The sequence below is a fragment of the Triticum aestivum genome, chromosome 1A, assembly GCF_018294505.1.
Source record: "Triticum aestivum cultivar Chinese Spring chromosome 1A, IWGSC CS RefSeq v2.1, whole genome shotgun sequence".
Classification (NCBI taxonomy): domain Eukaryota; kingdom Viridiplantae; phylum Streptophyta; class Magnoliopsida; order Poales; family Poaceae; genus Triticum; species Triticum aestivum.
Window position 1 is genome coordinate 107621021 of NC_057794.1, and position 72089 is coordinate 107693109.

A 72089-nucleotide genomic window follows, 5' to 3' on the forward strand; every position below is an offset into this window, starting at 1 on the left:
GCCCCTCGAGCATCGTCTCACGTTGATTTCACTTCCCAAAATTCACATATATTCCAAAAAAATCTTCATCGGTTTTTATCCCGTTTGGACACCGTTTGATATGGATTTTCTGCGAAACAAAAAACATGCAACAAACAGGAACTGGCACTGGGCACTGGATCAATATGTTAGTCCCAAAAATAGTATAAAAAGTTGCCAAAAGTATATGAATGTTGTAGAATATTGGCATGGAACAATAAAAATTTATAGATACGACGGAGACGTATCAGCATCCCCAAGCTTAATTCTTGCTCGTCCTCAAGTAGGTAAATGATAAAAGGATATTTTTTTATGTGGAATGCTACTTAGCATAATCTTGATCACATAATCTAAGCATGGCATGAATATTAAGACACGAGTGATTCAAAGCAATAGTCTATCATTTGACATAAAAACAATAATACTTCAAGCCTACTAATAAAGCAATCATATATTTTCAAAATATCATGGCCAAAGAAAGTTATCCCTACAAAATCATATAGTCTGGCTATGCTCCATCTTCACCACACAAAATATACACATCATGCACAACCCCAAGGACAAGGCAAGCAATTGTTTCATACTTTTGACGTTCTCAAACCTTTTCAACTTTCACGCAATACATGAGCGTGAGCCATGGACATAGCACTATAGGTGGAATAGAATGGTGGTTGTGGAGAAGACAAAAAGGAGAACATAGTCTCACATCAACTAGGCGTATCAACGGGCTATGGGGATGCCCATCAATAGATATCAATGTGAGTGAGTAGGGATTGCCATGAAACGGATGCACTAAGAGTTATAAGTGTATGAAAGCTCAGACTGAAAACTAAGTGGGTGTGCATCCAACTTGCTTGCTCATGAAGACCTCGGGCGTTTTAGGAAGCCCATCATTAGAATATACAAGCCAAGTTCTATAATGAAAATTCCCACTAGTATATGAAAGTGATAACTCAAGAGACTCTCTATATGAAGAACATGGTGCTATTCTGAAGCACAAGTGTGGTAAAAGGATAGTAACATTGCCCCTTCTCTCTTTTTCTCTCATTTTTTTGTTTTTTGTTTTTTTTTGTTTTTTTGGTGGGCTTCTTTGGCCTCTTTTTTTTATTGGGCTTCTTTGGCCTCTTTTATTTTTTTGTAAAGTCCGGAGACTCATCCCAACTTGTGAGGGAATCATAGCTTCCATCATCCTTTCCTCACATGGGATAATGCTCTAATAATGATGATCATCACACTTTTATTTACTTACAACTCAATATTACAACTCGATACTAGAACAAAATATGACTCTATATGAATGCCTCCAGCGGTGTACCGGGATGTGCAATGATCTAGCATAGCAATGACATCAAAAAATGGACAAGCCATGAAAATATCATGCTAGCTATCTTACGATCATGCAAAGCAATATGACAATGAATGCTCAAGTCATATATATGATGATGATGGAAGTTGCATGGCAATATATCTCGGAATGGCTATGGAAATGCCATGATAGGTAGGTATGGTGGCTCCTTTGAGGAAGGTATATGGTGGGTTTAAGGTAACTGTCGGTGTCAAAACCGGCGGATCTCGGGTAGGGGCTCCCGAACTGTGCGTCTAGGTCGGATGGTAACAGGAGGCAGGGGACACGATGTTTTACCCAGGTTCGGGCCCTCTTGAAGGAGGTAAAACCCTACGTCCTGCTTGATTGATATTGATGATATGGGTAGTACAAGAGTAGATCTACCACGAGATCAGAGAGGCTAAACCCTAGAAGCTAGCCTATGGAATGATTGTATGTTATTCTACGAACTAAAACCCTTCGGTTTATATAGACATCGGAGAGGGTTAGGGTTACACAAGGTCGGTTACAAAGGAGGAGATATTCATATCCTTATTGCCTAGCTTGCCTTCCACGCCAAGTAGAGTCCCATCCGGACATGAGACGAAGTCTTCAATCTTGTATCTTCATAGTCCAACAGTACGGCCAAAGGATATAGTCCGGCTGTCCGGAGACCCCCTAATCCAGGACTCCCTCAGTAGCCCCTGAACCAGGATTCAATGACAATGAGTCCGGCGCGCAATATTGTCTTCAGCATTGCAAGGTGGGTTCCTCTCCAAATTCCGTGTACCTGTCGAAATAGTGTCCGGCCTTTTGTGAATGTTGCACTCCTTGGCTTCCATGCCCAATAATGGCCACTTTCCACATGTCGAGCGAATGTGAAGAGCCAGGGTGTTTTTAGATTTACCCCCCTAGCTGTGTGAATGAGCTGCCTATTAAAAAGACGAGGATTCAGATCCAAATCACACCATCCTCCCTCAGCGAGCCTTCATAGGAGCACATTTGATAGAGATCCATTCCATCCTGGCCGGTCGATGCAGATCCTCCTCTCGCTCCCCTAGCCCCAAGCCTGGAGATTGGGAGAGATGTTCCGTCCCGCAGAGCAAATTAGTGATGCTTCAGACCAAGGGATTTCTTCCCCCGGCATACATGGTCCCAGTTCGAGCCGGGCTTGCCACCTATAATGGCGGAGAGCAAGCGGAGAGCCTTCCCAATCCCTCCAAGGGAGAGCGGGTATGCCTTGTCCCTTATTTGGTAAGAGGGCTCGGATTTCCAATTCATCCGTTTCTCCTGGGGCTCCTGGAGTTCTACGGCCTCTAGTTGCATAAGCCTGCCTCCATGCTGCATATCGCGGGATTCGTAGCCCTTTGCGAGTTGTTTTTGGGCTGTGAGGCTCATTTCGCTCTATGGAGGAAGCTGTTCTGCCTTGTGCCCCGTTCTCAGAAGGGGTCAATATATCAAGTGGGCGGAGCCGAAGTGTGGTGTATTGCCGGGACCGGATACCTGTCCGGAACCCCAAAGAAGACGTCCGAAGACAGGCCTTCAGAATGGTTTTATATAGAAGATGTCCCCCTCCCAGATCCTATTAGAATCGGCCTTCCTGAGTTCGACAATGCCCCTTTGAAGAAGCGCCGAAGCTGGCGTCCATGGAGCTCCCAGGAAGAAGATGACAGGGACGTTCTTTACCTGATGAGCCGGATAAGTTTTTTAGCTCGATCCGGATTGACCATGATCGAGGTCATGGCCATATGTATTATATGGGGGGTGCAGCCGCTTCAATATAGAGGCCACCCCATGTGGGATTTCAACGGGGAGGATGACGCCACCCGCCACGGCCGCAAAGGGCCGGGATCGGCTTCTTATCTAATAAAGATCTTATCCACTTTGTACAAGGGAGAAGAGGAGGAATTCCTTCGTGTCAACCCGCAGGGCGGATTCTCTATGTACAATCCTCCGAGCTGGGTAAGCGGAGACTTTTTCTCGCCCATCCGTTTCGTATTCCCGTAGTTAAATATTCAGTCTAGCGATTTCATCGCAGGAGCTACGCCAGGCTGTAAAGGAGATAAACAGCCCTCCTCCACAACCCGAGGATCCTGGACGGTCCCTTAACCCGGCCTCCCAGGAGGATCCGGACATATCTGTGGAGCTGATCGATGGGGTATTTTACAAATCGAGTAATGACAACGCTTTGGTGGGCATTACGGCCGATTACCCTAGGCTACTTCCAGCCTCACAGGTGACTGAGATCGAAGTCCCAGCACTTCGAAAGGGGATCTGTCCTTGCACTTTTTTGATTGTCGTATAACAGCCATGTTTTGCAGGGGAGGTCCTCGAGGCAGAAGGCCGAGCCTGCGGCAACTAGCCAACAAGGGGCCGCGAGGCCAGGCAGGCTGAAAAGACCCGCAGTCCGGATTGAGACACCGGCGTAGCAGTACGGCGCGCCATCTTTATTGCAAGACATTATTCTCAGAGGCATACTAATGCCCATGCCTTCTTTTCAGGAAAAAGAGCACTCGTCGGACTATACCCGGAGAGGCTACCAATCGCGCCTCCACCAACCAGGCTCCAAGGCCGGATTCGGAGGCGGGAACGAATACGAGGCGTGCGCCGGGCGCTCCTCCGACAAAGGATGCGAATAAACTGTCCGCCACCAATTCTGAGGTGGAAAGTGCCATGAACCACAGGCATCGCCGGACTGTTCTTCGTGACGCTTGTTTCTCCCAAGAGGCATTGGATGCCTTCAACTCGGGAGACGCATACCTCTGTGCCGCTCAAAATGGTCTAGCCAGAGCCACGGAGTAGTATGTAAAAGACATACAGGTGAGAAAATTTGGTGATTATATATATATCAGTAGCCCCTGAGACTTGAAAAAGTTAGGATAATTGATTTAAGGATCATTTGTTATGCAGGTTCTTACAGAAAAGAATACTCAATTGTCCCAGGAGCTGGAAGAGTGCAAAGCCCAACTTCAGGTCACACTGGCCGCAACAGGGGAGCCCAAAGAGACCCCCTCTGGTAACATATCCTTCGAATGATAAGTATCATATTAGAAGGCGGCGATGCAGATCTGATGATAAAATTGCAGATGACGCTGGATTAAATCCGGATAAGCAACAGCTCATACGCCAGCTGAAGGCCGGTGAGAGCGTGCTTACGAGGGTGAGGCAGGAGAAGAATGATCTCCTAGATGCCAACACCAAGCTGGGTGTGGAAATAAAAGATGTTCGTGCCCAACTGTCGGACTCTGTTAAGGAGAATCAGCGGCTTCGACGCGGCATATTTAGTAAGTGCTTGAACGAACTTTGAAAAAGAGTTTGGCGAGGAAACTGGCTGACAGAGTTATGTCTGTAGGTATGCTAACAGGTCGTCATGCCGAGGAGATGCCTGGTTCAACGGGTGATCTTCTTCCCGAGCTCTCACAGTTGCACGAACGAGTTCGGTAGGTGATGCAAGGCGTCGCCCAGGCCTTGTGGCCATCCGTCTCCATACCCGAAGGCCTTGGAGAGCTTGCAGAAAAGTTGAAGGGAGCACAGCGGCGCTTCCGATTATGGAAGATATTGGCCTGCCATCACGGCGCCAGGGAAGCCTGGGCAATGGTGAAGACACAGTACATGAAGGCTGACCCGAACCACATGGCCGAAGTCGGACCTGTGGGGCTTGATGGGAAGGAGATCCATGTGAGCTTAGTGTACGGCCAAGTAGAATTAGCCGCAAAGTATTCCCAACAGGACTGTAGACTAGACAGCCTATTGGATGGTATTGAAGAGGAATTCAACCAGTCAAATTGACTATGTAATTTTAAAGTGACATGTATAATGCCTTCTAGCCGGATTGTAGATCTTTTGTCGTGGCGGACCTTTTCGCTTCAACCTCGGGACCCGATAGTCTGGAGTGTATCCGAATACCCTCTCGGTTATGTAAGAACCGGGGCATGCGTGGAGACCAGGCATAGGGGTCATTAGTGCTTTATCAGACAAGTGCCCAACTAGTTATGTTATATTACATGGGTAGTAAGAGACATCTTCCAGGGAGAATAGTTCCGTTAAGGGTTCCTTTCCCTGGGTAAGCATGCCCTAAAGTGCATGTCCGGACTGCGATAAGAAGCGCAGAAAAATCATATGGGGGCAGATATGGATAATAAAAGTCATCTTTTGTTCACCGACCGAATATTCCCTTAAGAACGCTAGCTTTCGGCTTCACCCAGTCTGAGGTACATGTCCGGCTGACCCGGCGTTAACAAATGCAGAGGTGCTCCCCTTATGCCCTAGCCGAATTAACGGGAATGTAGGGCATAAATACAAGAGCCAGGCAACCCAGCTTGGCCAAAACTTAAGTCATATCGATGCATATAATGGTGAAAAAAGGTACATGCGGAAGTATAACACATGTGTTGGGCGTGAGGCCCAGATAAATAACTTAAGCTTCTGTGAAAGAAGCAACCAGGTATGAAGAGTGCAGCTAGCGCATCTGTAATGTACGAGTGAGGCACAAGGTGACCCTTGAAGGCCTAGAGAAATAAAAGAAAGAAAGGGAAACAAGACAGATGATGCATATGCAGAAAATGGTCAAAGGGAGGGGACTAACATAGAGTCCGGTGCTAAGCATAGAATCTTCGAAGCCTGGCTGCGTTCCATGGGTTTGGCTCAAGTCGACTAGTCGATGCATCCCGCAGTCGGTAGCTCCACCGGTCAGAACTTGGTCGATAATGAAGGGACCTTCCCATTTGGGCTCGAGCTTGTTCTTTTTCTTATCTGGCAGCCGTAGAACTAGTTCGCCAACGTTATAAGTTTTGGCCCGTACTTCTCTGCTTTGGTATCTGCGAGCTTATTGCTGGTAAAATGCGGAACGGGCTTTGGCTACGTCGCGCTCTTCCTCCAAGGTGTCCAGACTGTCCTACCGATCGAGCTCAGCTTCTCTTTCTTCATACATGCGCACTCGAGGTGAGTCATGAATTATGTCACAGGGCAGGACTGCCTCTGCGCCGTACACAATAAAAAACGGTGTATATCCGGTACTATGATTCGGCGTGGTCCATAGCCCCCAGAGTACGGAGTCGAGCTCCTCTACCCATTGCGTGTCAGACTTCGTTAAGGAGCACACTAATCTGGGTTTAATGCCGCTCATTATAAGACCATTTGCTCGTTCGACTTGTCCATTGGTTTGTGGGTGATAGACTGAAGCATAATCGAGCTTGATGACCATTTTGCTGCACCAAAGTTTTACCTCGTCGGCCATGAAGTTCGTACCGTTATCAGTGATGATGCTGTGGGGGACGCTGTAATGGTGTACAACCCCAGATATGAAATCTATCACCGGTTCGGATTCGGCTATTTTAACCGGTTTAGCCTCTATCCATTTGGTGAATTTATCCACCATGACCAATAAGTATTTTTTCTTGTGGGTTCCCCCTTTAAGGGGTCCAACCATGTGAAGCCCCTAGACCGCGAGGGGCCATGTAATGCGGATTGTTTGGAGGGCGGTGGGTGGCATGTGGCTTTGATTTGCAAAGAGCTGGCAACCGGCGCAACGTTGGACCAAGTCCTGTGCATCTGCTCGGGCCGTTGGCCAATAGAATCCTGTACGGAAGGCCTTGCTTACAAGAGCCCGGGCTGTGGCGTGATGACCGCCGAGTCCGGCATGAATTTCTGCCAAAAGGTTCCGCCCTTCCTCTTCAGAGATGCACCTTTGAAGGACTACGGTAGCGCTTTTTTTGTGCAATTCTCCCTCATGGACCCTGTAGGCCTTGGATCGCCGCACTATGCAGCGTGCCTCATTTTGGTCCTTCGGAAGTTCTTGTCTAGTTAGGTAGGCCAGGAATGGTTCTGTCCACGGGGCAATAATGGCCATTATTTCGTGGGTTGAATGTGTTATTTTGGTAGCGGGGCCTCCGATTGTGTCAGAGAGTTCGGTATCGGGTATTTTGGCCGGGTCCGGACTGTTGTTACCGGTGTCCCCTTCCCATGCTACGGATGGCTTGAAGAGCCTTTCCAGAAATATGTTGGGAGGGACCGCGTCGCGTTTTACACCGATGCGGGCGAGGATATCCGCCGCCTGATTGTTTTCCTGAGCCACATGGTGAAATTCGAGCCCCTCAACCGAGCTGACATTTTTAGGACGGCATTCCGATAAGCTGCCATTTTCGGATCCTTGGCATCAAAGTCTCCATTTATTTGGGATATCGCGAGGTTCGAATCCCCGTGCACCTCTAGGCGTTGAATTCCCATGGATACTGCCATCTGGAGACCATGTAGAAGGGCCTCATATTCGGCTGTGTTGTTGGAGTCCGTATACATTATCTGTAGTACATACTGAACTGAATCTCCTGTTGGGGACGTCAAAACGACGCCAGCCCCCAGACCAGCCAACATTTTGGAGCCGTCGAAGTGCATGATCCAATTTGAATATGTGTCGTACTCCTTAAGGAGTTCGGCTTCCGTCCACTCGGTGACGAAGTCAGCCAAAACTTGCGATTTAATAGCTCGCCGTGGCTTGTAAGTTATGTCGAACGGGAGGAGCTCAATGGCCCATTTGGCAATCCGGCCCGTCGCATCGCGGTTGTTTACAATATCGTTAAGTGGTACTTCCGAGGCTACCGTTATCAAACACTCTTGAAAGTCGTGTCGCAGCTTCCGGGATGCCATAAATATCGCGTACGCTATCTTTTGATAATGCGGGTATCATGATTTGCATGGAGTAAGGACAGTGGACACATAGTATACCGGCTTTTGAAGGGGGAATTTGTGTCCGTCCGCTTCTCGTTCGACGACGAGCACTACGCTTACTACTTGATGAGTTGCCGCAATGTATAATAGCATTGGTTCGCAAATGTTTAGCGCGGCCAGGACTGGGTTTGTTGCCAATATGGCTTTTATTTCATTGAGTCCGGCCGTGGCGGCATCCGTCCACTCGAAGTGTTCGGTGCGCCAGAGGAGGCGATAAAGGGGTAATGTCTTTTCTCCCAAGCGGGAGGTAAAGCGGCTTAGAGCCGCCACGCATCCAGTCAATTTTTGTATTTGTTTGAGGTCTGTTGGGGTAGCCAACTGTGACAATGCTTGGATTTTGGCCGGATTAGCTTTAATACCTCTACTGGAGACAATGAATCCCAGGAGCTTTCTGGCTGGTACGCCAAAAACGCATTTTTCCAGATTGAGCTTGATGTCATATGTTCGGAGGTTATCGAATGTGAGCCTCAAGTCGTCTACTAGAGTTTCGGCATGCTTGGTTTTAACGACCACGTCATCTATGTATGCCTCCACTGTTTTGCCGATCTGGTTTCCCAGACATGTCTGAATCATGCACTAATATGCTGCGCCGGTGTTTTTGAGCTCGAAGGGCATTGTGTTGAAGCAGAATGGGCCGTATGGTGTGATGAATGATGTTGCGGCTTGGTCTGGCTCTACCATTTTAATTTGATGGTAGCCGGAGTATGCGTCGAGGAAACACAATGAATCGTGTCCTGCGGTGGCGTCGATGATTTGATCGATGCGGGGGAAGGGGAAAGGATCCTTTGGGCAGGCCTTGTTAAGGTCCTTAAAATCGACGCACAAGCGCCAGGATTTGTCCTTCTTTGGTACCATCACTAGGTTTGCTAGCCAGTCCGGATGTTTTATGTCTCTGATGAATCCGGCCTCCAATAGCTTGGCTAGTTCCTCTCCCATGGCTTGTCTCTTAGGTTCGGAGAAACGCCGAAGAGTCTGCTTAACTGGCTTGAATCCTTTTAGGATATTTAGGTTGTGCTCGGCCAGCCTGCGTGGGATTCCTGGCATGTCTGAAGGGTGCCAGGCAAAAATGTCCCAGTTCTCGCGTAGGAACTCTCGCAGTGCGGCGTCGACATCAGGGTTTAATTGTGCCCCGACGGAAGCTGTTTTTGTAGGGTCTGTTGGATGGACTTGGAATTTGACTATCTCGTCCGCCGGTTTAAAGGAGGTGGACTTGGATCTTTTATCGAGTATCACATCGTCCCTGTTCACCGTGGAGCGCAGCGCAGTTAGTTCCTCGGCCGCTAGGGCTTCGGATAGTGCCTCGAGGGCCAGTGCGGCTGTCTTATTTTCGGCGCAGAGTGCTATGTCCAGATCACTAGCAAGAGTGATGATTCCGTTGGGCCCGGGCATTTTGAGCTTCATGTACCCGTAATGGGGTATGGCTTGGAAGATTGTAAACGCCTCCCGCCCTAGTAGAGCGTGGTATCCGCTGCTGAACGGGGCCACTTGGAATGTAATTTCTTCGGACATGTAATTATCCGGCATGCCGAATACCACATCTAGTGTGATTTTCCCAACACAGCGTGCTTCCTGACTGGGGATGATTCCTCTAAAGGTTGTGCTACTTTGCTCAATGCGGCTCCAGTCTGTTTCCATCTTTTGAAGAGTTTCCTCATAGATGAGGTTTAATCCGCTGTCGCCGTCCATGAGAACCTTGGTGGGTCGAAAGCCGTCCACGATTGGCCTGAGGACCAATGCGGCTAGTGCTCGGGCTGTTCGGAATTTGGGTTCTTCACTAGCATTGAAGGTAATAGCCGTGTCACTCCAAGGTTTTATTTCTGCTACATGGCAGATTTCGGCCATGCTGCGGAGTGTTCGCTTGCGTCTATTATTTGACGCGAAGGTCTCAAAGACCGTTAACACCGTATTGTTTCCGCGGGATGGTGCTCTGTGGTATTTGGGAGGAGTAGATCCTCACCACTTTTGGCCACCTGTCGGAGTATCCAACATGCTCTAAGGTTGTGCGTTGGTATTGCATCCGTTGTACTATGAATTTTGTAGGGTCCGTTGAGCCATCCCTCCAGTACAGTTCCTTGCCCCACAGAGGGCTTTTGCTTTTTGGTAGTTAACCCAGGTGTATTGTGATAATGTCCCCTTTTATTTCGGACTGGGTTTGTATTCAGGGCCGGATTATCCCAAAATTTTATTTCGGTTTTCCAGGCGCTTTCCATCGCATAGTACTTTCGTACTATGGACACCAAGGCGGCAAAGCGTGTAATTTCGCGGCGACTTATGGCGTTGAGGATTCCCTTGTCCGTGCAATTATTGCAGAAGAATGAAATTGCGTCTTCCTCACGGCAGTCCTTTATCCTGTTGATGACCAGGAGGAATCTGGCCCAGTAATGGTGTACTGTTTCTTCGGCTCTTGCCTAATTTGGGATAGATCGCTTATGTTTGGGTGGGTGGGTTTAATGGAGCCCGAATCCTCACCCAATCTGAGACTCAGGGGCCAAGGAGTTTCCGAACTTGGAAGTTTGGATTCTTGGATGTTTTCCGATAAATCTAGCCCGCTGCCTGACTCTAGGTTCAGGACTTGAGTGACGTCCTCCCCTTCGCGGGTATCCGGCTTGGAGGGATCGGGAATCCGGACATAGCTAGTCCTTAAGATAGATGAAGGGTTGCCGCATTGTTCCTCCACCACTGCAACGTGATGGGTGACCTGGGGAGAGTTGATCTCTCTTAGATCGGGTTGAGGCCCAATCTGATCGTAGTCTGTAGCGACTCCCAGGGTGGCGATACGATCCAGGAGCTCATTCAGGGAAGAGAGCTCCATTGGATCTAACTGCTCAGTGAGTTCCGAGTTGACGTGAAGATTACTTTCGATGACCCGAGAAATCATCGTCGGCGCAGCGGCCAAACATGCGGTCATAAGAAAACCACCTAGCCGGAGAGTTTGGCCGACAGCCAAAGCTCCTTTAGCAACAGTGCCGTCTTTAAAGACGGGATGAGACATCCTTCCTGGTGGCGACGGCACATCGGAACTCTCAATGAAAGCACCAATGTCGGTGTCAAAACCGGCGGATCTCGGGTAGGGGGTCCCGAACTGTGCGTCTAGGCCGGATGGTAACAGGAGGCAGGGGACACGATGTTTTACCCAGGTTCGGGCCCTCTTGATGGAGGTAAAACCCTACGTCCTTCTTGATTGATATTGATGATATGGGTAGTACAAGAGTAGATCTACCACGAGATCAGAGAGGCTAAACCCTAGAAGCTAGCCGATGGTATGATTGTATGTTATTCTACGGACTAAAACCCTTAGGTTTATATAGACACCGGAGAGGGTTAGGGTTACACAAGGTCGGTTACAAAGGAGGAGATATTCATATCCGTATTGCCTAGCTTGCCTTCCACGCCAAGTAGAGTCCCATCCGGACACGAGACGAAGTCTTCAATCTTGTATCTTCATAGTCCAATAGTCCGGCCAAAGGATATAGTCCGGCTGTCCGGAGACCCCCTAATCCAGGACTCCCTCAGTTATGTTTGGACACTGGAATGGTTTCGGATGAGTTCTGGCATATACCAGAGTACCGGGGGGTTGCCGGAACCCCCCGGGGGCTTAATGGGCCTACATGGGCTTTAGTGGAAGAGAGAGGAAGCGGCCAAAAGGTGGGGGCGCGCCCCCCAAGCCCAATCCGAATTGGGAGCTAGGGGGCGGGCCCCTTTTCCTTCTTCTTGTCTTCCCCTTCCTTCCTCCTCCTATTAGGACTAGGAAAGGGGGGAAACCTACTCCCAGTAGGAGTAGGAATCCCCCTTGGGGCGCACCATGAGGGTCGGCCGGCCCCCTCCTCCCCTCCTTTATATATGGGGGAGGGGGCACCCCATAGACACACAAGTTGACAATTGTTTTAGCTGTGTGCGGTGCCCCCCTCCACAGATACACACCTCGGTCATATCGTCGGAGTGCTTATGCGAAGCCCTCCGCTGGTAACTTCATCATCACCATCAACACGCCGTCGTGCTGACAAAACTCTCCCTCGGCCTCAACTGGATCAAGAGTACGAGGGACATCACTGAGCTGAACGTGTGCAGATCGCGGAGGTGTCGTGCGTTCGGTACTTGATCGGTTGGATCGCGAAGACGTTCGACTACATCAACCGTGTTTCTTAATGCTTCTGCTTTCGGTCTACGAGGGTACGTAGACATACTCTCCCCTCTCGTTGTTATGCATCCCTAGATAAATCTTGCGTGATCGTAGGAATTTTTTTGAAATACTACGTTCCCCAACAGTGGCACTAGAGCCAGGTCTATGCGTAGATGTTATATGCATGAGTAGAACACAAAGGAGTAGTTGGCATGGGTATATACATATTGCTTGTCGTCACTTGTTGTTTCTTGATTCAGCAGTATTGTTGGATGAAGCGGCCCGGACCATCATTACATGACCGCGTTCATGAGACTGGTTCTACCGATGTGCTTTGCACACAGATGGCTGGCGGGTGTCAGTTTCTCCAACTTTAGTTGAATCAGATTCAATGAACAGGGTTCTTTCTGAAGATCAAAAAGCAATCACTATACCGCGTTGTGGTTTTTTGATGCGTAGGTAAGAACGGTTCTTGCTAAGCCCGTAGCCGCCACGTAAAACTTGCAACAACAAAGTAGAGGACGTCTAACTTATTTTTTGCAGGGCATGTTGTGATGTGATATGGTCAAGACGTGATTATATAAATTGTTGTATGAGATGATCATGTTTTGTAACACAGTTATCGGCAACTGGCAGGAGCCATATGGTTGTTGCTTTATTGTATGAAATGTAATCGCCATGTAATTGCTTTACTTTATCACTAAGCGGTAGCGATAGTTGTAGAAGCAATAGTTGGAGAGACGACAACGATGCTAAAATGGAGATCAAGGTGTCAAGCCGATGACGATGGTGATCATGACGGTGCTTTGGAGATGGAGATCAAAGGCACAAGATGATGATGGTCATATCATATCACTTATATTGATTTCATGTGATGTTTATCCTTTATGCATCTTATTTTGCTTAGTAAGGCGGTAGCATTATAAGATGATCCCTCACTAAATTTGAAGGTATAAGTGTTCTCCCTGAGTATGCACCGTTGTGACAGTTGGTCATGCCGAGACACCACGTGATGATCGGGTGTGATAAGCTCTATGTTCACATACAATGGGCGTGATACGTCTCCAACGTATCTATAATTTTTGATTGTTCCATGCTATTATATTATCTGTTTTGGATGTTTAATGGGATTTATTATACACTTTATATCATTTTTGGGACTAACCTACTAACCCAAGGCCCAGTGCAAGTTGTTGTTTTCTGCCTATTTCAGTGTTCCGCAGAAAAGGAATATCAAACAGAATGAAACCTTCGGGAGAGTTATTTTTGGAACAAACATGATCCAGGGGAATTGGAGTAAACATCAAGAAAGAAACAAGGTGGCCACGATGCAGGGAGGCGCGCCTGCCCCCCCCCCCTGGGCGCGCCCCCACCCTCATGGGCCCATCGCAGCTCCACCGACCTACTTCTTCCTCCTATATATATACATATACCCCGAAAACATCTAGGAGCACCACAAAACGCTATTTCCACCGCCGCAACCTTCTGTACCCAAGAGATCCCATCTTGGGGCCTTTTCCAGAGCTCCGCCAGAGGGGGAATCGATCACGGAGGGCTTCTACATCAACACCATAGCCTCTCTGATGATGTGTGAGTAGTTTACCATAGACCTTCGGGTCCATAGTTATTAGCTAGATGGCTTCTTCTCTCTCTTTGGATCTCAATACAATGTTCTCCTCGATCTTCTTGGAGATCTATTCGATGTAACTCTTTTTGCGGTGTGTTTGTCGAGATCCAATGAATTGTGGGTTTGTGATCAAGTTTATCTATGAACAATATTTGATTCTTCTCTGAAATCTTTTATGTACGATTGGTTATCTTTGCAAGTCTCTTCGAAATATCAATTTGGTTTGGCCTACTAGATTGATCTTTCTTGCAATTGGAGAAGTGCTAAGCTTTGGGTTCAATCTTGTGGTGTCCTTTCCCAGTGACAGCAGGGGAAGCAAGGCACGTATTGTATTGTTGCCATCGAGGATAAAAAGATGGGGTTTATATCATATTGCTTGAGTTTATCCCTCTACATCATGTCATCTTGCCTAATGCGTTACTATGTTCTTATGAAATTAATACTCTAGATGCATGCTGGATGGCGGTCGATGTGTGGAGTAATAGTAGTAGATGCAGAATCGTTTCGGTCTACTTGTCGCGGTCGTGATGCCTATATACACGATCATGCCTAGATATTCTCATAATTATGCACTTCTCTATCAATTGCTCGATAGTAATTTGTTCACCCACCGTAATACTTATGCTATCTTGAGAGAAGCCACTAGTGAAACCTATGGCCCCCAGGTCTATCTTTTATCATATAAGTTTCCAATCTATTTTATTTTGCAATCTTTATTTTCCTATCTATATCATAAAAATACCAAAAATATTTATCTTATTATCTCTATCAGATCTCACTCTCGTAAGTGACCGTGAAGGGATTGACAACCCCTTTATTGCGTTGGTTGCGAGGTTCTTAGTTGTTTGTGTATGTACGATGGACTTGCGTGTAGTCTCCTACTGGATTGATACCTTGGTTCTCAAGAACTGAGGGAAATACTTACGCTACTTTGCTGCATCACCATTTCCTCTTCATGGGAAAACCAATGCAGTGCTCAAGAGGTGGCAAGAAGGATTTCTGGCGCCGTTGCCGGGGAGCTCTACGCACAAGTCAAGACATACCAAGTACCCATAACAAACTCTTATCCCTCGCATTACATTATTTGCCATTTGCCTCTCGTTTTCCTCTCCCCCACTTCACCCTTGCCGTTTTATTTGCCCTCTTTTTCCGCTCGCCTCTTTTTCGTTCGCCTCTTTTTGTTTGCCTCTTGCTTGCTTGTGTGTTGGATTGTTTGTCACGATGGCTCAAGATAATACTAAATTGTGCGATTTTTCCAATACCAACAATAATGAATTTATTAGCACTCCGATTGCTCCTCTTACCGATGCTGAATCTTGTGAGATTAATACTGCTTTGCTGAATCTTGTCATGAAAGATCCGTTTTCTGGCCTTCCTAGTGAAGATGCTGCTACCCATCTAAACAACTTTGTTGATTTGTGTGATATGCAAAAGAAGACAGATGTGGATAATGATATTGTTAAATTTAAGCTATTTCCGTTTTCGTTTAGAGATCGTGCTAAAACTTGGTTTTCGTCTTTGCCTAAAAATAGTATTGATTCTTGGAACAAGTGCAAAGATGCTTTTATCTCTAAGTATTTTCCTCCCTCTAAGATCATCTCTCTTAGAAACGATATTATCAATTTTAAGCAACTAGATCATGAGCATGTTGCACAATCTTGGGAGACGATGAAATTAATGATTCACAATTGCCCTACACATGGTTTGAATTTGTGGATGATCATACAAAAAATTTATGCTGGATTGAATTTTGCTTCTCGAAATCTTTTAGATTCGGCTGCAGGAGGCACTTTTATGGAAATCAATTTAGGAGAAGCTACCAAACTCCTAGATAATATTATGGTTATTTATTCTCAATGGCACACCGAAAGATCTACTTGTAAAAAAGTTCATACTATAGAAGAAATTAATGTTTTGAGTGGAAAGATGGATGAACTTATGAAATTGTTTGCTAATGAGAGTGTTTCTTCTGATCCTAAAGATATGCCTTTTGTAACACCCCGGTAGTTAAGCTACAGTAGTCACACCCTAATGGTGCCATGTCATCACAATTAATTTATCTAAACCTCATCTTGTTCCTAACCGAATACACATTCAAATTAAAATAAAGTCAGATTATCATTTCTTTAAGCGGTAAAACAAAAATGTTCGTTGGGTTGCAAAATTCACTAGCTAATTGTCATGAACAAACCAATATTATTTGAGATATTGAATTGCCCCTAACATATTTAAAGCAGTGCCCGAAACAACCTTTTTAACGCATTCGCATTTATGCAAAATTCAAATGAATACTAATGCTCACAAAACCTTTTTTGTGACACTGCTAATTATAGTAAGGTAATTATGTGGCACAACCCCATATTTTACAAAAGACATCTTGTGGCCAAACATTTTGCAAAGCAAAAAAGGGAATTTGAAATAAAAGGGAAATGAAAAGGGGCCTAAAACTACTGGGCCACAGGACCATATGTGGTCATAGTGCCTCCGGCCCAGCCCACCGCCACCTCTCCTCCCACCTCCCGCTACAGGAGGCAGGGGAGGGGCGTGGCAGCCATCCAGGCCACCATGGTCGGAACTATCGACGTGTCGGCCATCCCGCGGCCTCCCCGACGCCTACAAGACCTGCCTCGCGACACCCCGAACCCTAATCCCCTCATTCTTCTTCCTCGTCTCTCTCCCTCGATCTGAACCATGCCCGAGCTCCGCGGTCGTCATCGTCGCGTCGATCCCACGGCCACCGTGCTTCTTGCAGGCAAAGAAGATGTCCAGGAGGACCGCCGTGCTCCGCTACTTCGTCTGCACCACCAGTTCGACGCCGGGGAGCACCTGCGACGCCCCGCACGTAGGGATGCCAATGGGTCGGGTTTGGGGCGGGTAGACCTGGTCCAAATCCAACCCATGACCCATCTTCCTACCCTATGCCCATCCACCAAATTATTCATGGGCACAACTTGTGCCCATGCCCAAACCCATTGGATACCCACATATCCATGGAGCTCCATGGGCATAGAAAAATCAACATGAAGCCTTCCCAAAGATAAAAATTAACTCATCATCATTCACTCACAAATGACAACATAAGCTGCATACATAAGTAGGCAACAACTAATACGATGGGTCTTTAAGTATGACATACCAAAGGTTGATTCTGCAACATATACCTTAGGGCACCAGTTGCATATTGCATGCGATTTCCGATTGATTCATTCTTTCTACTGTCACTGGCATATGGACCCACATGTCATATGGGTATCCATTTGATATCCATAGAGCAAAAACTATAACCGTGCCCAACCCGGCTGTTCATGGGTATCCATATCCATGGACCCATGGGTAGAAATGCACTCCATACCCTTGCCCAACCGGGTCGGGTATCCATGGGTATCCAGATCCATGGATAAAATCGCCATCCCTACCCGCACACGTGTTCCCTTCGCGGGCGTTTGCCTCGGCCGCCGCGTCAATCTGCTCGTCCGGCCACCCCCGTGCCTTCCAGACATGTCCATGAGCCCCTTTATGAGATCCTCCTTCGATCCCCCTGGTTTGCCCCCTCGATCTACTCCGTTAGTCGCCGTTCCCGTGCTCACCTGGGTTCGTCGTGGCTGCGCCCGAGCTCCCTGTATGTGTGCCCTCGCCTGTTGGTCGTCGCGTGTCGCGCCCTTGACCTCCCGTGCGCGTCCTCCTGCTGTTGCTGCTTTGCCGATGCGGCTCTGCTCGCTGCTCTTCTGCTACTCTGCTGACTGCTGCTCGTGCCATGCTCCCTCCCCGCCTGCAGCTGTTGCTGACTACTGCCGCTACCACCGGCTTCGCTCGCGTGCGCCACCCACCTTGCCTTGCACCGTCGGCGCCTGGCCACTTCCGCCAGGCCGCTCCTGCCCGGGGCCTCCTCCTGCACCCCCGCCCCATGCGCTGGGCGATGGCCGGCGGCGCTCCTCTGGGAGCGGTCGTGCGAGCGCCAGCCGTGGCCTCGGGCCACCGCAGGATTGGGCTGGCATAGGAAATCGGGGGATTAGCCCCTGTTAGATTTTTTGTTGTTTGCTTTGTTTTATTACATTAGTTAGATGGCCCTATGACTAGTGGCCCCCCACTGCTATTTATTATAACTTAATTAAAGTCTAAACTAAGTCTAGTCACTAATAGGTGGGCCCCAAGTCAACCTTTGACCAGTCAACTGCTGACTGGGCCCATTGTCGGCCTCAAATGCAAATAGCTGGGTACACTCTGTGTGTACCCATAACACTTTAACCTTTTATTTTTCTTATTAATATTAAATCCAGAAATTCCTGGAGATCAATAAAACTTTGAAAAATTGTATAAAATAATCTGTAACTCCGATGAGAATGTTTTGTACATGAAAGTTGCTTAGAAAAATATGACGAATCCGGATGTGCGGTCCATTCATCCGTCACACATCCCTAGCATAGTGAACACGCAAATTTCCCCCTTCGGTTCATTTGCCCGAAAATGCGAAACACCGGGAATACTTTCCCGGATGTTTCCCTCCTTCGCTGGTATCTTCTATCCCTATGTTAGGCCACCCCTAGCACAACGTATTGCCACGTCTTGCTTTGTGTTACATTTGATTGATCTGTTATTTATTGTGTTCCCCCTCCGTTAATCCTTTCCGGTAGACTCCGAGACCGCTGGCGATGTCCGTGAGTTCGACTACATCGAAGATGACCCCTCCTTCTTCCTAGAGCAACCAGGCAAGCCCCCCCCCCCCTTGATCACCAGATATCGCCTACTCTTCTCTATACTGCTTGCATTAGAGTAGTGTAGCATGTTACTGCTTTCCGTTAATCCTATCCTGATGCATAGCATGTCATTGTTGCTACAAGTGTTGATACCTTACCCGATCTCCTACATGCTTAGTATAGGTTGGTAGTACTTCATCAGTGGCCCTACATTCTAGTCTGTCTGCCATGCTATACTATCGGGCCGTGATCACTCGGGAGGTGATCACGGGTATATACATACATATATAAATGCTACACAGATGGTGACTAAAGTCGGGTCGGCTCGTTGAGTACCCGCAAGTGGTCCGATGTGGGGGCTGAAAGGACTGGTGGCTCCGTCCAGGTAGTGGTGGGCCTGAGTTCCCGACGGCCCCCAACTGTTACTTTGAGGCGGAGCGACAGGGCAGGTTGAGACCACCTAGGAGAGAGGTGGGCCTGGCCCTGGTCGGTGTCCGCGGTTATTTCAAAATAACGCGCTTAACGAGATCTTGGTATTTGATCTGAGTCTGGCCATTGGCCTATATGCACTAACCAACTACACGGGAAAAGTTATGGGCACTCGACGTCGTGGTATCAACCGAAGCCTTCGTGACGTCAGCAACTGAGCGGCGCACGCCGGGTTGGACCGCGTAACGCAACTTCCTTTGTAATGGAGGTTGCTAGGTCTGCTCTCCGGCCGACCACGCAACGTGCAGGTGTGCAATGGGCGATGGGCCCAGACCTCTGCGCCATAGGATTTAGACTGACTTGCTGACCTCTCTGTTGTGCCTAGGTAGGGCTGCGACATGTTGATCTTCCGAGGCCGGGCATGACCCAGGAAAGTGTGTCCAGACAAAGCGGATCGAGCGTGTTGGGAAATGTGGTGCACCCCTGCAGGGAGGTTAAACTAGTCGAATAGCCGTGATCTTCGGTAACAGGATGACTTGGAGTTGTACCTTGACCTTATGACAACTAGAATCGGAAACTTAATAAAACACACCCTTCCAAGTGGCAGATACAACCCAGTGATCGCTCTCTAACAGGGCGATGAGGGGAGGATCGCCGGGTAGGATTATGCTACACGATGCTACTTGGTGAACTTACCTTCTGCTCTCTTCTACATGCTGCAAGATGGAGGTGGCCAGAAGCGTAGTCTTTGATAGGACTAGCTATCCCCCTCTTATTCCGGCATTCTGCAGTTCAGTCCACATATGATACCCTTATTCCATTTGATACCAATGCATACATATGTAGTGTAGCTCCTTACTTGCGAGTACTTTGGATGAGTACTCACGGTTGCTTTGCTCCCCTTTCCCCCCTTCCTATACCCGATTGCTGCAAGCAGACGATGGATCCCAGGAGCCAGTCGATCACGACTACTACTACTACTCGGGAGGTGCCTACTACTACGTGCAGGCCGCTGACGACGACCAGGAGTAGTTTAGGAGGTCCCAGGCATGAGGCCTTGCCTTTTTGATCGTTGCTACTTTTGTGCTAGCCTTCTTAAGGCAAACTTGTTTAACTTATGTGTGTACTCAGATATTGTTGCTTCCACTGACTCGTTTGTATTTGAGCTGATGTATTCGAGCCCTCAATAAAAAGCTTGTATTATTTTAATTTGTTTCTAGAGTTGTGTTGTGATATCTTCCCTTGAGACCCTGATCTTGATCGTACACATTTGCGTGCATGATTAGTGTATGATTGAATCAGGGGCGTCACAAGTTGGTATCAAAGCCGACTGCCTGTAGGAATCCCCCTTCCACACTCCTTAGCTGAAGTCGAGTCTAGACATTACAAAAACTTTTACTAACATGGATGTGTGCCTTACGGGCCCACGTCGCCATTTGGGTGGTATTATGATCTTATATTCCTCGTCTATACTCTGGGACTCTAATCTCTCTTCTATTCGGGATAAATGATTTTGCTAACTCTAACATTAGGATCTCGTGATCACTTTCATCCGAAGAGCACCTTGTTACCGATGGTTGTCTGCTGCACTAGAAGATTCTAAGGTTACTCTACGATATTCTCCCGAGACACTCGTACCTACCACCTTTGCAATCTCCCTACCACTGTTATATCCCTATTGATAACTGCATACACCTGCCATTCTTACATTCAATCCCATTGATCTTGTTATTACAAGATGCCCTGAACTGCTCCCCGCTGTTCCGAGAATCCTTTGAGCTTACTGCCTTGCAGATCCTTGTCACCTGAATACCCCTATGGATAATTTTGTGCACCTATCGAGTATCCGCTCATCCTCATTTGATTCATGTACTTCCCAAAAGCCTTCGTAATACCATTTGTTCTTCTAAAAATCCTCAACAGCCTATTTTTCATGAATTTCTTGCTTGCTTGCATTATGGTTAATACCTTAAGTCTAGTAATCTTATTGTCATCCTTTGTCATTATCATTTTGAGTCCGTTGATACAATATGTTGTGAATGCTCGCAATCCTCAATCAGATCCTAGAATTCATCCTTCCAGCTCAGACATCATTTTAACATGAGCTGTATCTCAACCAATCAAATTGCAATCGATTGTACCCCTAAGGCTATTCAACTTATCCATCCCTGCTCAGAGCATTGCTTATGATCCCTTGTCTTGGAATTCATAATTCCTTTGCATTTAAGCTTTGAGTTAGTCGGTTGTTTCCATTATCTGATCTCCTTGCGTCCTTTCTTCCTCCGGTTGAGTATCGATGCTCACATCGGATCCCGTGTGGACCACCAGACCCTTTGTCGGATTTTATCTAACAATGTCCTTCATATTCAATAAGCTTGTGAGCCTTTCCTTGGATACATAATGCCTTTGGTAAATGTATCCTCTGCTTTCTCAAGCATGCTCTACTATCGAGCTTGTGTTATTTACACTGAAGTTTGTGGTATATGTTCCTAAGATGCCCTGATGGGTTGAACCTATGCCTTCGCTAATCCGTGTGAACCTGAAGGATTTCACGGGTCATACTTATCTGGTATTGCACCAGGTAAAATTTTCAACAACTAATGTCATTTTTGAAAAGAGAGAGGTGAATGAAAGGTTATACATTGAAGAAGTGGGAGTCGACCTTGAACTTGTGTTCATGCCCATGGACCCGATGTGGAACTTATGATGGAATCTTCTTGCGAAATATTTAATCATTTGGGTAACTCTTACGGTGTCATTAAATTGGATCCCTTGTAGCTATGGTTCCGACCATATTATTCTTCTTTGATTCCATTTCTGAGAAAAGTTAAAGCTCTTGTCTTTTGCAGATCAATACACCTATCCAACCTCTATTCTTCTCTACCTTCGAGTGTACCCTTTGGTATCTCGAGAATATCACGAAACTACATAACTTCTTATGAGATCTTCGTTAACTATTATTCTCATCGATTCCAATTTTCCCCCGGGTTCTGAGTTATTACTCACTCAAGAACACCGATTAGTGAATCAAATCAACGTTGCGATTCAAAACTCCTAGTACTTTGTTGTTGAGAAGTTTGATAAATCCTTCAAGCCATTCCTAGCCTGATCGTCTATGTCATTTTTGTGCTAAATTTTAACTGTGCTACCTGGTCCTTCTTCCCGGAGCAAAATTTTCGACGGTGAGCTAAGCTTACGTCGATCTTCCTCGTCATATCATTTCACCCTGAACAAAAAGCTTGGTTTCGATTTTGTGTCGTACCCGTGGTACCAATAAACTTGCGCTTCATCATTCCCTTGACTTGATGCCATCGCTGACTGATTACATCTTCATGAAATCTCTCGACAAATGTGTCGTGATCATCGTCAACATTTTGACTCCTTCCAAGATATCAACCAAATTCATGATGGTAAGTACCATCCTCGTCCCTTGGTAATTTGAGTTACCGTCGACAACATCCTTATCTTTCTTTCATCATAAACTTGTTCATGTTGTGGATGCAACTTGCTATCAAGCTTGTATTACGTTCTGCCTTGAAGTATTGCCACCTTTTATGTCAAGAATGCCGTGAGAATTTCACCACCTCTTAAGAATTCTTGTTACAGGTGATACTTGCCATATCCGTTGATTCCTTGGTCCCCATGTTGTTTCTAACTGAAAAACCGACAATTGAACTATGATGTGTGACTTCAAAACTTCCAGCAACCCTATTGCCTTGAAGATAATGGTCGATGTTTCATTCTTTGTGTATTGGTTATCAAACCACCATACTAACATTGATCATGCTACCTTAGCCCTTATTTCGGGTCCACCTCAACCAATGTTTGCTCATGGATGTTCTCCTTGAGCATACATCATTATATCATTTGATCTGACAAATGTTATCTCCTTGTTCACCTAATCATGGAAATCCACCTTTTTGGAAATCTCGATGATATGTCACTGAGTCCATCAGCCACCTCCTCATCCTCTCCTTGGTTTAATGCTGAACTCTGGTTTCGGAACTTGCTTCCATGGTTCATTTCCCGAGAATCTTAAAATGTCTTTGCGTCAAACTGTGTTGCACCTTTCTTCTCAGGCATCCCGAATCTGAGTTATCCTGACACCAATCGGACCTGAATCTTGGTCAGATACGATGGTTGGAACATATTTCTAAGAGTTATATCATTGGTCTTTATGTGACCCAGTAAGGTGATGTCGTGCCTAGCACACTTGGCCGGAGGCCCTATTGTTATAGATTCCTTTTTAGCAAGGTTATCCGTTCATCCATGAGGAAATTGTAAGACTCATTCTACAAGTTATTCATGATGGATCCTTTGTGTTTCCAAAGTTTGATCTTCACCTGTTGGCCATGTCAAAGCTATCTCGAAGAATGTATGTGGTACTCCTATCATCAAGAAGAACATTTGAAGCACAATGCTAAATTTTCTTTATCAATTATCCAAACACTGTTGTTTGGGTAATGTCATGAAATTCCTCTCGCCTTACCTAAATGGTTTTCTACTTCTATCCTGTCATGGATATCATGCTCTGTTTGACCTTGGGAAGGATATACCCCTGAAATATGTGTTTAAACACATTTTTCCTTTCCATTGTTCTGTTTAACCTGATGATCACATTTTCCTTTCCATTGGTTTGTTTGACCTTTCTTGTGATCTATATAATCTAAGTAGTATTAATTCACTGCTTATGTAAACACCTCAGTGTACAACTTTGTCAGTGAGACCCTGTTTCTACTGTTGATGACATCCCGGTAACCGCCGATGGACGAGAACTTTGCCTATTGGCCCGCCTCGTTCAACGAGCAGGAAAATGGTTCTCTTCGTCCCTTGCCGTTGGTACCGATGTTGTTGCCGACATAACCGACAGGCTATCCTCTGACATGCCTTGCTTACATGATCGTGCAAGATGTCACCGCCCTTCCAACTTTTAACCCACATGGTGTGCCCATCACCCACAGTTCCACAGGATCAAAACCTGACTCTCCTGTACACCCCCTTGTTCCCAAGGTTGTTCCTCGCGTGTGGCCTCGTACGTAATTCACGAGCCACCATCCGAGATATTCATCAATTCTGGTATCAGACAAAATACTTATTCCTGTTGCTTTGAACACCTTTCACGCCCTGTTTCAGGCATCGAACGATTACCTACCCGCTCGAAACTTCCCATGATACCTACTTACTTTGCTCTCTATATTTTCTTAAGTTACAATTCGAGAGTAACTTCCGCCACCTTCCTCGATTTTATCGACCAGATAGTCAACTTTGCAGAGGTCTGTTCTCCCGGAATGCCCACCCTTTATTCTTTCGTAAGTATGATGAAGTTCCCGAAGAAAGGATGCCGACTTCATCATGATGACCTGAAGCAGAGAAATGCAAACATCAATGTATTGGACCGGCCTCTACGAGAAGAGCAACTGACACCGAGAAGACCCGTTAGAATTTCGTATCCCTTCCTCCCTTACTCCCCCTTCTAAATCTCGGGACGAGATTTCTTGTAGTGCAGGAGATTTGTAACACCCGGTAGTTAAGCTACAGTAGTCACACCCTAATGGTGCCATGTCATCGCAATTAATTTATCTAAACCTCATCTTGTTCCTAACCGAATACACATTCAAATTAAAATAAAGTCGGATTATCATTTCTTCAAGCGGTAAAACAAAAATGTTCGCTGGGTTGCAAAATTCACTAGCTAATTGTCATGAAGAAACCAATATTATTTGAGATTTTGAATTGCCCCTAACCTATTTAAAGCAGTGCCCGAAACAACCTTTTTAATGCATTCGCATTTATGCAAAATTCAAATGAATACTAATGCTCACAAAACCTTTTTCGTGACAGTGCTAATTATTGTAAGGTAATTATGTGGCACAACCCCATATTTTACAAAAGACATCTTGTGGCCAAACATTTTGCAAAACAAAAAAAGGGAATTTGAAATAAAAGGGAAATGAAAAGGGGCCTAAAACTACTGGGCCACAAGACCATATGTGGTCACAGTGCCTCCGGTCCAGCCCACCGCCACCTCTCCTCCCACCTCCCGCTACAGGAGGCAAGGGAGGGGCGTGACAGCCATCCAGGCGACCATGGCCAGAACTATCGACGTGTCGGCCATCCCGCGGCCTCCCCGACGCCTACAAGACCTGCCTCGCAATGCCCCGAACCCTAATCCCCTCATTCTTCTTCCTCGTCTCTCTCCCTCGATCTGAACCACGCCCGAGCTCCGCGGCCGTCATCGTCGCGTCGATCCCGCGGCCACCGTGCTTCTTGCCGGCAAAGAAGATGTCCAGGAGGACCGCCGTGCTCCGCTACTTCGTCTGCATCACCAGGTCGACGTCGGGGAGCACCTACGATGCCCCGCATGCGTGTTCCCTTCGCGGGCGTCTGCCTCGGCCGCCGCATCGATCTGCTCGTCCAGCCACCCCCGCGCCTTCCGGACATGTCCACGAGCCCCTCTGTGAGGTCCTCCTTTGATCCCCCTGGTTTGCCCCTCGATCTACTCCGTTAGTCGCCGTTCCCGTGCTCACCCGGGGTCATCATGGTTGCGCCTGAGCTCCCTATACGTGCGCCCTCGCCAGTTGGTCGTCACGCGTCGCGCCCGTGACCTCCCGTGTGTGTCCGCCTACTGGTGCTGCTTTGCCGATGCGGCTCTGCTCGCTGCTGTTCTCCTACTCTGCCGCCTGCCGCTCGTGCCATGCTCCCTCCCCGCCTGCCGCTGTTGCTGACTGCTGCCGCTACCACCGGCTTCGCTCGCCTGCGCCACCCGCCTTGCCTTGCACCGCCAGCGCCTGGCCACTTCCGCCAGGCCGCTCCTGCCCGGGGCCTCCTCCTGCACCCCCGCTGAAAGGATCGATATGGTTGACTAGAGGGGGGTGAATAGGCAACTACCAATTTTTAACTTTTCTTTACCAAATTAAACTTTGCATCAAAGTAGGTTGTCTAGATGTGCAACTAGGTGAGCAACCTATATGATGCAATAACAACAAGCACACAAGCAAGCAAGAGAAGTAACACTAAAGAGCTTGCACAGGTAAAGGTAAGAGATAACCAAGAGTGGGTCCGGTGAAGACGAGGATGTGTTACCAAAGTTCTTTCCTTTTGAGGGGAAGTACGTCTCCGTTAGAGCGGTGTGGAGGCACATTGCTCCCCAAGAAGCCACTAGGGCCACCATATTCTCCTCACGCCCTCACACAATGCGAGATGCCGTGATTCCACTATTGGTGCCCTTGAAGGCGGCAACCGAACCTTTACAAACAAGGTTGGGGCAATCTCCACAACTTAATTGGAGCCTCCCAACAAAACCACGAAGCTTCACCACAATGGACTATGGCTCCATGGTGACCTCAACCGTCTAGGGTGCTCAAACGCCCAAGAGTAACAAGATCCGCTAGGGATGAGTGGGGGAATCAAAAATCCCTTGGTGGAAGTGTAGATCGGGGCCTTCTCAACCACTCCCGAGCAAATCAACAAGTTTGATTGGCTGGAGAGATAGATCAGGCGAAAATGGAGCTTGGAGCATTTAATGGAGCTTGAGCATTAATGGAGCTTGAGGGGGAAGAGGTTAGTCAAAGGAGAAGAAGGGGACCCCCTTTTATAGTGGGGGCAACAATCCAACCGTTGCCCCACCAACCAGCTCCGCACAGGGTGGTAGTACTGCTAAAGGGGGCGGTACTACCCCTGAGCCAGCGGTACTGCCGCTCCATCGAGCGGTACTGCCGCGCAGAGAAGAGCAGCAGGGATCTGGACCCAGCGCGGTACTACCACAGTGGTAAGGGTGGTACTACCGCTCTGAAACAGTACTACCGCATCTACTACCGCAACTAGTGCCGCAAAACCCGACACGAGAAAAAGAGCCCTCGAGTCGAGGCGGTAGGAGCCAGACAGCCCAGCGGTAGTACAGCTGCGGGGTCACAGGCGGTACTATCGCTGCGGAGCGGTACTGCCGCTTGTGACCCTTCGGCGGTACTACCGCTGGTAGTGCGGTACTACCGCTGGGACACAGAAGAGAGAGAGAAGATCTCTCCATCAAGGCTGAGGACGAGGCGGTGGTGCCAGGCAGGCCAGCGGTAGTACTATTGTGGAGTCACGGGCGGTACTGCCGCTTGTGACTCCTCAACGGTACTACCGCTGGGTTGCGCAGTACTACCGCTGGAACCCAGACAGGACATAGAAGAGAGAAGAGATCTCTCCAATGAAGTGGAAGAGCTCGGAGGGGGAGAAGCTGACGTGTACGTGTTGATTCCACCCATGCAATACCCCAGCGAACCCCCTCTTGATAGTACGGTGCCCTCTACGCAACTAGTCCACCAAAATAGAAACGAAAGAACTACACCGTGTTGAATGACACTGCGAAGGGAAGAAAACGTCCCGTGCCAAGGATGAATCCGTGAACTACTCAAAGCACATGATTAGTCCGCAAACATGTTGTCATCAATCACCAAAACTACGTCGAGAGAGATATGCCTCAACAATCTCCCCCTTTTTGGTGGATTGATGACAACTAGGGATTTGCACAAGGAAAAGATATAAAAGAAGAAAAACTAAGAACTACAAAATATAGACGGGCTCCCCCTAAATGTGTGCACCTAGTTAGGGGAGCATTAGGAAAGCAAGACACACACATCCGGATCAACACTCCCCTATATTTTATAGTCCAACAAGCATGCAACTCATAATAAACTACAGTACTGAATAGACATAAGTAATAAGGTAGCGATAGGGAGCATATGTCTCACACCATATGTCTAGAACTTAGGTCTCACAGGCACCAAACCAAACCAAACAAAGACACCGAGAGAACACACAAGAAAACACAAGACGACACACTCAAAGCACGGCAACAACACAAATCCCTACACTCTCTCCCCCTTTGGCAGCAAGACACCAAAAAGGGCAAAGAGTGACGCTACGACTCTAGGTGATGGGAAGCTGAGGATCTTGAACATCACATCTCAGCGTGATCGTCTGCATCTTCGTCGTAGGTCGAAAACTGCTCGGCGTCGGAGTCGGTCCAAGGGTAATGCTGATGAATCCATTCCTCCTCTTCAGTGATCTGACCCTCAGAACCACTGGCAACTTTCGCTCCCATCTGACACATGACCTCCTTGTGGCGCACCCTGGCATGCTTCTCCACCACATGAGTCATGTACTGACCATGAGACTCCATGCAGAAAAGCTTCTTCATCTTGCGTTTAAGCTTCTGTGCCCACGACGGTTCTGCACTAGAGGGCCCAAAGTCCTCCTCGTGATGATCAGTGGCAGCCCCACCCTCGGTCTCCATGGCAGCAGCAGCAGACGGACCCCCGGTTTGAGGCGCTGGGGTGACCCAATTGTCCTTCTTCCTCAGACGCTTGATCTCATGGGAAACCAAGTCTCCAGTTTCCAGCAACACTCTGGGATATATCTGTGCCCAGGCCCTCTCAATGAGCCTCAGGATGAATGGACCATATATCGGGCACTTGCGCTCAGACACGGCAGAGAGAAGTTCAGACCACATGACATGAGAAATATTGAGGCTCTCTCCAGTGTTTGCTTCCTTCTCATGCTGACAGAACAGAAGCATGTCCACGAGATAAGAGTGGACCATATCCAGATTCCCGATGCAAGGGAAGAGAGTCTCACAAAAGATACGATGAAGAATGTCCAGATATGGAGACAGCTCATAGGTTTTCTTCTTAGTCACTGGGTGAACTTTCACAGTGCAGTAGGGCCAAAGGGCTTGCTTGTGAGTGGACGTAGCATTGCGGTGAGGGCGGAAACTGACTGAAGTCTCAAACCCATGATCCTCCACATCAAGTAACTCCATGAAGGCCTTCCACTTGATGGAAAGCAACTTGCCATTAGTCATCCAAGTCAGGGTCCTGTCGGCATCCGTTCCAAGATGAACGGTAGCATAGAATTGAGCCACCAAATCTGCATCGAAATCCTTGTTGAACTGCATGATCCTGAGAATGTTCAACTGAGTGCACATCTGAAGGGCTTCGCCAAAGTACTCAGGGTCCTTCTCCATAGCATCAGTGTCAATGGAGCGAACATCAACAAAGAGATTCTTCTTGGCCTTGATCACATCAAAATAGATGGCAAACTGAAATCGGTTCCAGAACGGGCGGTTGACCAAAGTGGGTTCTTGGTCCACCTCATAGGGATTGCGGCGATACCTTTCCCAAAACTCCTTGGCAGTCATCTCAGTCACAATCTTCACTTTTGGCTTGTTGGCAGATCACTTCGACTCCTGAGGAGGTGGAGGAACACTTGCGGATGCACCTACTGGTGGCGGTTGGGTGCTAGAGGAACCACCGGCTGGCTCAGAGGTGCGGTAGCATTTTGATGTTGCACGCCCGGGGTTGATACGGCGAGCTTGATGCTCAGGATGGTCATCACCTGGAGCCAAACACAAGAACACGCAAAACAACCAGGAAGAACGAGCATAAGCCAACAAACACAACAAAAAGGATCAAGGAAAGGCGGGAACATGATGGAACTTGGCAGGCAGCGGTAGTACCGGGACATGCCCGCGGTAGTACCGCCCCAACCGGTAGTACCGTTCCAAAGAGGGTGGTAGTACCGCTCGAGGTCAAGCGGTAGCACCGCTCCAACGAGAGCGGTAGTACCGCTCGAGGCGGGGAAACAGCAGTTTTTCCTACTACCATGGTCAGATCCGGCACTACCGGCCTGCCAAATTCAAAAATATTCCTACCAAACTCTAATCTAGATAGTCTAGTTGCCTTCTCCAACCTACTCAAGCCTAGATTTAGCCAAAAATCTAGAGATGCAACCACCATTGCCCCTAAGAAACAAGATCTGAAAACGAGACAAAAGGAGAGAAGGAACGGGGGCAATACCGGCATCCATGGCAAGAGAACGAGGTGGGGATCGACTCCACCGAAGGAAATGGAGAGGGACGCCCCGGAGACGGAGATCCGCCGGAGCCCTCCCGCGGCGAGTTGAGGCTGGAGAGAGGAAGAGGAAAGAGGGGGCGAAGCGAATGGGTATGGGGGACAAGAAACCTCCCCCTGCCCCGATATAACCCCCTGGTCCTGTCCCTCAGCGGTAGTACCGCGCTGGGGGTGGTAGTACCGCTTATAAGTGGTAGTACCACGCACCACCAGCGGTAGTACCGCCCAGTACGCCACGGCAACCAAACAACATGGCTTATGTCGGATTTCGGGTTCTGGCAGCCCCTTGAGGTTCGAACACTGGGGTGCGCGCGGAGATTTCGCCTCCTACCTAGCTGCACCCCTCCGCCACGCTAGGATCAAAGCTATGAAAAGAACAACACAAGGGACACAGGGTTTATACTGGTTCGGGCCACCGTTGTGGTGTAATACCCTAATCCAGTGTGTGGTGTGTGGATTGCCTCTTGGGCTGATGATGATGAACAATACAAGGGAGGACAGCCTCGCGAGGGTCTGTTCTTGGCTGGGGCGATGAACTGCTGGGAGGAGTTCAGCCACCTTTCTCTCTCTCTCTCTCTGCTTCTAGCCTCTCTAACGAGCCTCTTTCTTCCTACCACCCAACCCCCTTGCTCTGTGGGTGGCTGGTCCTATTTATAGAGGCCCTGGTCCTCTTCCCAAATATTGAGCGGGAAGGGAGCCAACAATGGCGGGCTAATTTGAAAGGGGACAGCAAGTATCAGCTATCCTGACAAAAGTAGTCTTCGCCTGCGCAAAGCTCTGGTGATGACGCCGTCTTGGGCTCCATGGTGACCTCCATCTCGTAGTCCTCCTGGTCTTGGTCTCGTTGCACCGAAATGGCAACCTTTGCCTGATGCCTCGGTACTCCGCGGCTGCGCTTGCCCCCTTTGCACTAGAGAGGAAAGCAGGACGATGCGCGGGCTGGCACCCGCCTGGCGCCCTGAGTCGTCATGGCTTGCATCACGGGCACCTCGTGAGGTACCCCGCCTTGATCTCTCCGCCTCCTCGTGAGCCAACCTGATGAGGCCGTGCCTGAGGAAACTCCGTGTCATCCGCCCCGCGAGGCTTGGCCCCTGGCGAGGGTCTTGAGTTTGTGTTGGTGAAGATGGGCCGTGCTGGGCCCCCCTTTGAGCCACGCCGCAGGCCGCAGGCAGGCAAGTCTGGGGACCCCCGTTCCCATAACACCGACAGTAGCCCCTGGGCCCAACACGTGCCCGGACTTGGCCATGCAGGGAGGCGGAAGGGCAAGAGCGAAGCGCCACGGGCCCTAACAGCCTGTGGCCTTGGGCGCCGCGTGGCAGTTGATTGGACATGGGCGTCTCCACTTCCCCACGGCGCCTCGGCAACTGCTCGGATTGGACAAGTCCCTGCATGCAAAACGGGTCATGATTACCTGCGATCGTGGAGGTCGGCGGTTGGCCTCCGTCGGCTATAAGTATGGAATGTCGTGTGTCCTTCCAGTCCATCCCTCCTTGCTTCTCCTTCTTCCCGATTCTTGCTCTGTCTAGCTGCGACGGCTCCGATCTGCCGGTTCTCGTCGGCAGAGAAGGGAAAGGCTCCCCGAGAGGGACCAGACCCACTTCCGCCGAAGAAACGGCATGTCCACCATGGCCCGGACGAGGGGGCCCTTCAGGTGGTGTCGAGGCCTTGGGGCGAGTGGGCGCCACCGGGGTTCCCGCTTCCATTGTACGCCCATGTTGAGGGCCCCAAAGGAGCTGATGCTGACCGCCATGGGCGGCGCCGCCGCCGGGGCCGACGGGTCACGAAGGTGTGGGTCATCCCCCCTGGGGTCCACACCGAGGGCTCCTCCCAAGAGTTCGTGCTCCACGTCGCCATTCCTCTTCAGTCTTGGATCCGTCTTCCTCCCTTCTTCGCCTCCGTCGTCCCACAGGGGGAGCCCCTAGAGCTCTGGCTGCAGCACCCTCACGACTGAGGCAGAGGTCGCGGTCGTCGCCCCGGGCGAGGTCTACATGACCCGGGGCTGGAGAGAGATTGTCCGAGTTTGCAGGACAAGGGGCGTCTTCACGATCCACTTGGACAATGATGGTGCTTCGGTGATGCTCCTCAAGGTCTTCGACGCGGACGGGCGCCGGGTGGAGTGCTGCCCCGGTGAAGACGGACAGGGCCCTGCTGTGCCGAGGACCGGGCTCGCCAATCGCTCCCTTGGAGGCTCCTCAGGCGGTGGAGACGTCAGAGGCTCCAGCGACTCCGGCGAGCCCTTCGTGACTCCAGAGACAAGCGATGATAGCTACGAGCCCCCGAGCCGGCGCCGCTCCCGGAGTAGGGCAGGCTCGTCAAGCCGCCGCCGACTCTGATCTGGATGGGGTTGGCGTCGGTACTTGGAGGCCCACTATTGATGATGGTGTCTTTTGTAGCGATGCGCGTAGTTTGCATCTCTTTAGGATTTGTTCCCTGCGAGGAACCAAAAGAGCGCCCCGTGGGGGCTTGTAAGGTGCCTGTGATCCTGTTTGTTAATATAACCCTTGCCGTAGATTTACGCGAGTTGCTCATCCCGTCTTAGCTCGGTCCTCCCTTTCGAACCTCACGAGGGCTTGGTGCTCTGCGCCGACAGGTCCCAGTCCCAGGGCGGCTTTAGCTGTCGCTGGTATGCCAGGTCGCGATGCCGTGGTCAAGGCCAGGAGGTGAGCGACCCGGAGTCTGGTAAGAGCCCCTGAGTCGCGATGCTCAGGAGGTCCCCTTTGGCGCCCAAGCAGCCGTCGTTCAGTGAGAAAGGGGAGCGACGTCGCTAACATGGGATAGCATTAGGTGCAGGGATGGTGCCACGGTAGCTGGCGCTTCCGGGCGATAACTTATCTCAAGGATCAGGGGCCGCTCTCTGGCGTGTGGCCGGGTCCGTGCATCGGCAGGCGCGAGGTTGCTCGGTGGAGTCCTCGCGTGTCTCTCCCCTTTTGCCTTTTCTCCCCTTTCTGCTCTACGTCCTCGGGTCCCGGCCCTCGAGCGAGTCTCAGCCGTCGCTAGTATGCCAGGTCACGATGCCGTGGTCCAGGCCAGAGGGTGAGGGCTGGAGAGCCAGTAAGAGCCCTGAGTCGCGATGCTCAGGTACCCCCCACCCCCTTTAACATGCAAGCGGTTCGCACGGACGAGAGCGAAGGAGACACAGCAAGAGCCTCGCTTGACGCGGCTCCTTTAGGAGGTCCTGCAGGTCCATCATAGAAAAAGCAAGGGGTTGCCATAACAATTGACGGTCAGCCGTTGGTTGCTTCTGAAGGGTAGTGAGGCACTGAAGGCTTGACGAGGTGATGCTATGCAGGGCTGCCGCGGCCAGAGCTCAGCCATCCAGGTTCGTCGGCGTTGCAGGGACGGACCCATGCGCAAGCGTCGTGCCGTTTGGGAGCAGCTCCGTTAGTTGGCGTCAGCTGAGCAGGCAACTAGGTAAAGCACATTAGCCGCGAAGGAGTGGATTCGTTCAAGTAGATGCGGAGATCACTGGGTCAGGCCCGAGCGACTTGGGGATCATGCAGCCCGAGGGGCGCCCCCAACAAGGTAAGCTAACGACGCGAAATAAAAGGGATACACGCCGCAGGACGGACCCACGCGGCCTGGGAATAATGCAGCCCTGGGGGCGCTCCCAGCCGGAAGTGAAACTTGAAAGTTGTCACCTGATGACGCTGAAGATGAAGGGGTGTTGGTGTAGCCGGCTCGGTGGGCTGCGGGAGCCGATCCTCATGAGCCCCCAGGCCCAGGGGCCTCGGGAGGCTCCGGAGGCGCTGGCGGTTCCTCGCCGGCCATCTTCATCTCCGCCAGGGCTGTGGAGCACCTGGCCTCTTGCGCCTCCGTGATGCCCCTCATGAGGCGCTGGTACGCATCAGCCGCGCTCGGCAAGCCATAACGCATGTGAGCGTAGCTGTGGGGTGGACCTCCGCAGCGCCCCACTCGCGAGGGCCAGAGGCGCTCCAGGGAGGCGACTTGGTTGAGCCCTAGTACGTCGACGCAGACGCGCAGCCCGCCATCCTCGCCTGGATGGGGAGCCACTACTGGTAGGTGGCGGGCGCCTCCATGACTCTGGACTCCTGTAGCTCCTGAATGGCCTTGTTGACGAACTCCTGTGGGCCTGGATCTCCTTTCCTTGCTCCTTCTTGAGGGAAACGTGCTCCGAAACACGCCTCCATGTGGTGCCCCAGCGCCTCCCTCGTGACCCTTGCTAGGTCGGTGGCCCTCTAGGGGAGAGCCCCCGAGCCCTGCCTGAGGAGGGCGTCGGGCATGCTTTCCTATGCGATGGAAGGAGGTTCCCCCTGGGCAGGCACGGGCCCAGAGGGGCCTACCTCCTGAGGGGCCAGGCCGGACGATGTCTTCTTCTTGGGGGCGGCCTCGGGAAGCCTCCTGCTTCCGCGGTCTGGGTCCTCTAGTGATGCGGCCTGAAGGCTCGCTCCAGGGAACACACTACGTCCTTCTCTTCACAGGGCACCGTGATGACTCCGCCGCTTCCTGGCATCTTGAGGACTTTGTAGCCGTGGTGAGTCACGGCCATGAACCTGGCCAGCGCCGGGTACCCGAGGATGGCGTTGTATGGCAGGCGGATGTGAGCGATGTCGAAGTCGATGAGCTCGGTGCGGTAGTTGTCGCGTGCCCCGAAGATGACGGGGAGGCGGACCTGCCCGATCGGGACCATGGAGCCGTCGGTGACACCAGAGAAGGGCTTGGTTGGCTGAAGATGGTTGTAGGGCACTTGGAGGTTGTTGAACGTCTCTACGGACAGGACGTTGATCCCTGCCCCGCCATCGATGAGGGTCTTGGTGACCACCACGTTGCTGATGATTGGGGAGCAAAGCATTTGGAGGACTCCGGCTGTAGCCGCACACTTGAGTTGATCTGCGGAGCTGAAGGTGATGGCACACGCCGACCACCTGAGAGGGCACGTGGCTTCGAGCCTGGGGAGGGCTGCATTCACTTCGCGGGTAAACTGCTTGAAGATGCGCTGAGAGGCTAGGGCCTGAGCTCCGCCCAGGATGCAGGCGATCGTGCGCGGCTCCTGGAAGCCCCCAGCCTCCTCGTCCTGGTGGCGGTCCTCATTTCTCCTTGGCTGCGGCGGCAGCGGTTGGAGGCCTGCGTTGCCTTGCGGGCGATCCTCGTGAGGCTGATCCCTCCATCCTCCCTCGCGAGGTGGGTCATGCTAGCGATCCTCATGAGGTTGGTCGAGCCACCCCTGGTGCGGGCCACGGTCTTCCCAGTGCCCTGTGTTCCTTCCTCCTCCTCAGCCGTATCCCCGGTCACCACGGCCAGGGCGACGGCCGATCCTTCCTTCACGCACGGCTCAGAGTTCTTGGCATTCGCTGGTGTTGTGGGTGTGGAGGTCGTGGTACACGCAGTACCGGCTGCCCTTGGGAGGTTTGGGCTGATCTCTGCCCCGCTTGGTGTCTGGTTCTGCTGCGAGCACGGCAGCCCCCTTGCGCTTCACTTCCTTGGCCTTGAGCTTCTTCTCTTCTGGGTCTGCGGCAGGAAGCTCAAGGAGGGAGAGACGCCCTTCCTTAGCCCTGGCGCACTTGTTCGCCAAGTTGAACAGCTCCAAAGAAGTGCACAGGTCTTCGTGCATCGCCAGCTCCTCCTTCATCTTGACGTCGCGCACGCCATCGGAGAAGGCTGAGATGATGGCCTCTTCAGCCACCTTGGGAATCTTGAGGCGTGCGTTGTTGAAGCGCTGGATGTACTTCTGCAGGGTATCCCCGGGTTGTTGCTTGATGTGGTGCATGTCGCTCACGGCGGGTGGCCGGTCGCGAGTACCTTGGAAGTTGGCGATGAAGCGGGTGCACATCTCTTCCCAGGAGGAGATTGTGCCTGGAGCCAGGTTCAGGAGCCAGGTGCGGGCCCCGTCCTTGAGCGCCATGGGAAACCAGTTCGTCATGACCTTCTCGTCTCCATTGGCAGCTTCGATGCCTAGCTCGTAGAGCTGGAGGAACTCCGCAAGGTCAACCGTGCCGTCGTAGCGAGGAGGCAGGTCCGGCTTGAACTTGCCTGGCCACGCGATGCTGCGCAGCTCGGTGGTGTAGGTGCGGCAGCCTGCTGTGGCCACGGGAGGCCTTGGGTGATGGAGAGCCTGGTCCTGCATGTTACCACACGCCGGAGCAGGAGGATGGTCGCTACATGCTGGAGCAGGGAGTGCCCGGGCAGCTCATGGCGGGCGAGGGACTTCTTGGCAGCTCTACTCTTGCCGCGCTGGCACCTGACGGGTTCCGCCCAGGGGCCACGCGTCTTGGAGCCATGGCGTCTTCTTGAGGAGGAGGCGGCGGGGGCGCCGCCGGAGCCTCGTTGCCCGCGCGGGGCGGGGTGCGGTGCAGCGGAGCGGACGGCGCAGAGGAGCCCCCTGCGGCGCGGACGAGTTCGGCAACGCGGTCGAGCCATTCTTCATAGACGTCGTCAATGGGACGGTAGCGCAGGAGCTCGTTTGCCACGATGAGTGCAGCCCGAGCCTCCATGGGCGCGCGAAGCGCGCGGGACGAAGATCCAGCCGCGACGAGTGAGGGAGTCGCGGTGCGGCCGTCTTGGCGCACGGATGGATGCTGAGACGATGCTTGCTGCTCGTCCCCCGCCGGGCCAGTGGCGCCATTGACGGCAGGTGACGGGGAATGGCAAGAACGCCCGCCGACAGGGGATGTCTAGGCGACGCGGGAAGCGAGGGCGGCCCGACGCTCCGCGTGGGCCCGACGTGCGTCAGACATGAGCGTGATGGTCGGAGAAGAGCGGAGTGGTGGAAGACGAATTCCGGCGCACCCCTACCTGGCGCGCCAAATATCGGATTTCGGGTTCCGGCAGACCCTTGAGGTTCGAACACTGGAGTGCGCGCGGAGATTTCGCCTCCTACCTACCTGCACCCCTCCGCCACGCTAGGATCAAAGCTATGAAAAGAACAACACAAGGGACACAGGGTTTATACTGGTTCGGGCCACCGTTGTGGTGTAATACCCTACTCCAGTGTGTGGTGTGTGGATTGCCTCTTGGGCTGATGATGATGAACAATACAAGGGAGGACAGCCTCGCGAGGGTCTGTTCTTGGCTGGGGCGATGAACTGCTGGGAGGAGTTCAGCCACCTTTCTCTCTCTCTCTCTCTCTGCTTCTAGCCTCTCTAACGAGCCTCTTTCTTCCTACCACCCAACCCCCTTGATCTGTGGGTGGCTGGTCCTATTTATAGAGGCCCTGGTCCTCTTCCCAAATATTGAGCGGGAAGGGAGCCAACAATGGCGGGCTAATTTGAAAGGGGACAGCAAGTATCAGCTATCCTGACAAAAGTAGTCTTCGCCTGCGCAAAGCTCTGGTGATGACGCCGTGTTGGGCTCCATGGTGACCTCCATCTCGTAGTCCTCCTGGTCTTGGTCTCGTTGCACCGAAATGGCAACCTTTGCTTGATGCCTCGGTACTCCGCGGCTGCGCTTGCCCCCTTTGCACCAGAGAGGAAAGGAGGACGCTGCGCGGGCTGGCACCCGCCTGGCGCCTCGAGTCGTCATGGCTTGCGTCACGGGCACCTCGCGAGGTACCCCGCCTTGATCTCTCCGCCTCCTCATGAGCTAGCCTGACGAGGTCGTGCCTGAGGAAGCTCCGTGTCGTCCGCCCCGCGAGGCTTGGCCCCTCGTGAGGGTCTTGAGTTTGTGTTGGTGAAGATGGGCCGTGCTGGGGCCCCCTTTGAGCCACGCTGCAGGCCGCAAGCAGGCAAGTCGGGGGACCCCCTTTCCCAGAACGCCGACAGCTTAGCTCGAAGGAAAAAACAAAACGGCAAGAGAAGAGAGCACACCAGCAAACGACCAAGACACACCTCCTCAAGAGAGGGCGGTGGCCGAGGCCACCTATGTTTGAGTCAAGAGGTATGACACCACGAAGATTTTAACCTTGGGCCCATGACCAAAGCTCATCTTTGAAACACAAGTACCATCAACAATGGCTAAAGTGAAAGACTTGATCAATTTATGCATAATGGGGGGGAGAGTTCATTGAGAGAAGAACACTCCCCCTATGTCCATGCCTACACCTAAACTAGACAAAAAATTGAGTGTGGTGCGGTGTGCAAGGGTTCAAGCCACATTGCTCGAATCAATGATATTTAGCTCATGCCTTAACTCGTGAAATCTTGCTTCATCCAAGGGCTTCATGAAAATATCTGCAAGGTTATCATGAGTGTTGACATAGTTGAGCTCGATCGCTCCTCGCCTAATGTGATCCCGGATGAAGTGATACCGAATCTCAATATGCTTCGTCTTGAAGTGTTGCACCGGGTTGAGAGAGATCTTGATGGCACTTTCATTGTCACACCAAAGAGGCACTTTGTCACAAGTGACACCGTAATCCTTTAAAGTTTGCCTCATCCATAGGAGTTGTGCACAACAACTACCGGCTGCTACATACTCCGCCTCGGTGGACGAGAGAGACACACAACTTTGCTTTTTGGAAGACCAACTTACCAAAGAGCAACCAAGGAATTGGCACCCTCCGGAAGTGGACTTCCTATCCACTTTGTCTCCCGCCCAATCGGAATCCTAGTACCCTACAAGCTTGAAGTTTGATCCACTTGGGTACCATAAGCCAAAGTTTGGGGTATGAGCCGAATATTGAAAGATTCGTTTGACCACCACATAGTGACTTTCCTTAGGTGCATCTTGAAACCGTGCACAAATTCCCACACTCAACATGATATCCGGTCTAGATGCACAAAGGTAAAGCAATGATCCAATCATGGAGCGATATACCTTTTGATCCACCACTTTACCATTGGGATCTATGTCAAGTTGGCACTTGGTGGGCATTGGAGTGGAAGCCGGCTTGATGTAACTTAGCTTGAATCTCTTGAGCATGTCTTGAGTGTATTTGGATTGGTTGATGAAGGTTCCTTCTCCTCTTTGCTTCACTTCGAACCCTAGAAAGAACTTCAACTCTCCCATGGAAGACATCTTGAACTTTGAGGTCATGAGAGCGGCAAATTCCTCATTGAAAGCTTTGTTAGGGGAACCAAAGATGATATCATCAACATATAATTGGCACACAAACAACTCCCCTTTGACCTTCTTAGTAAAAAGAGTGGGGTCGATTAGCCCAACTTCAAAACCACGGTCTTGTAACAACTCCGTAAGGTGGTCATACCATGCACATGGGGCTTGTTTAAGGCCATAGAGTGCATTATCGAGTTGATACACATGATCGGGAAAGTAGGGATCCTCGAACCCGAGGGGTTGCTTGACATAAACCAATTCATTAATGGGACCATTAAGAAAAGCACTCTTCACATCCATTTGTTGTAACTTAAAGTTATGATGAGAATCATAAGCAATCAACATGCGAATAGATTCAAGATGAGCAACGGGAGCAAAGGTTTCACCGTAGTCAATACCCTCGACTTGGGAGTAGCCTTGTGCTACCAAACGAGCCTTGTTGCGAATGATAATCCCATGGGCATCTTGCTTGTTCTTAAATATCCACTTGGTTCCAATGACATTGTGATTCCCCGTCGGTCTTAGCACCAATCTCCACACTTTGTTGTGCTCGAAGTTGTTGAGTTCTTCATGCATGGCATTGAGCCAATCCAGATCTTCTAGCGCCTCATAGACCTTGTGGGGTTCCACACAAGAGACAAATGCGTGATGCTCACAATAATTTGCTAATTGTCTACGAGTGCTTACCCCCTTTCTTAAGCTTCCAAGCACATTCATCATGAGATGATCCTTGGTGGAGAGCTTGGAAGCAACCTTGGCGGCACGATGCTCCAATTCCTCCTCGGGGGTGAGACGGGGAGTGGTCACTTGATCATCTTGAACGTCTTCTTGAGCTTGTTCTTGTTCTTGAACTTGCTCGGAGGAGAGAACTTGACCTTGGGCATCACTTGATGTGTCAACACCGTCTTGAGTGTGATCTTGCCCTTGGTCATGTTCTTGAGGATGAGGGCCTTCATGTTGTTCTTCGGAAGCATCTGGACCTTGGGTTGGTGATGGCTCCACTTGAGTGGAGCTTTGTCCTTCTCCTTCGGCCACAAGGGGTTCCTCAATGGGTAGGATAAAGCCAACACCCATTCTTCTTATGGCCTGGGGAGGAATTTCATCACCTACATCACAAGTTCCACTTTGCTCCACTTGGGAGCCGTTATTCTCATCAAACTCCATGTTACACGTCTCCTCAATAAGTCCCGTGGATTTATTGAGGACATGGTAAGCATGAGAGTTTGTAGCATAACCAACAAATATGCCCTCATAAGCTCTAGCCTCAAATTTAGACAAACGAACACCTTTCTTGAGAATGAAACACTTACACCCAAATACCCGGAAGTACTTGAGGTTGGGCTTGTTACCGGTGAGTATCTCATATGGAGTCTTGTTCAAGCCCTAGCGGAGGTAGAGCCGATTGGATGCATGACACGCAGTGTTTATGGCTTCGTCCCAAAAGTTGTACGGAGACTTGAACTCCACCATCATGATCCTTGCCGCATCCATCAACGTCCGGTTCTTCCTCTCCGCAACACCGTTTTGTTGAGGGGTGTAAGGTGCGGAATATTGATGCTTGATCCCCTCATCACTAAGAAACTCATCCAAGGTGTAGTTCTTGAACTCGGTGCCATTGTCACTTCTTATTGTCAAGATCTTTGCATTGTGTTGATGTTGTGCTTCATTTGCAAAGTCAATGACGGTTTGTTGGGTCTCGCTCTTCCTCTTGAAGAAATACACCCACGTGTATCTTGAGTAGTCATCCACAATCACCAAGCAATACTTCCTACCTCCAAGACTATCAAAGGATGGAGGCCCAAAGAGATCCATGTGAAGGAGCTCCAAAGGCCTCTTTGAGTAAATGATAGTCGTGGGAGGGTGAGCCTTCTCATGTAGCTTTCCTTCGATACAAGCACTGCAAGCACGATCTTTAGCAAAACTAACATTCGTTAGTCCACGGAAATGGTCCCCCTTGAGGAGACTTTGCAAAGATCTCATATTGACATGGGCTAAACAGCGATGCCAAAGCCATCCCACATCAACTTTAGCCATTAGGCATGCCGCGGTCTTAGTGGGTCGCTCCGAAAAGTTAATCACATATAGACCGTTCTCGGCATGCCCAACAAAGGCTACTTTAAGAGTCTTGCTCCACAAGAGGGCCACGGTATCGATATCAAAGAAAGTGGCAAAGCCCATGATTGCAAGTTGACGAACAGAAAGTAAATTGTATGCAAGGGACTCAACAAGCATGACCTTCTCGATCGTGAGATCATGAGAGATGACCACCTTGCCAAGTCCCAATACCTTGGAGGATGAGGCGTCACCCCACTCGACATTGGTGGGCATAGATGGAATCTTGTGCACGTCCACCACCAAGTCCTTGCTTCCGGTCATATGATTTGTAGCTCCGCTATCGACCAACCATGATCCTCCACCGAAAGCAAACACCTACAAGAGATTAATGCTTGGTTTTAGGTACCCATTTTGTAATGGGTCCTTTGATGTTAGTAACAAGGGTCTTTGGAACCCAAATAGACCATTCAATGTATTCATGAAGAGAACCAACGAATTTGGCATAGACATGCCCATCACTAGCACGGCATAACACATAAGAAGGATTAAAGTCGCGGGCTTTGATGCGAGGAGTGACATTTCCCCTTTTGACAACGCCACCCTTCGCATTGTTCTTCTTCTTCTCCTCGGAGGCACTTTCTCCCTCCTTCACAAAGGTTTGCATGAGAGGAGGAGGTCGTTTGGTCTTGTCATTCTTCTTCTTGTTCTTGGAGTCGGGCACGTACCCAACTCCTTCCTTAGCTACAAATCCCTTTTGGTTGATCAAGAGATCGTTGATGTTCTTCTTGCCTTGTATGCAAGTCGCAAGACCTCTCTCAAGTTGCCCCTTTATCTTAGCATTCTCCTCAACGAGATGCACATGCTCACAACACGGGTTAGTAGCATTTGCATTATCAATTAACATCATACGAGGGAAAGTGGCTTTTTCCTTGGTTATCTTTACTTGAAGTTGATCATGAGACTCTTTGAGGCTAGCATGAGCACCCTTTAAGACCTTTTGAGCCTGGTCAAGTAGATCAAACTCCTCTTTGAGTCTAGCAAGATCAACCTCAAGTTCGGCCTTCTCGGAGTTTAGCACATGAGAAACAATGAGGACATGATCATAATCTTTCTTTAACTTAGCATGATCAACGTTGTGTGACTCCTCAAGAGCCAAACGAAGACCATGCTCTTCCTCAAGAGCATTGGAAAGATCCGAAATCTCATCGGCATAGTCACGACTATGCCCTTCCATCTTAGTGATGGTGTCTTCGTGAGCCTCGATCATGTCATTGGCTTCACCAAGTTGTTCCAAGAGAGCAACAAAGTGCTTCTTGTATTTTCCCTTGAGTTTGCCCATAAAGGCCTCAAACTCATTAGCCTCCACATTAGCTCCCTCAAGTTCATTAATGCTATTCATCGGAGAAGGATGATTAATGATGGTAGTTTTGATGTTGGGGGTTACCTTGTTGGTGGCTTTAGCCATGAGGCACTTGGCGGTGATGCTCTCATTGGGTGAGTCGAAGAGAGATACCCGTGGAGTCGTCGCAATGGCAACGGAGGCCATGGCAACCGACTCATCACCTTCATCATCGTCATCATCCTCATTGTACTCTTCTTGTACTACCAATGCCTTGGGAGGAGTCTTCTTGGTGAAGTTGCTCTTGTTGGGGAACGACTTGGCCTTGTCCTTTCGGATGAGCTTGCCACCATTGTCTTCCCTCTTCTCATACGGGCACTCCGCAACAAAATGACTCACGTTGTGACAATTGTAGCACGTCCTTACACGTTGCTTACTCTTCGTGCCACTTGAGTTGTTTTTGCTAAAGTTTGGCCTCGAGTTTTTCTTGCTCCAAAATTGCCTTGAAGCAAGTGCCATGTGTTCATGATATGCATACTTCGTATCTTCGGGGTTGCTCTCCTCTTCTTCTTCTTCAACGGTGAGCTTGGCCTTCAATGCAAGGTTAGGCTTCTTTGACCTTTGAGAACGGAGCACCGCATTGTCGGCGGTCTTGTCAAAAATGTTCATGGCCACAAACTCATCCAACACTTTGCTTGAGGTCTAAGTGTGGAAGTCCGGTCTTTGATGAATGACGGAGGACATGGCCTTGTGGTAGGGCATCATTGCCTTGAGGAATTTGCGCTTGATCCAATTGTCATCCGTGTCCTTGCTCCCGTGATCTCGTAGTGAGACCGCGAGTTTGGTTACTCTCCGATAAAGCTCACGAGGTTCATCATCTTCTTTCATTGCAAACTCATCGCCCTCATCTTGCACCACTTCATAGTTGGAGTGTTGAATGCTTGCGCTTCCCCGGTAGAGAGAGACAACACAATGCCATGCATCTTTGGCCAAGGCGAAGGGACGAAGATGAGGTAGGTCTTTGGGTGGAATTTCATCTTGAATGATGAAGAGAGCATTCTCATTGAATTGATTATCCGCAGCTTCTCGAGGAGTGAAGTTGCTTGGATCATGTGGATAGAAACCTTCTTCAATGATTCTCCGAAGGTTAGTGTTCACATTATTTAAATGACGTTTAAAGCGGTAAACCCAAGAATCAAAGTCCTCATTTTTCACAATCTTAGGGGAGGACCAGCATGATTCAAATGAGTAGAAGGAATCGGTCCACCATAAACAAGTGGTGGTTCCACATGAGCAAAGATGTCGGTGCCATTTTTACCACTAGAAGAAGGAGCCTTTTCACTACTAGCTTCCCCCTTGTCGGGGATAGCATCCGTCACCTTGTCGGTGGGGTCACCCACTTTCAACGGTGCGGTGGATAGTTTAAGCCCCTCAAGAAATTTAGTAAACATGCTTTCAACCTCGGTCATCATGGAGGTTTTCAATGTCTCCAAGGCCACATTGAACTCCTCACGAGAGACCGAGGTTCCCCCATCGCCCGTAGACGAGGTCGGATTCACACTGGAGTGTTCCTCCACACCGTCTACGGTATCAACCATACTCTTTGGACGGTAAAGTCCTTAATAAAGAGACGAGGCTCTGATAGCAATTGAAAGGATCGATATGGTTGACTAGAGGGGGGTGAATAGGCAACTACCAATTTTTAACTTTTCTTTACCAAATTAAACTTTGCATCAAAGTAGGTTGTCTAGATGTGCAACTAGGTGAGCAACCTATATGATGCAATAACAACAAGCATACAAGCAAGCAAGAGAAGTAACACTAAAGAGCTTGCACAAGTAAATGTAAGAGATAACCAAGAGTGGATCCGGTGAAGACGAGGATGTGTTACCGAAGTTCCTTCCTTTTGAGGGGAAGTACGTCTCCGTTAGAGCGGTGTGGAGGCACAATGCTCCCCAAGAAGCCACTAGGGCCACCGTATTCTCCTCATGCCCTCACACAATGCGAGATGTCGTGATTCCACTATTGGTGCCCTTGAAGGCGGAAACCAAACCTTTACAAACAAGGTTGGGGAAATCTCCACAACTTAATCGGAGGCTCCCAACAAAACCACGAAGCTTCACCACAATGGACTATGGCTCCGTGGTGACCTCAACCGTCTAGGGTGCTCAAACACCCAAGAGTAACAAGATCCTCTAGGGATGAGTGGGGGAATCGAAAATCCCTTGGTGGAAGTGTAGATCGGGGCCTTCTCAACCACTCCCGAGCAAATCAACAAGTTTGATTGGCTAGAGAGATAGATCGGGCGAAAATGGAGCTTGGAGCATTTAATGGAGCTTGAGCATTAATGGAGCTTGAGGGGGAAGAGGTGAGTCAAAGGAGAAGAAGGGGACCCCCTTTTATAGTAGGGGCAACAATCCAACCGTTGCCCCACCAACCAGCCCCGCACAGGGCGGTAGTACAGCTAAAGGGGGCGGTACTACCGCTGAGCCAGCGGTACTGCCGCACAAAGAAGAGCAGCAGGGATCTGGACCCAGCGCGGTACTACTGCGGTGGTAAGGGTGGTACTACCGCTCCGAAGCGGTACTACCACCTCTACTACCGCAACTAGTGCCGCAAAACCTGACATGAGAAAAAGAGCCCTCAAGTCGAGGCGGTAGGAGCTAGACAGCCCAGTGGTAGTACAGCTGCGGGGTCACAGGCGGTACTACCGCTGCGGAGCGGTACTGCCGCTTGTGACCCTTCGGCGGTACTACCGCTGGTAGTGCGGTACTACCGCTGGGACACAGAAGAGAGAGAGAGAAGATCTCTCCATCGAGGCTGAGAACGAGGCGATGGTGCCAGGCAGGCCAGCGGTAGTATTGTTGTGTAGTCACGGGCGGTACTACCACTGCGGAGCGGTACTGCCGCTTGTGACTCCTCAACGGTACTACCGCTGGGTTGCGCGGTACTACCGCTGGAACCCAGACAAGACATAGAAGAGAGAAGAGATCTCTCCAATGAAGTGGAAGAGCTCGGAGGGGGAGAAGCTGACGTGTACGTGTTGATTCCACCCATGCAATACCCCAGCGGACCTCCTCTTGATAGTACGGTGCCCTCTATGCAACTAGCCCACCAAAAGAGAAACGAAATAGCTACACCGTCTTGAATGACACTCCCAAGGGAAGAAAACGTCTCGTGCCAAGGATGAATCTGTGAACTACTCAAAGCACATGATTAGTCTGCAAACATGTTGTCATCAGTCACCAAAACTACCTCGAGAGAGATATGCCTCAACACCCGCCCCATGCGCTGGGCGATGGCCGCTGGCATTCCTTTGGGAGCGGTCGTGCGAGCCCCAGCCGTGGCCTCGGGCCACCGCTGGATTGGGCCGGCATAGGTAATCGGGGGATTAGCCCATGTTAGATTTCTTTTTGTTGTTTTCTTTGTTTTATTACATTTGTTAGATGGCCCTATGACTAGTGGCCCCCCACTGCTATTTATTATAACTTAATTAAAGTCTAAACTAAGTCTAGTCACTAATAGGTGGGCCCCAAGTCAACCTTTGACCAGTCAGCTGCTGATTGGGCAGTTGACTGGGCCCACTGTTGGCCTCAAATGCAAATAGTTGGGTACACTCTGTGTGTACCCATAACACTTTAACCTTTTATTTTTCTTATTAATATTAAATCCAAAAATTCCTGGAGATCAATAAAACTTTGAAAAATTGAATAAAATAATCTGTAACTCTGATGAGAGTGTTTTGTACATCAAAGTTGCTCAGAAAAATATGACGAATCCGGATACGCAGTCCATTCGTCCGTCACACATCCCTAGCATAGAGAACACGCAACTTTCCCCCTTCGGTTCATCTGCCGAAAACGCGAAACACCGGGAATACTTTCCCGGATGTTTCCCCCCTTCGCCGGTATCTTCTATCCCTATGTTAGGCCACCCCTAGCACAATGTATTGCCACGTCTTGCTTTGTGTTACATTTGATTGCTTTGTTATTTATTGTGTTCCCCCTCCGTAAATCCTTTCCGGTAGACTCCGAGACCGCTGCCGATGTCCGTGACTTCGACTACATCGAGGATGACCCCTCCTTCTTGCCAGAGCAACCAGGCAAGCCCCCCTCCCCTTGATCACCAGATATCGCCTACTCTTCTCTATACTGCTTGCATTAGAGTAGTGTGGCATGTTACTACTTTCCGTTAATCCTATCCTGATGCATAGCATGTCATTGTTGCTACAACTGTTGATACCTTATCCGATCTCCTACATGCTTAGTATAGGTTGGTAGCACTTAATCAGTGGCCCTACATTCTAGTCTGTCTGCCATGCTATACTATCGGGCCGTGATCACTCAGGAGGTGATCACGGGTATATACATACATATATAAATGCTATACAAATGGTGACTAAAGTCGGGTCGGCTCGTTGAGTACCCGCAAGTGGTCCGATGTGGGGGCTAAAAGGACAGGTGGCTCCGTCCAGGTAGTGGTGGGCCTGAGTTCCCGACGGCCCCCAACTCTTACTTTGAGGCGGAGTGACAGGGCGGGTTGAGACCACCTAGGAGAGAGGTGGGCCTGACCCTGGTCGGTGTCCGCGGTTATTTCAAAATAACGCGCTTAACAAGATCTTGGTATTTGATCTGAGTCTGGCCATTGGTCTATACGCACTAACCAACTACGCGGGAACAGTTATGGGCACTCGACATCGTGGTATCAGCTGAAGCCTTCATGACGTTAGCAACTGAGCAGCGCGCGCCGGGTTGGACCGCGTAACGCAACTTCCTTTATAATGAAGGTTGCTAGGTCTGCTCTCCGGCCGCCCATGCAACGTGCAGGTGTGCAATGCGCGATTGGCCCAGGCATCTGTTCCATAGGATTTAGACTGACGTGCTGACCTCTCTGTTGTGCCTAGGTAGGGCTGCGACGTCTTGATCTTCTGAGGCCGGGCATGACCCAGGAAAGTGTGTCCGGACAAAGCGAATCGAGCATGCTGGGAAATGTGGTGCACCCCTGCAGGGAGGTTAAACTATTCAAATAGCTATGATCCTCGGTAACAGGATGACTTGGAGTTGTACCTTGACCTTATGACAAGTAGAACCGAAAACTTATTAAAACACACCCTTCCAAGTGCCAGATACAACCCGGTGATCGCTCTCTAACAGGGCGACGAGGGGAGGATCGCCGGGTAGGATTATGCTACACGATGCTACTTGGCGAACTTACCTTCTGCTCTCTTCTACATGCTACAAGATGAGAAGTTTAGTTTTTTTTGCATAAATCTAGTTTTTCCCTATTAGAAAAGATGTTATTCTACTACTACACATTTTCATAGGATGAGTTGGCAAACCCAACTCCATCCGTTCCCAAGTTTCATTTAAAAACCAACTGTTTAATTAAAGGTGAGGAGATCTCCCGGCATTTCCACTGCTAGATGCTCAAGTTGTCTGTAACCGGGGACACGGCTAATCGATTAGGTTGACACTCTGCAGAGGTTGCGCACTTTTCCCCACAAGACTCGACCACCTCCACGATCGGAAGATCGAGACATAGTCTTTCGAAAATGTTCCCCCTGAACCCACGGATAGGCCAGTACACCTACATCATTCTACATCTGCTAGCCCATCCCGGAAGGGGTCACACTAACTACTCAACTAAGCCAGAGCCCATATTGGCTTGTGGCTGCACACGTAAGCTTCTAGACATGAAAATACGATTGATCCCTTTGAGCCTGAGCGGACGGTCCACTAGTGGTGCACCACCATGGATTTCCCATGCGTGCCCCACTGTACTTCGCCACCATTCCAACAAGTTTCTGCCCAGGTAGTTCATTAATTATCTTAGGTCCTACTTACTACATTGTCACTCAAACTTTACAATAATCACTCCCAATCCACGTCTACTTAGCGAAGCAACATAATGTAAAACGATGGTGACAATGTTATTTGGTTCAAACCTACCTCAATGAACTACTGGGTGAAAAGCATAGTCATACGACATTAATTCCTACCATGCAGTCCTACCACAAAGAAATAAGTGCATAATAAAATGATAGGTAATAAAAAAACATGATCAAGATGCAACTTACCTTGGTACTGCTGGTTGAATTCTAAAGACGGATAATATTTTGCTTCGCACTCCGGGCAATCTATCGCAAAGGAAGATAAACAAACATAAGAAAACATTTCAGAAAACCAAGAGGAACATGTGAAGGAAGAAGTCTCGGAAAAACCAAATGAACATACATCACACTAAGCTACCACAAAAATATTCTAAGTGCAACACAACATAGGCCTATGGTTCAAAAAGTGATGTGAACTATAGTGCATACTATGCATACTAGTAAAATATTAAAGGGCATATTCTAGTGTGTGAAATTTTATTGTGACAAAGGTCCAGGTGATAGGGTTTGGCTACGGTGACAGAATGCAAAAGGAATCAACTTAATCGGAGCTTCGGTTTGGGAGATATGGCCATTTGAAGTTCGAATTTGAATCTGAATAAATTTGAATTTGAATCTACCAAAAGTTTGCAAAAAGGATACCACTGGATAGAGCTAAACATGACGAAGAATTTGCCGTTGGTTTCATCGAGTTTGGATCTACGGTTAAAAAGTTATGGCTAATCTAAGTTCAGGGACTAATCTGCTAATTACAGGGACTAAACAGAGGAGAAAACTGTTGCAAACAAGTCCCTGGCCACGTGGCGGTTCGTGGCTGGCCAAAAGGCGTTCGCCGCGTAGGCTATACGGTGAATGGCCGCTAAATAAGAAAACATCGGCGGCGGCTAACTAAATAAAAACCGGTGCTCGGTTTAAATAAAACCGCACGGTCAACTAACGAAAACTGATCGGTAGTTTTTAAAGATAAAAATCGCGATTAACCGCGTACCGGTTCAACTAAAAAAACCTACCTAATCTAATGTGGGCCGTCGGTGGTCGATCTAACGGGAGGGAGTGGGGCGGCAGCTTACAGCGGGTGGTGGTGGCCGGCGATGAGCAGAGGACGGTGGCGCGGCGTCGGGTGATGGCGGGGCAGCGGCTACGGCGGTCCTCGGCATCGGGGAAGAAGAAGGGGAGGTGCGGCGTGGCTTGGGCATCCAGATGGTGGCGTCGGGGCTCCTCAGGGGCGTCGGGGTCGGCGAGGCGAAGGCGGCGGCGCTCTGTGGGCTCCGGCGAGGTCGGGCATCGTCGGGGCATCGTCTCCGGTGGGACCTAGGCGAGGAAAAGATGTCAACAAGATGTGCGTTGTCACGGGAAAATGTTTGACAAAGAAGGTGGAGGCAACGGTGGCTTACTGGCGACGGAAAGGGCGACGGAAAGGACGAGGAGTGGCACGGCTCCGGCGAGATGCGAACGGCGACAGCGGCGGCTATGGGCGGTGTGGGAAGAAGCGGGACGGCGAGGTTGGAAGATGGGAGTCCGGGGCATTTATAGGCGAGGGGAGGGCGTGCGGGTGCCGCGGATAAGCATTATCCACGAGAGCCTCGCCCGACGGTTGCGGGAGCGCGGCGGCGAGCTCATCCGAGCGGGGCAAGCGGGAGGTTGGGGAAGATGAGGTGGAGCGGGGCCCACCAGTCATAGGCGGCCGCGGTAGTGAGCGAGGGAGGCTGCGGGCGGTCGACCGGGCGGGAGGCATCGGGCGCTGGGGCGTTGGCCTTGGGCCAAATGGCCAGCTGGGCCGGTCGGGGCGCCCCTGGGCCGAACTGGTTTCGGTCCAGGCGGGTGAGTGCGTGTGTGCGTGTTTTTTTAAACAGGAGACTAAAATGGCCCATAACTAATTCAAATGAATTACTAAAAACACCAAAATAATTTCTAAAATAACTATATAATATTTAGAACCTAATGAACATTTACTAAAGCACAGAACATTTGAAAATATTTTCCTAATGCAATTAATGCACTTTTTTCAAATAAAATAAATACCAAAAATAAACTCAAAAACTTCAAATAATATTCAAAGTAAAATTTCCCACTCTTTTATATTTTGAGGAAGTCATCTTATCCCCTCTCATTTGTTTTTCTTGAGTGGAAAAATATTGTTTGAATATTTTAAAACTCCAAAATGCAAAGAAATATGGTATGCATTGAATGATTCTATTAACATCCTAATTTAAAAAAAATTGGGATGTTACAAACCTATCCCCCTTAAGATGAATCTCGTCCTCGAGATTCGGGTTGGCCAGCAAAATGGTGTGGATGGTCCTGTCTAAGATCTTCCTCTTGTTCCCAAGTGGCTTCCTCCTCGGTGTGGTGACTCCACTGAACCTTGCAGAACTTGATGATCTTGGTGCGAGTGATCCTCTCTGCAGTCTCAAGAATCTTAATAGGCTTCTCCTCATAAGTCAGATCATTCTCCAACTGAATTGCCTCCACTGGCACTGTATCTCTCAAAGGAATGTCCGCCATATCTACATGACACTTCTTCAGCTGGGAAACATGAAAAACATCATGAACTCCTGACAAAGCCTCTGGTAATTCCAACTGGTATGCAACCTCTTCTCTACGTTCCAGAACTTTGTATGGTCCCACAAATCGTGGTGCTAACTTTCCTATGACTCCAAATCTCTTAATACCTCGAAGTGGAGACACTCGAAGATATGCTCTATTCCCACTTCATAGATCACTTCCTTGCGTTTAGCATCGGCATAACTTTTCTGCCTTGATTGAGCTATCTTAAGTCTGTCATGAATCAGCTTGACCTTCTCCTCGGAATCCCTGATCAAATCAGGTCCAAACAATTTGCGATCTCCGACTCCATTCCACATCAAAGGTGTCCTGCATTTCCTTCCATATAATGCCTCGAAAGGGGCCATCTGCAAACTGGCTTGGTAGTTGTTGTTGTACGAGAACTCTGTGTAGGGTAAGTTATCATCCCAACTAGACCCATAGTCTAGCTCACAAGCTCTCAACATGTCCTCTAGAATCTGATTGACTCTCTCTGTCTGCCCATTAGTCTGTGGATGGAAGGTTGTACTGAACTCTAGCCTGGTACCCAAAGTTTCGTGTAACTGGTTCCAAAACTTTGAGGTAAAATGCATCCCTCTATCTGATACGATGCTCCTTGGAACTCCATGCAGACATACGATCCTGGTCATATATATCTTTGCCAGCTTAGCACTTGTATAGGTGGTCTTCACTGGAATGAAGTGAGCAACCTTGGTCAAACGATCAACTATCACCCAAATGGAATCATAACCTAAACGGGTCCTGGTTAACCCCGTGATAAAGTCCATACCAAGTTTATCCCATTTCCAATCAGGTATCGGCAATGGCTGAAGTAATCCTGCTGGTTTCTGATGTTCTGCCTTTACTCTTTGACATACATCACATATTGCCACATAATCGGCAATTTCTCTCTTCATACCTATCGTGGAATTGACACGGCAGATGTCCTAGGGAAAGGACATAGTCGTAGGGACATCGCAACTAGGAAGCTTAAAGGGGTTAATCAGGACAAAGGACACGAGAGGTTTTATACTAGTTTGGCCCCTTACGATGAAGGTAAAAGCCTATGTCTAGTTGTGTTGGTATTGTTGGGGTTTCGATCACCAAGAGGCTTAACTCGCCGGCTTGGTTCTCGATCTCTTCTTTCTTGCCCTAAGCCGCCACCGGTTCGTCCCCTTATATACACGGGTTGACGCCTGGTGGCCTACAAAGTCCCGGCCGGCTCATAAATCGTGTCCGGCTCGGTGACTTCTCTTATATGCCTTTCTTTACATGTCTTTCCTTACATATGGCAGTTTACAATATTGGGCTTTAAGCCGCCTCTAGGCCTTTTGGCCTTATATAAGATTTGATAAACTATCATCTTAATGTTCACTGGGCTTCTTGTGTAACCCGCCATTGGGGCTGACCCAGCCCCTCCTCGGCAGGTCATAAGTGCTAGCTATATTCCCAACATTAGGCCCCAGGTTGACTTTGAACTTTGTTCTTTGTCAATCTTCAACACTTAGACAAAATTCTTCTTCTTATCCTTGCAGAAGTTTTTGTAACCCGCCATGACGTCATCTCTTGGAAATGCAAAAAACTTTTATGACGTCATCTCCCAATGGATCTTCACCTTTAATGTCTTCCGAGAATCGAGGCGTCTGTGTAGTTGGATAACATTTATTCGGCTCTTCCTCAATTTTTGCGCCCGTCTGTTCACATTTTTCCTTATAAATAGGCACGCCTCGACCTTCCTCATTCTTCTCTCTCTCCGTCTTCTTCCTCTCGCAACCCTCCTGCTGCTCGAGCCTCACCGCCGTCGCACTTCTCCTCCGCCTCTGTCGACCTTGACCGGTGCATCGACCCGAACCGATCCAGAGAACGATGGCGACCTCCATAGAAGGTCTGTGATTGTAAGTGTTCTCCTTTTCTCTTCTCAGATCCGCATTAGGTTTCCAAACCTATTCGTGTTCTTCACAGTTCGTCGCAGTTCTTCGTAGTTCTTCCACCGCAGGCCTTTTCTTGATCCAAAAAGACATATATGCTTGTGCGGTAGTGTTTTTGTGCCTATTCTTGATGCCCACATATCCCTTTCTCTGGTTCCAGTCTCATTAGAACTCTCAGACTCATCCGCGCTAAACTTTTTAGGTCTAGACTTTTTCCCATTTTGAATAGCCATTTTATCCAAAATAATACTAGGCAGTTAGGAAATTTGTTTGTCTCGACACTTAGCTGATTTTTGCTTTTCTCAAATATCTGTAGTCATGGCGGCTTACTGTGACGGCTTACTTTTCCTTATATGTCATTAGCCCTTAACTAAGCCATCATTACTTCCCTGTATTATCCTCATGTAACTGTTAATTTCACCATTGAATTGAACCGGCATGTTTCCTTTCTTTTCAGTTTGTTTTTGAACAACATGCCATCCAAAGCACCAACCATCTGCAACTGGGTTCCCTCAACCGTAACTGAGGAACGTTTGAAGGAGTTCTTCACCATAGGGTTTTTGCTAGCAAAAACCGTAATGTCTTACCGTGCCCCTAACCCAAAGGAAGAACGACCCAATCCAAGAGATGGCGAAGTGATTGTTTTTACTGACCATATGAACCGTGGCTTCGCACCGCCCGGCTCAAAGTTCTTCGGAGAGGTCCTCCACTTTTTCAAACTCCACCCTCAAGACATCGGGCCCAACTCTATTTCAAATATCTGCAATTTCCAAGTGCTTTGTGAGGTGTACCTTCAGGAAGAGCCGACCGTGGATCTGTTCAGAGAATATTTTTATCTGAACCGGCAGAATGAATGCACCAACGGCCTCGGTTTAGAGCTTGGAGGCATCTCTATTCAGCGTCGGCAGGGCGCTGTCTTCCCCCTTATAGTCTTACCGAGTCATTCCAAAGACTGGAACCAGACTTGGTTCTATTGTCAAGATATTTCACCAGTAGATGAGAAGCCACTGCCAGGTTATCGCGCCGAGCGTCTTGACTCCAAATTCGCGCTTCCTGACAAGCTTACAGCTGCCGAACGTAGGAAGCTGATCCCATCCATAAAAAGGATTAACGCCTTATTAGGCAACGGCTTGACTGGAGTTGACCGGACCCACTGCTGGATCTCATGGCTGGTTATTCCTCTGAGTCGTTGATCAAAGCTGATGTATGAGTATGGTGGAGGCCCAGACGACTCTCTTCGTCACGGCCTTGTTCAATTAACAGAAGCAGATATTGTTTCAATGTCAACCCTTCTGGTGAACGGGAAGTACGAAGACTGCAGTATCGTCGGGTTAAACCCTTTCTGCAAGCTTAACCCGACGCTAGAAGTAACGAAACTCTGATCTCTCTCCTTTGTATTTTTCTCAGCCATATTAACAATTACCTAACCTTTCATCTTGTGTTTACCTGTCTGCAGGCCAAATCTGATTTCTGGAAAGTGAAATATGACCACAAAGCCGCCAAGAAGGCAAGAGTCACCGCCATAACTGCCGAGAAAATGACCCGGAGGTCAAAAAAGAAGAAGAAGAGCACCGCTGAAGACATGATGATACTTGAAGATACTTCTGGGTCGGAGGTAGCCCTTGACTCCCTTGGCCAAATTTTTAATAATCTTATTGACACTGTTCATTTCCAGGATGACACTGGGGCCAGTTAGGCTGTGGAAGAAGAGGTAACTATTTCCTCCGACTCAGCCCATTTGCCAAGACAGAAACTTCGAGTCGTAACCCGGAAAGTAAGGTTTTCACACCCTTTGGCTTATCTGGACCCTCACTTTCTTTTGAAAAAACAGCAACATGAGAGTCGTCTGCAAGCCCGGACCGAAGACGAACCAGTTGTTGTTCTTCAACAAACTCCCCAGAAGCGCCGGAATGAGGTTTACTTCTTTTGTCTTTAACTCTGTTTAATGGATCCTTTCGCTTGCATTACTTTAACTTTATTTTATCTTTTCAGGAGGTGTCTCGCTCTTCTGGCGACTCATCACAGACCCAATTTCCGGCCTTCAAGACTGCCCCTGGGTAATGAAAAATCCTCCTTTTTCCGGGTTGTTCGAATTGTATCTTTGTACTGACAGTCCTGCAACATTTCTCTTAGTGGCCAAGCTAAGTCCAAGAAGGCAAAGGCAGCTAAACCGGCGGAAGACCCGCCAATCCTTGCATCTGACCCGGCCAGGCCACCTTCTCCTCCATTAACTGATGCTCCAGATGACCCGCCTGTCGATGCAGAAGCAAATCCTCCTGAGTCGTCGTTTGATGAGACCACCGTGAATCCTTCCGCAACTAGACCATCCAGCTCAGCCAACCCGCCATCCCCATCTGCACAAGACGTTTTGATCACCGAGAGCCGTTTTATTGAACCGGGGAATCCAACCATGCTGGCTCGCCACACGGCAAAACAAGAGGCATTGGAGAGGCAGAAAGTGCGCTTTGACGTTGCCAATTATGATCATCTAAATGCCAATGACATTTTATCCGGCTATCTCAGCCATGTGCACTCCAGTCGCGACTCTGAGATCGAAATGGTCAAACAGTTGCAGCTGAAATATGAGGTATGTTCTTCCGGCTTATCTATATTCCGCCAACCCCCAAGTCTTCCGATTATAAGAGAACCGGAATGATTTGTAGACTTTATGATATAGGCCAAGACTTTTACCTTTCAGACTTTTCTTGAGTTCAATAAAATAGAACAGTGCTTCACCTGTAGTCCCCAAGGGTCGGTTCATTTTGATCATAAATGATCTGGTACTTTAAATTGTCTTGTACCGTATTCAAAGGACTTCATAATCTGGTTTAACCTTGAGAAACTTGCTGAATAGCATACATTAGCCCCCAAGTGCCAAGTGATGTTACTTTGTAAAGTAGTTGGGACTTAAAGTATGTCTTTAGAGTCGTAAGAAATTGTTTTGGCATACATTAGCCCCAAGTGTCAAGTGGTCTTTTGTAAAGTACTTGAGACTTGAATCTTGATGTTTGAACCTTTGAGCAAAATCTTGACTCATCTGAGTATGTTTTCTTGCAGAATGCCTTATCTGAACTAAACTCGCAATTGACTGATGCGAAGACCCGGCTAGCAGGTCAGGAAGCAGAAATCAAGTCTACTAACTCCAAATTGCAAATAAGTCTCTTTGAGAGTGAAAATTTAAAGACCAGCTTGGCTGCCAAGAAGAAAACCTGGGCAGAGGAAAAAACGCTTCTGACACAACGCGCCGAGAAGGCCGAAGCAGCCCTTGAAGAGGTTTCGACAGAACTGAATGGTTTAAAGGGCTGGGTGTCTCAAATGGTGGCCGCCATCTTTGGTAAGCCGTCTATCTGCAATCCTGTATACTCCTTTGTTGATCCGGAATATAAGCCGCCAGCTGACTTTGTTTATAAAATATTTGCAGGCCCACGAAGCAAGAATCTGAGCCAAGACCCTATGATTAAACTAAAGGCAGTGTATACTTTAGTAGAACAACTATATATTGGCGCACAACGGGCGCTTGCTGCCATCTCTGCTGCCAATCAAGGACCCGACCGGCTCAGCGATGTTTTAAAGAAGTTGTCAATTTTGCCCGCCAGGTTCCAAGAGGTTAAGCGCTCCTGTGCGAGAGTCGGAGCTTTGACTGCCCTGAGCCGCTCCAAGGCTTGGGTGCCAGATCTAGACCCAGCTGATGTAGCCAGAGGGTACCCCACGGTAAAGGAAGACGGGTCACTGTTTGAACAGGACGACTTCGTTGCTTGCGTGAGGCAGGTGCGACCTCAGGCGACTATGCTTGGAGATGAAACCAACATCGACAAGTACCAGCCGGGTTTTGATGTTGAAAATAAGAAGATGGCAACTCCCTCGTACAAGGTGATAGATTTAATCCTGCCTATTCGTGAAAATACATTTGCCCTAGAAATTGATCCGGCTGGCCTGATTGATGAAGAAGCATAATTTGTTGTTGTGAATGGTTTTGACTGGTCAAACCCAGCTTCCAATCAACAGAGGGCGGCGAACCGGCGAGGGAGGAGTAATAACCATCTTCATGAGCTTATGAAATCCTTGTAATAGTTTAGCTGTGAAAACACTGCATGCTTTGCCTATGCCATCGCGCATAAAAACACTTGTATGTGATGTTGTGTTTCCTGATGTCAATATATGCATCATATTTATGGTTGTCCTTGTAATACCTCAGCTCTGCTCCTGTAAATACAAGAGAAAAAACCTGGCTTGGCGGCTTAGCACCGAACGGGTTAAAACACCCGGCTTATAGCCAATATGTGTACCATAATAGAAAACATAAACAGATATAAAAATAGACACAAGGCTGAAACTAACCCTTTGGTTAATGCAGCAGGCAATTGCATATAAACAACAACCGTACTTGTACCTTTGATCCTTAGACCACCGGTTTAAATAACCCGGGTAATGAAGTTGATAACTCCATCTTATTGAGAAGTCAATACTTCTGAATACTTAATGATCATCATATCTTGGCGGCTTTGTTGTCAAATAGTCTTATCCAGAAAAAAGACCATGCTAATTATCTGTGAAGTTAAGACAACAAAAAAACTAAAAGGCAAATAACAGGTAATAAACATGATTTAACCTTGTATTTGAAGGTTGGGGGTTTCTGATTCGAATACGATCAGTAAACTGGACCAGAGAGGTTAAGCTAAGGTTCGAATATGACCATATAGCCCCCAGTGGCTCTGGCGTTGCGCCGATCAAGAGGGTACCTACATCTATGTTCTCTTTGATTCAAATACAACCTATGTTTGAACAGGAAGCCCCCAAATGACCTTGAGAGGTTTTTAACGACCCTGATTTGAATATGATCCAAGTCAAACCCAAAAGTGGTTAAGCTATGATTCGGATACGATCAAGAAGCCCCCTAGTGAGTTTGGCCTTGAGCCGATCAAGAGGGTTACGACAGCTATGTTCTCTTTGGTTCGAATACGACCTATGTTTGAATAGGAAGCCCCCAAGTGACCATGAGAGTTGCAGCTAGATTCGAATACGATCATAAGCCAGGCTGAAAAAAGGTTAGACTTGATTCAAATATGATCAGCTCCTTAATAGTAATTTGAAAATAAGAAATAACAAAGATGTGTAATCTTTGAAAAGAAAAGAGACCGATGGTCCTACTTTATTAATTATCATGGTATATACAATGGTAAAGTATGTACATGATGAGAGTCGGTGGCTCAGGTGTAGTATGGCCGAAGTTGAGCAATGTTCCATGGTCGGCGGGTCTCCTCTTCCGACTTATGTGAGTCTTTGTGCTCTCGAACGTGAATGAGGTAATAGGACCCGTTGTTTAAGTTCTTGCTGACCACAAAGGGTCCTTCCCAAGGTGGGGACAACTTGTGTGCATCTGACAGACCCTGGATGAGCCGGAGCACCAGGTCACCTTCCTGAAAAGTCCTGGACTTAACCCGGCGGCTGTGATAATGGCGCAGGTCCTGTTGATAAATTGTTGATCGAGCCGCTGCTAAGTCTCTTTCCTCATCTAACAAGTCAAGTGCATCCTGTCTGGCTTGTTCATTATTAGCTTCAACATAAGCCGCCACATGGGGCGAGTCATGACGGATGTCACTAGGCAACACTGCTTCTGCAACATACACCATGAAGAAAGGTGTGTAACCTGTAGACCTGTTAGGTGTGGTGTTGATACTCCACAGCACATAGGGTAATTCCTCTACTCAACAACCCAGCGTTCGCTGCAAAGGAACCATAAGCCGGGGTTTGAGACCTTTTAGAATTTCCTGATTTGCCCTCTCAGCTTGACCATTGGATTGAGGATGAGCTACAGAAGAAACATCAAGCCGAATATGCCCTCGGGATAGATTAGTACCATTGTCAGTGATGATGTTGTGTGGAAAACCAAAATGGAAGATCACCTTTTTCATGAATTGAACCGCCGTGGCCGCATCACACTTACTCACCGGCTCTGCCTCAACCCACTTTGTGAATTTATCAACTGCCATTAAAAGATGTGTCTTTTTATCCTTAGACCTTTTGAAAGGTCCCACCATGTCAAGCCCCCAGACCGCAAACGGCCAAGTGATTGGAATCATCCGGAGTTCTTGAGCCAGCACATGTGCTCGTCGTGCGAACTTTTGACATCCATCACATCTGCTGACCAGATCCTCCTCATCAGCGTGAGCCGTCAACCAGTAAAAATCGTGATGAAAAGCCTTGGCCACCAGAGATTTTAACCCGGCATGATGACCACAATCGCCTTCGTGGATCTCATGAAGTATTTCTTGGCCTTCTTCAGGGGAAACACACCGCTGAAATGCTTCGGAGACACTGCGATGGTATAATTCTCCATCAGAAATCGTCATTGACTTAGACTGCCGGGTTATCTGTCAAGCCAGAGTCTCATCCGCTGGCAACTCGCCCCGGGTCATATAAGCCAAGAATGGCACTGTCCAATCTGGGATGACATGAAGAGCCGCCACCAACTGTGCCTCCAGGTCAGGTACGGCTAGATCTTCTTCTGTGGGCAACTTAACAGATGGGTTATGCAAGACATCCAAAAAAGTGTTAGGTGGCACCGGCTTACGCTGAGATCCCAACCGGCTTAGAGCATCAGCTGCTTCGTTCTTCTTTCGGTCAATATGCTCTACCTGATATCCTTTGAGATGTCCTGCAACCGTATCAACTTCACGGTGATAAGCCGCCATGAGAGGGTCTTTGGAATCCCACTTGCCTGATACCTGTTGAGCCACTAAGTCTGAGTCGCCAAGACACCTGACCCGGCTCAGACTCATCTCTTTGGCCACTCGAAGACCATGGAGCAAGGCTTCATACTCTGTTGCGTTTTTAGTGCAAGGAAACAACAGTCGTGGCACATAACAAAATTTGTCACCTCGAGGGGAGGTTAAAATAACTCCAGCCCCCGAACCTTCCAGCTGTCTGGACCCATCAAAGTGAATAGTCCAATATGTGTTGTCTGGTTTTTCTTCCGGCATCTGCATCTTTGTCCAGTCATTAATAAAATCAACCAGTGCTTGAGATTTGATCGTAGTACGTGGTACATACTTCAATCCATGAGACCCAAGCTCAATAGCCCATTTGGCGAATCGTCCAGTGGCTTCTGTATTTTGAATAATGTCTCCCAAAGGAGCAGAGCTAACCACCGTGATTGGGTGACCCTGAAAATAATGTTTAAGCTTCCAGCTTGCCATGAACACCCCATATACGAGCTTCTGCCAATGTGGATGTCGTTGTTTGGATTCAATTAACACCTCACTGACATAGTAAACCGGCCGTTGAACTGGGTGTTCATTGCCAACCTCTTTGCACTCCACCACAATCGCCACACTAACAGCTCGTGAGTTGGTGGCCACGTATAACAACAGCGGCTCTTTCTCAACTGGAGCAGCAAGGACCGGCGGCTCAGCCAGCTGTGTCTTCAGATCTTTAAAAGTAGAGTTTGCAGCATCGCTCCAAACAAAATCAACTGTTTTCTTCATCATCTGATACAAAGGCAATGCCTTCCCCCCTAGCCGGCTTATGAACCAGCTCAAGGCAGCAACACGACTCGCCAGCCGTTGAACACCAAAAAACCTCGGATGCATGTTGGGTTGGCCAGGGATGTAATTGCTTTGATTTTCTCCTGGTTAGCTTCAATACCTCGGTTGGGCACCAAAAAACCCAAGAGCTTGCCGGCTGGGACTCCAAAAACACACTTAGCTGGGTTAAGCATCATTTTGTAGACCCGGAGATTATCGAAGGTCTCTTTCAGATCTATGACCAAGGTTTCCTCTTTCCTGGATTTTACCACTATATCATCCACATAAGCATGAACATTACGCCCAATCTGATCATGAAGACAATTCTGCACACACCGTTGGTAAGTCGCCTGGGCACTCCTAAGCCCAAAAGGCATAGACACATAGCAGAAAGCTCCAAAAGGAGTGATAAAAGCCGTCTTCTCCTGATCTTTGACCGCCATCTTGATCTGATGATAACCTGAATAAGCATCCAGAAACTCAAACGTGTGCAACCCGCCGTAGCATCGATGATCTGATCAATATGGGGGAGGGCAAAGGGGTCATCCGGACAAGCCTTGTTTAAATTGGTGTAATCCACACACATAAGCCAGGTGTCGTTCTTTTTGAGTACAAGCACCGGGTTGGCTAACCACTCTGGGTGAAAGATTTCTACAATGAACCCAGCCACTAAGAGCCGGGCCACCTCTTCTCCAATGGCCTTGCACCTTTCCTCATTGAACCATCGAAGAAACTGTCTAACAGGTTTAAACTTTGGATCAATATTGAGAGTGTGCTCAGCGAGTTCCCTCGGGACACCCGGCATGTTAGAAGGTTTCCATGCAAAGATGTCCCGGTTCTCACGGATGAACTCGATGAGCGCGCTTTCCTATTTGGGATCCAAGTTTGCACTGATGATGAACTGCTTGGATGAGTCGCCAGGAACAAAGTCAACCATCTTGGTGTCATCAGCTGATTTGAACTTCAACACCGGCTCATGCTCTGTTGTTGGTTTCTTTAATGACGTCATGTCTGCTGGGTCAACGTGATCCTTGTAAAACTTTAACTCCTCTGTTGCACAAACAGACTCAGCATAGGCAGCATCACCTTCTTCACACTCCAAGGCTATTTTCCAGCTCCCATGTATTGTAATGGTGCCCTTATAACCCGGCATCTTGAGCTGTAAATATACATAACACGGCCGGGCCATGAACTTGGCATAAGCCGGCCGTCCAAACAGAGCATGATATGGGCTTTTGATCATAACCACCTCAAAGATTAATTTTTCTGCTCTGGAGTCATACTCATCTCCAAAGGCTACTTCCAGTTCAATCTTACCAACTGGGTATGCCAACTTGCCAGGTACCACACCATGAAAAATAGTGTTGGATTGTTTAAGACTCTTATCAGTCAATCCCATCCGGCGGAACGTCTCATAATAGAGGATGTTGATGCTGCTACCTCCATCCATGAGTACTTTAGTGAATTTATATCCACCAACCTGAGGCGCCACTACCAAGGCCAAGTGATCCGGATTATCAACCCGGGGCGGGTGATCCTCTCTGCTCCACACAATAGGCTCCTCTAACCATCGTAAGTAACGTGGAATTGTCGGTTCAACGGCATTAACGACCCTCTTGTGAAGCTTCTGGTCCCTCTTACATAAACTAGTGCTGAACACATGGTATTGCCCACTATTCAGTTGTTTTGGGTTGCTCTGATATCCAGATTGCTGCTGATTACCTTGGTCGGGCTGTGGATTATATCCTCCTTGGTTACCAGGATGGCCCTGACTGTGAAATCCTCCTCCACCTGAACCGCCACCTGGGCCGTGACCTCCATCAAACGCGTTTGAATTTTTAAACGCCTTCATGATTGTACAATCCTTCCACAGGTGGGTGCCTGGCTTCTCTCAGGTGTCGTGTCTTGGACAAGGCTCCTTCAATAGTTGCTCAAGGGTGGGACCTGACCCACCTGACCGAGGGGTTGCCTGCCCTTGCGCCATTGGTTTCCGCCCTGCGCATTGGTGTTAGCGACAAACTCATCAGTCTTACATTCATTACCTCCTTGACTTGCCGGGTTATGCTGGTGACCCTTGTCGTTGTCGTTCTTCTTTCCCTCCGCTGTCTTTTCTTTGTCAGACACCGGGTCTTTGGTACTATCAGAATCAGCATACTTGACGAGAGCCGCCATCAACTGGCCCATGTCATTGCAGTCACGCTTGAGCCGCCCCAACTTCTGCTTCAGAGGTTCAAAACGGCAATTTTCCTCCAACATTAAGACTGTTGAGCCGGCATCCATCTTATCAGACGAATGTATTATCTCCTTGACCCGGCGCACCCAATGGGTTGTAGACTCACCATCCTCTTGCTTACAATTAGTCAGGTCCACAATTGACATAGGCTGCTTACACGTGTCTTTGAAGTTCTGGATGAACTGGGCCTTCAACCAAGTACGAGTTGTTCCATCCAACATCATAGTGAAATACTTGGCCATTGCCGCGTCACTGACCTCCAACAACTCCATAGCCATCTCATAGCTCTCAATACAAGCCCCAGATTGCAAGTCGGCCGTGTAATTGGGCACCTTACGGGGCCCCTTGAAGTCCTTTGGCAAACGCTCGTTACGTATGGCTAGCACCAGGCAAGGGACACCTCCGGTTCTTGTGGTCACCCCTTCCTCAACTGAGGTTGATGGGTAAGCCAGAAAGGTCTGATGAGCCGCCTGCTCTTCTGCCAGTTGAACCGCTCGCTCCGCCTCTTGCCGGATCCTCTCCTGATCTGCCAAGTTAATGGCTCTAGCCTGCACCGGCTCATACCTGTGCGGCCGGTTGTGGTGTTGAGCATTGCTTGACATGTCAGCTGACTCCATATGCCTACTGTAGCTTGGGCTCCGGCTTGGGCGAGGGGTTGAATGGATCCTGTCTCGACTATAGGAGTATGCATCCTGCTGTGCCAGAGCTGTTTGGAGAAGTTCTCTCACCCTGCGTGTTTCGATTGCTGTCGGAGAGTCACCTTCCATTGGGACAGCCACCAAACGGGCTGAGGTTGCAATGAGGTTTTCCAGGGGATTGGAGAAGTGACCCGGCGGTGTTGGCACGTAAATAGGTGGAGCGGTGTGTATGTGAGGTGGTTCCATGGTGCGTGGCTGAGCTGGTGCTTCGGGCGTTGTGATCTGATTTGCCTCTGGCAGGTTACTTGCCCCGGCCCCAGGTGTATGAAAGAGGTTCCTAGGATCGAGTGTCAGAGGTAGACGTGACTGAGTTTTCTGGTGCCTTCTCCTCAGGACCTCGTTCGATGCATTCAGGTCCACCGAGAGCCGGAAAGTCTCTGCCTGAAGCTGTTGAGCACGCGCGTCCAACGTTGCCCGCTCCGCGGGCATCCTGACCTCCTCTGCAGCTAAGTTTTCCTTGGCTTGTACCATCTCCTCACGTACATGTGCCACCTCCATATCATGTTGAGCTTGATTCGTCGGTTCTACCACGGCAGTCGACAGGGTCGTCAGTTTATCCATGAGGTCCATCAGAATCTGAGCCGGGGGGCGCACAGGGTCTCCTGACCCGGCGGCCGCCGACCCGGTGGCTGTTGCTGCTGCTGCTGTGGAGTTCTGTCTGGGCTGTGTCCCTGCCATGAAGACTCCCGCCCAATTCGGTGGCTCAAGGGGGTCAGGAATACTGCTGCCATCGGAACAACCCCCAAGCATGCCATCTTGTAACTGATACAAAGAGTCCATCTCACCTGTTGATAATGTAGCATCAGAACAGATGGCCGTCTCAGTGCCTTCCACCGATCCTTCAGAGTATTCACCACCATGGATGCAGCTCACGAAAGCATGCTTCACGACATATTGAACACGGGTGGTCCTCCGCGCTAAGCCGTCTCGATGAGGTTGGTGTGGATATCCGGCTCAGGGCCTGACTCGCTGATCCGGCCGATGAAGACGTGAATTCTGCCAAAGGGGACCCGGTACCCGTACTCAATTGAGCCGGCCTGAGGGCCCCAGCCTTCGTCGTCGATGTAGAGCTTGCCGCGACGACTCTTGGTCATCCGGCCCACAGCATATCCCTTGCGCCCTTCGAAGTTTCCCTTTAAGAACTCAAATCCACCATGCGCTGGCCCCACGGTGGGCGCCAACTGTCGTGGAATTGACACGGCAGATGTCCTAGGGAAAGGACTTAGTCGTAGGGCCATCGCAACTAGGAAGCTTAAAGGGGTTAATCGGGACAAAGGACACGAGAGGTTTTATACTAGTTCGGCCCCTTACGATGAAGGTAAAAGCCTACGTCTAGTTGTGTTGGTATTGCTGGGGTTTCGATCACCAAGAGGCTTAACTCGCCGGCTTGGTTCTCGATCTCTTCTTTCTTGCCCTAAGCCGCCACCGGGTCATCCCCTTGTATACACAGGTTGACGCCTAGTGGCCTACAGAGTCTCGGCCGGCTCATAAATCGTGTCCGGCTCGGTGACTTCTCTTATATGCATTTCTTTACAAGTATTTCCTTACATACGGCGGTTTACAATATTGGGCTTTCAGCCACCTATAGGCCTTTGGGCCTTCTATAAGATTTGATAAACTATCATCTTAATGTTTACTGGGCTTCTTGTGTAGCCCGCCATTGGGGCTGACCCGGCCCCTCCTGGGCGGGTCATAACTGCTAGCTATATCCCCAACAATACCGGCCCACCAAAAACTTTCCTTCAAGTCCAAATACATCTTGGTATTGCCTGGGTGTATCGAATATGGTGAGTCATGAGCCTCCTAAAGAATCAACTTCCTGATCTCCGGGTCATTGGGTACACAAATCCGTTGCTCAAACCATATGGTTCCATGTTCACCCTCACGAAATCCTTTTGATTTCCCTTTGCTCATCATTTCCTTGATCTCAGCAATACCTTGGTCCAACTTCTGGGCTTTCCTGATTCTTCTCGACAAGGTGGACTGTACCTCGAGTGCGGCAACATAACCTCTGGGAACTATTTCCAACTGTAGGTCTCTAAGCTCTTCACATAACTCCTGAGGTAAACCTCCTGCTGTAGGGGTATTAACATAACTCTTACGCCTCAAAGCATCTGCCACAACATTGGCTTTTCCTGGATGATAATGCAGAATCATGTCATAATCCTTTATAAGTTCCAACCATCTCCTTTGCCTAAGATTCAACTCCTTTTGCATGAAGATATACTTCAAACTCTTGTGATCCGTGTAAACATCACAACGATTCCCAATAAGATAGTGTCTCCATGTCTTGAGTGCTTGCACTACAGCTGCCAACTCCAAATCATGTGTGGCATAGTTCAACTCATGAAGTCGAAGCTGTCGTGAAGCATAAGCTACAACCTTTCCCTCTTGCATAAGAACACCTCCAAGTCTCTGACGTGAAGCATCACAATACACCTGAAAGTCCTTGTGTACGTCAGGCAGGATTAACACTGGGGTTGTAACCAAATGCTTCTTCAACTCTTGAAAGCTGGCTTCACACTCTTCAGTCCAAACGAACTTGGTGTCCTTTTTCAACAACGCTGTCATGGGCCTTGCAATCTTGGATAAATTTTCAATAAATCTCTGGTAATATCCTGCAAGTCCAAGGAAACTACGAATCTCGCCAACTGTGGTGGGTGCATTCCATTCTATGACTGACTCTACCTTGGTAGGGTCCACTACAATCCCTTCACCTGACACTACATGTCCCAGAAATCCGACCTCCTTGAGCCAAAACTCACACTTGCTGAACTTGGCATAAAGTTGATGTTCTCTGAGCTTCTCCAAAACTAAGCGCAGATGTTCAGCGTGTTCCTCCTCATTCTTGGAGTAAACCAATATGTCATCAATGAATACCACAACAAACTTATCCAAGAACTCCATGAATACTTTGTTCATCATGTTCATAAAATAGGTAGAGGCATTAGTCAAACCAAAGGACATGACTGTATACTCATAAAGCCAATACCTTGTGGTAAAAGTTGTCTTGGGTATATCCTTCTCACGGATCTTCAATTGGTGATAACCTGATCGAAGATTGATCTTGGAGAAAACACTAGCTCCTTCTAGCTGGTCAAACAAGTCGTTGTTCATCGGTAGGGGATACTTGTTCTTGATGGTCACCTCATTTAAAGAGTGGTAATCCACACACATTCTCAAGGTTCCATTCTTCTTCTCCACTAAGAGTACTGGGGCTCCCCAAGGTGATGAACTCAGGTGAATATACCCTTTCTCTAGTAACTCCTTAATCTATTTTTTGACATCCTCCAAATCATTAGCAGGCATTCGATACGGCCTCTTGGAGATAGGTCCTGTGCCTGGCAACAACTCAATCAAAAACTCAATCTCCCGATCTGGCGGCATACCCGGTAACTCATCCGGAAATACATCGGGATAATCCTTCACCACTGGTACTTCTTCCTGGACAACTCCCGTAAGAGAGTTCACCTGAGTCCTCTTAGGCTTAAGCCTAGATACATACTTGATCCTCTTCTTCTCTGGGGTGGTGAGAAAAATCGATCTACTAGCACAATCAATGTTTCCCTCATACTTGGATATCCAATCCATCCCTAGGATTACATTCAACCCTTGCGACTCTAGTATAATCATATCTGTGGGAAAAACATGCCCCCCTATGTTCAAAGGCAATTGGAAACATCCCTGACTAACCATAGACTCGGCTCCTGGGGAACTCACTAGAATGGGTGACTTAAGAGCTATGGTAGGCAACTTATGTTTATCCACAAATCCCCTTGATATGAATGAATGTGATGCACCAGTGTCAAAAAGAATGAGTGCTGGAAATGAATTAACCAAGAACTTACCAATCACTGCGTCAGGCTGCTCATAAACCTCTTCCACATTGACATGATTCACATGCCCATTAGTGAAAGGATTGGGCTTCTTGCCTCCAGAATTCCCATTGCCATTTCCATTTCCATTATGTGCCTCAGGACACCCATTGGAGTAGTGACCTGTCTTCTTGCACTTGAAGTAGGTGATGTGACTCAGGTCCTTCTTCATCAGTGTGGAAGAGTTGAAATGCTACTGATTGCCATTTCCTCCATTGCCATTGCCATGCTTGTGACCATGGTGGTTGTGTCCATTTCCTCCAGGATGAATGTGGCCTCCATGGTTATAGTGATTCCCTCCAAACTTGCTAGTGCCTGATCCAGAACTTCCTGAGTACGGGCTATAGCGGGGTTTCTGTTGAACTCCAGAGTTATACTTCCCATGACCGTACTTCCTCTTACGATTCTCCATCTGCTGGTGCTTGCCTTCGAGAATGGTAGCCTTATCAACCAGCTCCTGATAGTCCACAAAGGTTGCCACAGTCAACTGAACTCCCAACTCATCGTTCAGTCCCTCCAGAAATTTCTCCTGCTTGGCTGCATCAATGGCCACGTCCTTTGGAGCATAACGGGCCAACTTACTGAACTCATCAACATACTGAGATAACATGCGTCCTCCCTGGCGCAAGCTGCGGAACTCCTTCTTCTTCAGACTCATGGCTCCAGCTGAGACATGAGCAGTGCGGAACACCCGCTGGAACTGAGTCCAATTCACATTCTCCATGGGGTATGTGGTGGTGTAGTTCACCCACCAAGCAGCTGCCGGTCCATCCAGCTGGTGGGCAACAAACTTCACCTTCTCAGCATCATTGCATCCTGCCGTGGCCAGCTCCCTCCCTATCTTGCGAAGTTAGTCATCTACGACAATCGGCAACGTGCTACTGGAGAACACAGGTGGGTTCAGCCTCAGAAAACGGGTAAGACTATTAACCAGGGGTGGCGGCGGTGGGTTGTTGTTGTTGTTCTGGTTCTGGTTCTGGTTCTGAATGAGCATCTGCATAAGAGCATTCCGTTGCTGGATCAATTGCGTAAGCTCCGGCAGAAAGTTGAATCCGGGGTCACGTCTTGGAGGCATCTGATGGGTTTTAAAGTGGATGAGGAGTTAGAATAGAACAAGGCCTAGTGAGTAAAATCACACTACCCATATGCACATGATAGCAATAAAACTTCAAATCACACAAATTCAATTTCAAACAAAGAGGTTCACATGAATAATCAAACCTAAGGTAAGCCATGTCACAAGATTTGACAAGGTCTTACAAATGAAATAAAACTAATCAGATAATGAAATTGAATTTCTAAACTCTCATGGTGGTATAAAATCTAACTTTCATTGGATGAGGACCAGTCAACCATGTCGACATCGGGTGTCCTTGCATCGCTCTCTGTGTCTTCATCTCCGAGCTCATCATTTTGGTCCCTCTCCTGGCTGACATATGCACCATACGAGTGATCCTCCTGGATGTTTTCTCCCTCATCCAGCTTCTCCTCGGCCTCCTCAAGCTCAAGCTTCAGGTCATCGATCTTCTCCTGTAGTGCGTCCAGCTCTCCCTCATGCTTGATGCGAGCATCCGGGAGCTCCTCCTCTAGCTCGGCCTTGCGGATCATGAGGTTCTTGATGACGACCATGTTGTCGGACAGCTCCAGCTCCATCATGCGAATGTGCTCCTCCATGCATGTCCTGGATATGGGATGTTATCGTCTCGTCCTCCAGGGTACGCACCACATCTCCATTTGTGTCGCGGCGTCCGTACATCACGAAGGAGTTCCTCTTGAGGTCTTCGTCATACACCTCCCGAATGCGTCCGAGAGCAATGTGGGCAGTGATACCCCTGCCCAAGCCCCATGTTGCGGTATCCACATGGAAATCAATGGGCTTGGTGCGGTTTCCGAGGATGCGTCTGGGGATATGAGCATCGATCCTCCAACGTGTCTCCTCGGGCAGGGTGGCTGTGAAGGTTCCAGTGAATGTGGGAAGCCCAATCTTCAGGTGCTTCGTGATCTTCACTAGCTACTGTCCAAAGGGCATGGTCTCATCAGGCTGCTCGAACTCAACAAGGGCGGACGACATCTACATTTTGAAAGAGAGAAGAAGTTAGTGCTGAAGCAGAGAAGGTACGAGACCAAATGATATATAGGGAAAGTGGAAAAAATATAGTTTTTATCCTATGGCTTTTTTCCATTTCTAGTGGTCGCATCGTACAGTCAACGTGTGCTCTGATACCAACTTGTAGCGACCCGACTCGATAAGAGTCGAAGTCTCTGTTGCTTACCGTGCGAGTCCCTGGATCGACTTGCTAGCACACACAGTACTCGATGAAATAACAGAAATAACACACATCTCTTTATTACATCGATAGTCCAGGAGCAATACATTTATTACAAAAATAGGGCATAGAGCCAATGATCAAATACTGCGGAAGCAAAGTAGTAAATGAGTCCAACTCCACGAGCAAGGTTGAGTGTAGAACATCGACCGATCGCACCTTAATCCTCGTCGGATATATCTGCAACGTGATAAGTTGCAGCCATATGGGTCAGTACATTGAATGTACTAGCAAGTCACATCATAAGTGTAATGAACCTACTTTTACATGCAATTTGGCTGGTGGAAAGCTCTAAGTTTTTTTTTTTGCATAAAGCTAGTTTTTCCCTATTAGAAAAGATGTTATTCTACTACTACACATTTGCATAGGATGAGTTGGCAAACCCAACTCCATCCGTTCCCAAGTTTCATTTAAAACCCAACTGTTTAATTAAAGGTGAGGAGATCTCCCAACATTTCCACTACTAGATGCTCAAGTTGTCCGTAATCGGGGACACGGCTAATCGATTAGGTTGACACTCTGCAGAGGTTGCGCACTTTTCCCCACAAGAATCGACCACCTCCATGATCGGAAGATCGAGACATAGTCTTTCGAAAATGTTCCCCCTTAACCCACGGATAGGCCGGTACACCTACATCACTCTACATCTGCTAGCCCATTCCGGAAGGGGTCACACTAACTACTCAACTAAGCCAGAGCCCATATTGGCTTGTGGCTGCACATGTAGGCTTCTAGACATGAAAATATGATTGATCCCTTCGAGCCTGAGCGGACGGTCCACTAGTGGTGCACCACCATGGATTTCCCATGCGTGCCCCATTGTACTTCACCACCATTCCAACAAGTTTCCGCCCAGGTAGTTCACTAATTATCTTAGGTCCTATTTACTACATTGTCACTCAAACTTTACAATGATCACTCCCCAATCCACGTCTACTTAGCGAAGCAACATAATGTAAAACGATGGTGACAATGTTATTTGGTTCAGACCTACCTCAATGAACTACTCGATGAAAAGCATAGTCATACGACATTAATTCCTACCATGCAGTCCTACCGCAAAGAACTAAGTGCATAATAAAATCATAGGTAATAAAAAAACATGATCAAGATGCAACTTGCCTTGGTACTGCTGGTTGAATTCTAAAGACTGATATTATTCTGCTTCGCACTCCGGGCAATCTATCGCAAAGGAAGATAAACAAACATAAGCAAACATTTCAGAAAACCAAGAAGAACATGCGAAGCAAGAAGTCTCGGAAAAACCAAATGAGCATACATCACACTAAGCTACCACAAAAATATTCTAAGTGCAACACAACATAGGCCTATGGTTCAAAAAGTGATGTGAACTATAGTGCATACTATGCATACTAGTAAAAATATTAAAGGGCAGATTCTAGTGTGTGAAAAATTATTGTGACAAAGGTCCATGTGATAGGGTTTGGCTACGGTGACAGAATGCAAAAGGAATCAACTTAATCGGAGCTTCGGTTTGGGAGATATGGCCATTTGAAGTTTGAATTCGAATCTGAATAAATTCAAATTTGAATCTACCAAAATTTTGCAAAAAGGATACCATTGGATAGAGCTAAACATGACGAAGAATTTTCTGTTGGTTTCATCGAGTTTGGATCTACGGTTAAAAAGTTATGGTTAATCTAAGTTCAGGGATTAATCTGCTAATTACAGGGACTAAACAGAGGAGAAAACTGTCGCAAACAAGTCACTGACCACGTGGCGGTTCGTGGCTGGCCGAAAGGCATTCGCCGCATAGGCTATACGGCGAACGGCCGCTAAATAAGAAAAACAGCGGCGGCTAACTAAATAAAAACCGACGCTCGGTTTAAATAAAACCGCACGGTCATTTAACGAAAACCGATCGGTAGTTTTTAAAGATAAAAACCGCGGTTAACCGCATACCGGTTCAACTAAAAAAACCAACCTCATCTAATTTGGGTCGTCGGTGGTCGATCTAACGGGAGGGAGTGGGGCGGCGGCTTACAGCGGGTGGTGGTGGCCGGCAACGAGCAGAGGACGGCGGCGCGATGTCGGGTGATGGCAGGGCAGTGGCTACGGCGGTCCTCGGCGTCGGGGAAGAAGACGGGGAGGTGCGGCGCGGCTTGGGCGTCCGGATGGTGGCGTCGGGGCTCCTCACGGGCGTCGGGGTCGGCGAGGAGAAGGCGGTGGCGCTCTGTGGGCTCCGGCAAGGTTGGGCGTCGTCAGGGCATCGTCTCCGGCGGGACCTCGGCGAGGAAAAGATGTCAACAAGATGCGCGTTGTCGCGGGAAATGTTTGACGAAGAAGGTGAAGGCCACGGTGGCTTACTGGCGACGGAAAGGATGAGGAGTGGCGCGGCTCCGGCGAGATGCGAACGGCGACAGTGGCGGCTATGGGCGGCGTGGGAAGAAGCGGACGGTGAGGTTGGAAGAGGGGAGGCCGGGGCATTTATAGGCGAGGGGAGGCGTGCTGTGCCGCAGATAAGCATTATCCACGAGAGCCTCGCTCGGTGGTTGCGGGAGCGCGGCGGCGAGCTCATCCGAGCGGGGCAAGCGGGAGGATGGGGAAGATGAGGTGGAGCGGGGCCCACCAGTCAGTGGCGGCGACGGTACTGAGCGAGGGAGGCTGCGGGCGGTCAACCGGGCGGGAGGCGTCGGGCGCTGAGGCGTTGGCCTTGGGCCAAATGGCCAGCTGGGTCGGTCGGGGCGCCCGTGGGCCGAACTGGTTTTGGTCCAGGCGGGTGAGTGCGTGTGTGCGTGTTTTTTTAAACAGGAGACTAAAGTGGCCCATAACTAATTCAAATGAATTACTAAAAACACCAAAATAATTTCTAAAATAACTATATAATATTTAGAACCTAATGAACATTTACTAAAGCACGGAACATTTGAAAATATT